This window comes from Panthera tigris, chromosome A2 (assembly GCF_018350195.1).
Source record: "Panthera tigris isolate Pti1 chromosome A2, P.tigris_Pti1_mat1.1, whole genome shotgun sequence".
Classification (NCBI taxonomy): Eukaryota; Metazoa; Chordata; class Mammalia; order Carnivora; family Felidae; genus Panthera; species Panthera tigris.
This window is the reverse complement of record NC_056661.1, coordinates 99,284,730-99,356,818: the sequence shown is the minus strand read 5'-3', so window position 1 is coordinate 99,356,818 and position 72,089 is coordinate 99,284,730. Positions and strand designations below refer to the sequence as shown.

The 72,089-nt window shown below is 37.8% G+C and overlaps 1 long non-coding RNA gene across 1 annotated transcript; it reads right to left on the bottom strand.

The window, feature by feature from the left end:
* Nucleotides 1-26,255: 26,255 nt before the first annotated feature.
* Nucleotides 26,256-71,238, bottom strand: LOC122233623. The gene is made up of 3 exons (XR_006211266.1): nucleotides 71,160-71,238; nucleotides 44,361-44,469; nucleotides 26,256-26,405 (listed from the first exon to the last, which is right to left on the bottom strand). It is a non-coding gene; the product is annotated as an uncharacterized LOC122233623 (long non-coding RNA).
* Nucleotides 71,239-72,089: the final 851 nt, after the last annotated feature.

The following is a 72,089-nucleotide window of genomic DNA, read 5'->3' as shown; positions in this document are numbered from 1 at the left end:
CCACCATTTACACCAATCACTGTGCTATGGGGTATAGCAACGACACACTAAACTTTTGTGTGTGCCCTTCTGCATTGCATTGGCTGTAGGCCAACTGAAGGAACTTGGGGACCATTGTTGAGGGTAAAATTTCTCCAGTTATAGAAAAAAATGATTTATGGGATGAGAATGCTACCCTATTTGTCAAATGTAACTAAATAAGATTTTAGAATTATGGTGGCATTCTTCTTTGCCTTTAATAATTCACTGAGATAAATGTCTGAAAGCAATTGAAGTAAGATTTGTTTAAATGACTTTCCTGATCTTGTAATTTCTCAGAGCTTTTACCATTTAAGCTTATTGCTGCCTTAGCATTTTTACCTCTAGCTGTCTTAACCTGTGTAGGCTTTCTTCCCTCTGGAAGGAGTCCCTTTTAAAAAAATGTTTAATGTCCCTATTTCTCCTATAGAAATATGTAACTATAAGCCTAATATTTTTTAAATCAACTTTAGCTAGAAAATAGAACTGTGTGAAGGACTTTAATGGGGAGTCTCTTGAAGGAATGAGAAATGTGACACAGGGCTTTGAGAAGACATATCAGGCAGTTAATGCATCTCGTTAGAAAAGGAAAAAGTTTAGAAACCTGTATATACCAATTGTCATGAACATTAAGTACAATTTGAGTTTCTGTCTTAGACTGTTGTCTTGGGAAAGCAAAGTGCTTCTCTATAATATAGAAAGGTTTGTTTTAGTATTTTCAAAGACAGTCAATTTGTAACCATGAGGCTAAAGACATCTATCATGAAAAACATTGGTTAAAATATTATTGTAAAAAGTATGTTCACTTAAAATTAACTTTACCCACCAATTTTATCAAGATTACCCTCTAACTAAAACATTAAAGGTCTAGCTCTAATTAACCATACTATAAAGATGTGTAGATTCCCTTAAAATTAGGAATAAAGATAGCTAAGGCATTCTTCTCTCTACAATTTCTAAAAATTCTATACAACCCAGTGTAGAAACTCAATTCTACATTTCAAACTCCTGGCAAAAAGAAATATATTTCTATAAAAATCCAACCAGCATAGTTAGAATGTTTAGAAAAACAAAAATAAATTCATTTTAGACCTGTTATTTCTGGCAACAAAGTAGACTAGGGATTACTTTGCACTTTGGCTACCAAGCATCCAAAAATGCAAGAATATGGATAGAATATTATGGGAAATAAATGGAAGAACTTGGGAGGCTGTTTTTAAAATCTCTTGAAAACAAGAACAAAAAAAGGAAGGACACCAGGTTGACCTCCAGGATCACAGAACCTAGGAAAAGCAGTGGAGATGGGAGTAGTGCTGGGGACTAGACTTTGAACTCACATTGGTAGAGTGGTGGAACAAAGACCAGACTACAAAAAGCTAGGAGTCATGAAAAGCTATAAACTGAGGAAAATTCTCAACAGAGGCAGAAAGCAAGGACAAGAAAACCTATAGTCTGGAGGAAGATACTCATCACACATGCAACTGACATATGATTGGGATTAGGAATAGGAACACAGAAATAACATCCAAAAAGAAGATAACTTGATAATAAAATGGACACACATTAAAAAAATAACATGAAGCCCATAGATGACAAAATACACTGCCACTAAATACAAGGACATATTCTCAACCTTATTTGGAATTAGAAGAGTGTGATTTAAGGAGTAGTTCACTTAAACAAGGAGACTGTTAAGGTATGCATAAATGCTAAGAATCCCATGGTGCTTCCACCACTGAATTCCCAGAGCCCTGAAAGCCAGTTCTTTACCATCCAAGCAGAAGATTGAAAGAAATTTATCTAGAGAAACTGATCAGCCTAGAGCAAAGACCTAAACATACTGACATCAAGTGTTCCTTCTAGATGGAACCAGATCACTCACCAATTGAGCCCACAGTCAACAAGCCCTAGCCATATGTTCAAAGCTTTCAATACACTATGTATTCTCCTATTCTTAGTTATGTGTATGTGGCCAAGGAGAGTCCCAAGCATAGAAGATAAAGATAATACATAACACAAAATAATAAATGAAAATAAACCAACTTGGATGAAACAAACTGTAGAACGAAGAAATATCAGAAAGGTAAGAAAAGACTTTTTCTTATTTCTTATGAAATAAGAACCTGATGCAATTAGCAGGGAAAGAGCAGGAGACAGCGAGGAGAGGAGGAACATTTAGCATATCAACTATGGGAATGTTGAAAGATAGTTCTCTGTAAGTCACTTAAGTTTCAGCACATCTCAGAAAAACACTGTTCTTTGTCCTAGACTATCTATTGGTGGATATTTCAATAGCATAAAGCCTTAGAATACAAAAATAGTGCTTTCTCCTGGAGCAAAGGGCAGACATGCTTACTGTTCATTAAATAAAATTGCAGGTTCCCTAATCTCAGGGTTCTTCTATAACACAACCTATAATATGTGCAGCTTCCATTTGCTCCTCTTTGCAATCCCTTGATGAAATTGAATCTCTGACAACTAACTGAGAAAAATGTTGATAGCTGATAGCTACTGTTAATGGCTGTGAGTAATAAACTGTCTTTTGTTTCTGATTTAAGAATTTCCTGTCTTCTACTAGCATCCATAAAATTGCATCAGGCTAACTCATTAGCTTGCAAGTAGGGTAAAATGTCAGACCCTTTCCCGTTCTCAACAGGGAACTCATTTTTTTTTCTGCTTTGATCTTCCCTTAAGAGCCAAAAGCAGCCCATGCTGAGTTTAGAAGCATTAAATACAGCATAGCTTTTAGACTGTTTACTTTGTAAAACTTGAGTAGTAAGTTCAAACCTAGCTGGAAAAGGAAAGGGAACTGTTGACTCTATTAAATGAGGCTGTCAGGAAAAGAGAAGACATGGTTTATCACAACTGTTAGCTTCAGCTTTTCTGAGTTTGCAGGAACCCTTCATAAAATAGTGGGCAAAGTCATGAGTGAGTCCTGGGAAACATAGGGATTTTCAGCACTGGCATAACTGGTTGCAGAGTAAATCAGGTAATATGGAGGAATTTTCTAAATCTTTCTGTATTTGGTGCATTTCATAATGGAAAAATCAGATAAAGCCTATTGTAGCTCCATCAACCTCAGCTTTCCCTTCAGATAACAGTCTGGCAAACTGAAAGCTAAGTGATGTGTATGACCTGAGAATATTCTTGTTCTAACAAACATCTCAATTCCAGGAAGAAAGAGCAAGGTACTTAAGTATGTGAGAAGCTGTGGTAATCAGGTAAAAAAAAAAATCAGATTTCATAAAAATCATGAAATTGCAATAATGGCTTTTCTGGCTCTACCCCTTAAAAACTTAGTAATATTTAGCAAAATTAAAAGTTCCATGAAATATCCACTATAGGAAACCATGGGAGGGGTGGGCTGCTGAGTAATTTGAAGTTTATTTTCAAGATCTCACTCAAGATATATTACCTAAAATAGACTATCCAAAAGTTATATAGTTTTGGACATAAAAGAAGATGAAAATACAGTTATTGGGCATTATATATAGAAAAAAAGAAAGCAAAAAAGAGCACAATAAGCCTCTCTAAAGTAATAACTATGTGGAAGAGAATGTCCCTGTGTAGAACTCACTATCAGCAGATTTTCTGTACTTTTCCTTAGTGTCCTAAGTTTGAGGAGGTAACTTTCAATTCTTCAAAATACTTACCTTTAGAGTTTGTTACCACAAAAGATGAAAAACACTTTATAAAGCTGATCAAAGTAGGAGATGATTTCAAAGCTTTCCTTCATCTAGGCATTATCAATTATAAAGATATACTTAGAGCATTTTAAAAACTTTCTCTATAGCAATATTCTAAAATGATATTCTTTCCCAGTAGTGATAATGTATTTTAAATAAATATTAAACCCTTTGGATAAATACATTATTCTGCATTTATAGTCTTTTTGCACTAACACAATTCACAAATATTAAGCTATAAAGTGTACTCTGTAATTCCAAGGAAAGAATTTTAATGCTAACTTTGTGATGTCATTCCATTTTAATGGTTGCTTTAGTGCCAACTTCTTAATATGACTCCAGGACATAATTATTATTATTTTTTAATTTTCTTCCAAGTTAGCATATAGTGTAACAATGATTTCAGGAGTAGATTCCTTAGTGCCCCTTACCCATTTAGCCCATCCCCCCTCCCACAACCCATCCAGTAACGCTCTGTTTTTTCTCCATATTTAATAGTCTCTTATGTTTTGTCCCCCTCCCTGTTTTTATATTATTTTTGCCTCCCTTCCCTGGTGTTCCTCTGTTCTGTGTCTTAAAGTCCTCATATGAGTGAAGTCATACGATATTTGTCTTTCTCTAATTTCGCTTAGCATAATACCCTCTCTTTCCATATACGTAGTTGCAAATGGCAAGATTTCATTCTTTTTGATTGTCAAGTAGTACTCCATTGTATATATATACCACATCTTCTTTATCCATTCATCCATCGATGAACATTTGGGCTCTTTCCATGCTTTGGCTATTGTCGATAGCGCTGCTATAAACATTGGGGTGCATGTGCCCCTTCAAAACAGCACACCTGTAGAGGACATAATTATTGAGGATATTTCTACCAATTTAGTAGGAGAGAAAATTGTTGGATTACTCTAACAAAGCATGCTGTGAATTCACTCATTCATTGATTCAACACATTCATTGACCATTTGCAACTGTTAAGCACTGAGATAAGCGCTGTAGAGAAAAAATGATAAATTGTAAAATGAGGCTAGCATCAAACATCTCACCATATAGTGGAATGAAACGTTCACGAATGGCAAAAATGTAATGAGTGCCATTAGAGAAATACAGATAAAGGAAGAAATAAGTTCTGAGAGGAGAGAGAGCCTTTATATCCTACTTTCTGTTGGATCATCAGTACCAGGAAGATACTTTGGCACTTAGTAGGGGTTACCTGAAAAACAAAGCAAATATGTAGCATTTGATCTCGGCTTGAAAGATGTAATGATATGTGCAAGAGATAAAAAAGCACATTTGTAAAAATCAAAATTATATTTGTAGGTCTTATTTCACGAATTCAATTCTTTTCCGGCTTGTGATAAATATCACAGCGTGGTTCCAAACCTTTCTCCTCACATCTTCTTGTTTGAAACTCAGGAAATCATCAGTGGGCCTAAGGATATTGCAGTCAGAAGAGGAAATACACTGAATCATGGTTTATCCATCTAATGAATGACTTTGAAAGTTGCTTTCTTTCAAAGGAGTGGCTTATGCTACCATTGTTCAATATATGCTTGAAATTCTTCTTTGTAAATTACCTTCAGAATCTGCATCCGTTGCTTTTAAACATCCTCTTTCTTTTCAGTATTCCCAAGGGTCAAAAATCAGAATGGTCTCAGATTTCTCAACAAGCAAAAATTGGAAGCTAGGGGCACCTGGATGGCTCAGTTGGTTAAGCGACCAGCTCTGGACTTGGGTTCAGGTCATGATCTCATGGTTTGTGAGTTCAATCCCTACATCGGGCTCCACATTGTCATTGCAGAGCCTACTTGGGATTCTCTCTCTTGCCCTCTCTCTCTTCCCTGCACCGCTTGTGCTCTTTCTCTCTCAAAATAAATAAATAAACTTTAAAAAGTGGAAACAATGACAGTAGAGCAAAGCCTGCAAAGTTCTGAAAGAATTCTATTTTGGTACGTATTTACTAATCTATATCACAGATTTCTAGATCTTTTCAATGTGTTAGTGTTTGGAGAAAACAAAAATTGAAAAAAAATTCCTGTCTTCCTTCACCCCAAATCCATCCTAGTGTGAGGAAAAAACGCCCTTTTTCTGTTGTTGCTGCTTCTTTTTTATTTTTTTAATTTACTTTTGAGATATAATTGACACATAACATAGTATAAGTTTAAGTCTTACAATATGCCCATTTGATACCTTTATATATTGCAACATAATTACCACTGTGGTATCAGCTAACACCTCTATCACATTACATAATTATCATTTCTGTGGTGGGAACAGTTAAGATCTAGTCTCTTAGCAACTTTAAAGTTTATAATCGAGTATTGTTGACCATAATCATCACACTGCATTAGATTCCAGACTTCTTCATCTACTCCTGGCAAGTTTGCACACTTACCAGCATCTCCCAGTTCTCCCACCCACTGGCCCTGGTAACCACCATTCTACTCTCTGTTTTAATGTGTTTGATTTTTTTAGAATTCACATATAAGTGATACCATACAGTATTTGTCTTTTTCTTACTGGTGTCACAGCATAATGCGCTCAGGGTCCATTCATGTTGTCACAAATGGCAGGATTTTCTTCTTTCTCATGGCTGAATAATATTCCATTGTGTGGAATGGAATACACACACACACACACACACACACACACACACACACACACACACACACTACATCTTTATCCATTCATCCATTGACAAACATTTAAGTTGTTTAAATGTTGTTTGTTTCCATATCTTGGCTACTATGAATACTGTTACAAAGAACATGGAGTGCAGATCTTTCTTCAGTGTTCTGTTTTCTTTTCCTGTGGATACATATCCAGATGTAGAATTGATGGATCACGTGGTATTCCTATATTTAATTTTTTCAGAAACTTCCATGCTGTTTCTCACAGTGGCTACAACAATTTACATTCCCATCAACAGTGTACAATGCTTTCTCCTTCTCCACATCCTCACTATCCCCTAATATCTCTTATTTTCTTGATGATAACCATTCTAACAGGTGTGAGGTAATATCTCCTTGTGAATTTGATTTGCATTCCTCTTATGACTAATGATGTTGAGCATCTTTTCATGTATCTGCTGGCCATTTGGATGTATTCTTTAGAAAAAGAATACTTAGTTCCTCTGCCCATTATTTTTGTAATAGGATTGTTGATTTTTGTTACCGAGTTGTATGAGTTAGTTCTTTATATATCTTGGACATTGATGCTTTATCTGATACACAATTTGCAAATATTTTTTCCCATTCCATAGGCTACCTTTTTAATATTTTTATTCTTTCGTTCTGCAGAACCTTTAATATAATCACATTTGTCGATTTATGCTTTGATTTCCTGTGCTTTGGGTGTTACATCTAAAAGTTGATTGCCAAGACCAGTGTCAAGGAACTTCTTCCCTAATTTTCTTCTAGGAGTTTTATGGTATCAGGTCTTATGTTTAATCTGTTTCAAGTTAATTTTTGTGAATGATGTGAGATATTGGACCGATTGCATTTTTCTGCATGTAGTTATCCAGTTTTCCTGGCACCATTTGTGGAAGAGACTATTCTTTACCCATTGAGTGTTCTTGGCTCCCTTGTCAAATATTAGTTGACAAATATTTGTGAATTATCTATTCTGTTACATTGTTCTGTGTATCTTTTTTATGCTAGTACCATACTGTTTGAATTAATGAAGCTTTGCAGCAGTTTGAAGTCAGGAAATGTGATGCCTCTGTTGTTTGTTTTTTTTTTTTTTCCCTCATGATTACCTTGACTATTTGGGGTCTTTTGTCATTCCACACACATTTTAGGATTGTTTTATCTTTTCTGTGAATAATCCCATTGGAACGTTGATGGGGATTGTATTGAATCTATATATGGCTTTAGGAAGTATGGACATTTAATAGTATTCTGCAAACTCATAAACATGGGATAGCTTTCTATGTTTTTGTGTCTTTTTTTCCATCAAGTCTTATAGCTTATATTGTATAGATCTTTCACTTTGTTGGTTAAATATATCCCTATTGCTACCTTTAGTTACCCCACAACTTAGTGGCAAAACAATAAATGTCCGTGATCTCATGGTTTCTGTGGGTGAGAATTTAGAACTTAATTACTTAATTTAGAAGCTGGGACATCCTGGCCCCACATCTGTCATGAGAACTCGGTCATGCTGTCAGCTGAGGCTGTGTCTTCTGAAGGCTGGACCCAGGTGGAGGAGCTGGTTCATGCTGGCACCTTGGGGGCTGCGGGTGCTGCTGGTGGGAGGCCTCAGCTCCTCACCACATGAGCCTCTCTATGGGACCTCTGGAGCTGCTTTGCATCTCTGGACGTGGAAGCCATGTGTCTTTTACGACCTTCCCCCAGAAGTCTTGCACCATCACTTCCTGCATATTCTGTTCCTTAGAAGAACATCCCAGGGGGCCTGGGTGGCTTCGTTGGTTGGGTGTGGGACTCTTGATTTCAGCTCATGTCATGATTCCAGGGTTGTGGGACCAAGCCCAGGGAGGACTCCACGTTGAGAGTGGAGCCTGCTTGGGATTCATATTCTCTCTCTCTCTCTCTCTTTCTGCCCCCCCCCACACCCTTCCCGACTGTTGCATATGCACTCTTTCTCTCTTAAAAAAAAAAAAAAGGCAGCATATCCCCACCTCCAGCCCACCCTCAAGGGGAGGAGATTTAGGCTCTGTTCTGAAAGGAGGAATATGAGAACTTTTAAACATGTCAGACCATCACATGAAGTATACAAAAATGAGCAGGTACACAGGGATCTATGGTGCACAGTCAGTTCCCTCCCTGCTGCCCCTGCCCCGTTTTTGAAAATTCTAGAAACAGTCTGCATATATAAGCATCGTTGTAAAAACAACTGTTCTGTTAGTCTGCCATAACAAAACACCACAGGGTGGCTTAACCAACAGAAATAAATTCTCTCAGTTCTGGAGGCTGGAAGTTGAGATCAAGTTTCTGGCAGTGTTGGTTTCTGGTGAGTTCCTGCTTCCTGCCTTATAGACTGCCAGCTACCTTCTTGCTGTGTCCTCACATGGCCTTTCCTCATTGTACCTGCAGAGGGAGGGAGGGAGAGCAAGTGGGCTTTCTGGAGTCCCTTAGAAAAACACTAATCCTATCAGGGCAGGGTCCCACCTTTCTGACCTCACTTAACCTCCATGACATCCTTAGAGGCCCCGTCTCCAGCAGCCACACTAGCGGTTAGGGCTTCAGCCCAGAATTGCGTAGGGGAGGACACAGACATTCAGAACAGCTTCACAATTTTAACACAAATAAGTGACACTTGTGCACTTCTTTCTGCACGCTGTTTTTTTTTTGTGGGGGGGGTGGTTTATATATTTTTTTTAACTTAAGGCATATTTCCTGGGGGCCATGCCACTCCAGAAAGTGTCCTCAGCTTTGAAATTGCTGCTTAGTACCAACACTTAACTAGTCTGTTAATAATCTTTCCATTAGCTGTTATAATATCTGTGGAATGATGGTTATTTCAGACACATAGATGTATCTGTCAATTACATACCTGTAAGTGATAAGCTGTGAGATAAATGAGTTATTCTTAAGTTGTTTTGTTGTTATTTTTAACAATTTCCAACTCATGGAGGGATGGATGTTCCCACAGCCCCTGGGGTTGTACTGGGCCATAGCACAGCCTGAAGCAGAAGGAAACCTGTGCCCCCATTCCCATGATTCTACGTATTTTTGTAATGATTAATGTGGTTTTTTAAGTTTACTTATTTTAAAAGAGAGAACAAGAGTGAGCAGGGGAGGGGTGGAGAGCGAGAGAGAGAATCCCAACCAGGCTTCCCACTGTCAGCCCAGAGGATGCCATGAAGTCATGACCTGAGCTAAGATCAAGAGTCAGACACTTAACTGACTGAGCCACCCAGATGCCCCAGTAATGTTTAATGTTTTTAATGAAAATAGAGGTGAGTTTGCTTCTATGTAAGCCAGACAAATAAAATTCTAACTCAAGTTCTGGCATAAATACATTTTAAGCTTAAACGATTTTGAGTTAAAAAAGAAAAAGGAAGAAAAGAACCTGAATTGGTAAGATCATAATGAGACAAAATTCCCACAAGCTATTGAGGAGGGTATGAATTGGTGCAACCATGTTTTCAGGGCAAGTGGGCAGTAGCAACTAAAAATTTTAGTGTGTGTATCATTTAAACCAATAGTTTTTGGCGTGCCTGGGTGGCTCAGTCAGTTACGCCTCCAACACTTGATTTGGGGTCAGGTCATGATCTCATGGTTCATGAATTCGAGCCCCCCATGGGGCTCCTGCTGGGAGTGTGGAGCCTGCTTGGGATTTTCTGTCTGTCTCTCTCTCTGCCCCTCCCCTGCTTAGTCAGTCTCTCTCTCTCTCTCTCAAAATAAAGAAGAGAACATTAAAAAAAACAGTTCTCTTTCTAGATATTTAGCCGGAAAACATTTGCACAAATGTGTACACCTCATTCCCAGGGACCTTCCAAGAGAAAGCCAGAAGCCTGTCTCAGGAGAATGTTCCTCCTCAGGCTGGGAAAGACAGTGGGGGACCTGGAGGAGGGAGAGGAGTGGGAAGGAAACTGGAGTAAGAAGGGCCTTCCAAATGTCCATCAGACAACATCTTGAGAAATAATGAATAACTACTTTGTACCTCTTTGCTCTGCATTCTGCATGTGTTAATTGTTGGTAAGAGTGTTGTCTTTATCTTCCTGGTAATGAGATGTACCTGAGTATTTTCAGATGTTGCAGGATACACTAAAAAGATTCTATCAAAAGATTCTGAGATTGTGCACTGAACTGTTAACAACCTAGGGAACAGCACAGGGAAGAGGACAGGATTTTTTTTTCCACCTCATTCACTTCTGTGTTTTTCAACTTTTTAGAATTAAAGTATAAATAAATCATTGGAAGAGATTATTTTATTTATCTATTTATTTATTTTTGAGAGACAGGACAAGTGAATAAGGAACAAGGAGAGTGGGAGAGAGAATCCCACACTGACAGCATGGAGCCCGAAGCAGGGCTTGAGCTCACCCCAAGGGTGGGGGTTAAGTTCACCCAATGTGGGGCTCAAGCTCATGAACCATGAGATCATGACCTGAGTCAAAGTCAGATGTTTAACTGACTGGGCCACCCAGGTGCCCTAGATAAGACTATTGCCAGTCTTTTTTTAATTCTACTTGTCCTTAGGGAAAGCATCTCAGAAAGATAGATTTGGTTTTAACTTTTTGTTTTTATTCATCTTTAGTAAAAGGGTATGTAGTAATCATCATATAAAGTACATGCTATGCAGAGAACAATCTGTTCAGTAGCATAAAGGAAAAAGGTTGGATTTGGGAAGACAGGACTTTGCACATGGAAAGCAAATTATATATTCTCAAATCACCAGGTTGTACAACTGAAACTAATGTAACATTGTGTGTCAGGTGTGCTCAAATAAAATAAAAAAGAAAGTGAATGATGATGAGGCAAAAGGCATATGCCTGCAGATAAATGCTGCATGGATGATCAGACATAGAAGGAGGGGATTACTACGGTCAGAGAAATTAGAAGAACCAAGAGAAAAGATGGTCAGGCCACTCACTAGGCCAACAGTCCATTAGTGACTTTTCAGTGTGTGTGTTGTTAGTCATGTGTTTGAAAACTAACTGTGGAAGGATCAAAGATTCATGAGAAAATATGAATAAAAAAGAAGGCTCTAAATTCAAGGCATGCGAAGAACTTAAAGAAAGCTCTTTGCTTCAGTCATAGAACTTTAATACTGGCAGAAATCTGATCAGTCAGTCCCTTCCCTTAACATGTGTATGTAGATAAGGCCTGGGGAGACTCAAATAACCAGCCAAAGATCATCCACCAGTTTGTTATAGGGTTAAGCCTAGAATCCAGAACTCAGGACTTGCTACCATTCACAAGGATAACATCAAATTATGGTCTTGGTCAGCTTTGTCTCTCAATAAAAATACTGTTTAAATATGTGTCCTTTTTTTGGAACTTATAATAATGTCTGAGGGCATAGCCATAAAATCCAGAAAGTCATACATGATTATTCTAAGCTTTCTTAGAACCAAATTTACTGAGAATGGAACTAACTTTCAGAAACTGCCAGCCCCCAAGAAAGTTACTCAGGCACCTGTCAGGCTATTTATCCCAATAACATTTGGATGTTCTGGAGAGTCTCAGTTACCACCAGTGCCTAATCCTGCTTTTGCTAAGGTTTTCAGCCACAAATATGCAAAGATTCTCAAGGTGAGAGTAAGCATTTGAGATAAGCCATTTTTAGCTGTTCAGGCAATTTTCCAAGCAGATTAAAATTGAATCCTTGTCACTGCTTTTAATGACATAGATGTAGCATCTTTCAGAAACTCTTTTACTTAAGCATTTGAAAATTAGTGACATTATCAAATCATATTTTCATCTCATACTCAAAACCTTTTGAGAGTTTAGAGAAATGCTTCATTTTCATAGACTTAAATGGTTTAACATATAATACATATGGAAAAGATTGCTTTGAATTCTCTTTCTCAGGGTTGAGAAATAATTGTGGAAAATGACCTGCTTGTCAAATATTAAAAGGTGATGTTCTTCATAATTATCATGCTCTGAAGCACACTGTTAAAATTACTATTTAATAGTTATATCACTCAGGGTCTAATCCAGAGATAGAAACCATAGAGTAATTTGAATAGGCAAAGTTTAATATAAAGTCTTAACTATAAAAAATTATAAAGAATTGTTAACTAGAACAGGAGATTGAAGAAACAGAGAATTGGCTAATAAAGAGTAAAGAGAAAGAACAGTTTACTAGAGATACTACTGCCCCTGTGGGTGAGATACAGAATCCAAGAGAAAGACAAATCTGGACGAGGTTCCCACCAGGGATCCAGAGATCATTGGTGAGAACACAGTTAAGGTTCACTGGATGCCAGGGAAGTCCCCTGAGGCTGTATTCTGAGGGCATGTGGGGAAAAGCCATTCCCTGGGAGTTGTCAGGCTATTAGTGCTCTCTGGTAAAGCCTCCCAGAGAGATGTTAGGAGAAGATGCCCACAGGGAAATTCCATGTGCTGCTGGCCATGGGCTGCTGCTGGAGTCTGGAGCTGTAGAAATGTATCTACTACAAAAACCTGCTTAGAAGAGCACCCAGCTGCAGGAAAGAGAAAAATTCCTTTCTTATCCAGTGTCCCTCTGGGACTCTCTTCTGACAAAGCTTGACATCATGTCAACTAGCAAGGGAGAAATATTGTTACAGAACAGAAGATGAAATATAAAATTAGAGCTGAGAGGCAATAAATTGATTATTCGCACAATTGTTCAGTAAGGTTATAAGAAATAATTCTATTTGTTATATCTGTATTTTTCAATTTTATCTGTTAAAAATCATAACCTCCTTAGGGGAAAAAATTATATCTTACTTCAATAACATTATCATACCCTCAGCTGGCCAGGTCACTACCATGTCATGTAGAAAAACTATTTTAGAACATGGAAAGAAGAAAGAATGGATAATGAGTATGTTTAATGGATACTTAATTGTTGTGCATAAACTTGGGAGTAGATCTCTCTCTTTAGTCTCATGTGTCCAAGTGGAGGAATTTTCCTGGCCTCTCCACTCCTTCATCTGTCCTAGATGAGGATAGTGATGTATCTGATTGGTCAACTTGGAAGAAGGAATGGGAACAATTGGCCCAGCAACTAACACCTACTCTTTAGAAGCCAGCCTTCCCTCAGGATACTTGTGTTTTTCATCATCCTATAGTACTTTCAGAAGGATGGGCTCTGCCCCTCCAAGGAAGGTCTACCAATATCCACATGTGCTAGCAACCCAGACGCATACATGTGCCTATCTCAGGGGCAGAGTGTTAGCTGTCATATAACTAAGTTGCGTTCTTCAATTCAGCTTTTATCAGGAATAAACAATTTCAACCTCTTCCTTATTCCTGTGTGTCCACTTCTCAGTTGGTTCCAAATTCAGGTGATAAAAAAAGTGTTTATTAATCCCTCTAAAACTCCAAAATTAATCAAACTACTTCTTAAAGAGAGAAATGGGCCTCTGAATTTCCTGTCTAAGCCTGTGACATCATTCTGAGGAAGGCTCTGCATCACTTGCCCTACTTTCAACCCTCCTTTACAAGATAGTAAAATATCTGTTTTGTGCTATAGGACCCCAAAGCCCCTTGACCATCTCTCCCCTCCTCAGTTTGCCCCATTCCATTCCAGCACATGACACAGAGAAATGTACACACATACATGTACCTTTCTCAAAAACCTGACTTTCAGGAAGATCTGATATCAACCATTGTCACCTCAATAGTAAAGTCTTGTGTTATCTCTACCAGGACTGACAAGATTTTAAATCTGAGTTCTAATATTAGAACATAAAACTATTAGCAAAATATCTGGTATTAGACAGCTGACAGGGTCAGAATTCTTTCTGGTACACCCGAATTTATAGCCATAGACAGCTCCTAATCTGCCTACTGAACTTATCAGAATTTCTTGCCTAGGCGATCACACCCCTGATTCCAGGGGCTCTGAGATTGAATGCCTCTATCAACATATGTTCAGATTTCAAAGCACTCTTCGCTTAAATTTGACATCCTTCCCCAGAAAAAAAAAGTACAAGGCCTCAAAAATGAGCTAGATACAGTTTTTATCCCTGAGAGTTTACAATTTAAAAGTCAAATGCAAAATTCTATTAGGTAGAGGATAGCAAGGGTAATGGCAGAGTTATGTAACAAATAATATGGGGATTCACAAAGGGAAAACGCGTATTTGCTTGGAGTCCTCAGGAGAAGCTTCACAGCAAAGTTAGCACTTGAGAAGCCTTTTTTTTTCCTTTTTTGAGTATAGTTCACACATGGTGTTACATTAGTTTCAGATATACAACTTAGTGGTTTGACAAGTTTATACATTATGATATGTTCATCACATTGTCCCATTACATTGCTCTTACAGTGTCATTGACTACTTTCCTTATGCTGTGCCTTTTATTCCTGTGACTTACTCCTTTAATTACCGGAGGCCCTCACCCCTTCACTCATTTTGCCCAACCACCCCCCACTCTACTCCCCTCTGGCAGCCATCGGTTCTCTATTCATAGGTCTAATTCTCCTTTTTGGCTTTTATTCCATTTATTTTTTTTAGATTCCACTAATGAGTGGAATAATATAGTATTTGTCTTTCTCTGACTTATTTCACTTAGCATAATACCCTCTATCTAGGTCCATCCAACGTTGTCTCAAAAGGCATGATCTCATCCTTTTTCATGTCTGCTTAATATACCATTCTATATATGTACCACTTCTTCCTTATGCATTCATCTATTGATTAATGCTTGGGTTGCTTCCATATCTTGGCTATTGTAAATAATGCTGTAATAAACATAAGGGTGCATCTATCACTTCAAATTAGTGTGTTTGTATTCCTTGGATAAATAGCCAGGAGTGGAATTATTAGATCATATGATGTTTCTATTTTTAGCTTTTTGAGGAACCTCCATTCTGTTTTTCACAGTGGCTGTACCAACTCGCCATCCCTATCAACAGTGCATGAGGATTCCTTCTCCACATCCTCGCCAATACTCCTTATTTGTTGTTATTTTGATTTTAGTCATTCTAACTGGGGTGAGGTGATACCCTCACATGGTTTTGATTTGTGTTTCCCTAATGATGAGTGATGTTGAACATCTTTTCTTGTGTCTGTTGGCCACCTGTATGCCTTTGGGGGGAAAATATCTATTCAGAGCCTCTTCCCATTCTTTAATCGGATTGTTTTTTGGTATTGAGTTGTATACGTTCTTTATAGAACTTAGATATTAACCCCTTATAGGACATATCATTTGAAAATGTCTTCTCCCATTCAGTGGGTTGTCTTTTTGTTTTGTTGGTGGTTTCTTTTGTTGTATAAAAAAAATATGTAGTCCCAATTGTTCGTTTTTGTTGTTTCTTTTGCCTTAGGAGACATATATAGAAAAATGTCGCTATTAGGATGTCAGACATATTACTGCCTACACTCTCATCTAGTATTTTTTTCAAGGTTCACATTTAGGTCTTACATTTATTTTGAGTTTATTTTTGTGTATGGTGTAAAAAGTGGTCCAGATCATTCTTTTACGTTAAGCTGTCCACATTTCTTAGCATTTATTGAAGAGACTCTCCTTTCCCCATTGTATATTCTTGCCCCTTTGCCATGGATAAATTGACCATATAATCATGGGTTTATTTCTGGAGTCTCCATTCTGTTCCACTGATCTCTGTGTCTATTTTTGTGCCAGTTACATACTATTTGGATTATTATAGATTTGTAGGATATCTTGACATCTGGTATTATGATACCTTCAGCTTTGTTATTCTTTTTCAAGATTGTTTTAGCTAGTTGAGGTTTTCTGTGGTTCCATACAAATTTTAGGATTATTTATTCTAGTCATGTGAAAAATACCATTGGTTTTTTGATAGGGATTGCATTGAATCTGTAGATTGTTTTAACAATATTATTCCATTCCATGAGCATGGAATATATTTTCATTTGTTTGTGTCCTCTTTAATTTCATCAGGGTTTTATAGTTTTGGGAGTACAGGTCTTTCACCTCTTTGGTTAAATTTATTCCTAGGGGTTTTTTTTCTTCTTGGTAAATTACAAATGGGATTTTGAAAAAAAAAATTCTCTTTCTGATGCTTCATTATTAATGTATAAAAATGCTACAGATTTCAGATTTTGCATACTGTGACTTTACTGAATTTGTTTAGCAGTTCTAATAGTTTTTTGGTGGAGCCATTAGGATTTTCTAAACATAGTATCATATTGTCGGCAAATAGCACCAATTTAATTTCTTCTTTACCAAAATGGACACCTCTTATTTCTTGTTCTTGTCTGATTGCTGTGGCTAGGACTTCCAGTACTATGTTGAGTAAAAGTGGTGAGAGTGGGTATCCTTGTCTTGTTCCTGATCTTGGCCGGGGGTGGGGGGGGGGGGGGGAGCTCTTCATTTTTCACCATTGACTACGATGTTAACTGTGAGTTTTTCATATATATGGCCTTTATTATGTTGAGGTATGTTCCTTCTAACGCCACTTTGTTGAGAGGTTTTATCATGAAATGGATATTGTACTTTGTCAAATGCTTTTTCTGCATCTATTAAAATAATCATACAATTTTTATTCATTTTGTTAATGTGGTGTATGATTTTGATTGAGTTACAAATACTGAGCTATATTTGCATCTCTGGAATAAATCCCACCTGATTGTGATGAATGATATTTTTAATCTTTTGTTGTATGCAGTTTGCTAATATTCTGTTGCAGATCTTCACATCTATGTTTATCAGGGATACTAGCCTGTAGTTTTCTTTTGTGTATGTGATTTGGTTTTGGTATCAGGGTCATGTTGGCCTCAAAAGATGAATTTGGAAGCTTTCCTCCTCTTCTATTTTTTGTAATAATTTGAGAAGCATAGATGTTAACTTTGCTTTAAATGTCTGGTAGAATTCCCCTGTGAATCCATATGGTCATGGGCTTTTAATTTTTGGTAGTTTTTTGATTACTGTTTAATTTCATTACTTGCATTGGTCTGTTCAGATTTTCTATTCTTCCTGCCTCAATTTTGGAAAATTATATCTTTCTAAGAGTTTGTCCATTTCTAGGTTTTCCAGTTTGTTGGCATAAAATCTCTGGTGGTATTCTCTTATACTCCTTTGCATTTATGTGGTGTCAGTTGTTCATTCTCCTTTCTGATTTTATTTGGGTCCTTTCTCTTGTTTCTGGATGTAGGCCAATATCACTATATACTTCCCTCCTAGAACTGCTTTTGCTGTTGTCCCAAATTTTGGAACTTTGTGTTTACATTTTCATTTGTCTCTGTGTATTTTTTTTACTTCTTCTTTGATTTCTGCATTGATCTATTCATTGTTTAGTATCACGTTGTTTAGTCTCCATGTGTTTGTGTTTTTTCCAGTGTTTTTCTTGTGATTTATTTGTAGTTTCATACCATTATGATCAGGAAAGATGCATGGCATGATTTCAAACTTCTTAAGTTTATTGAGGCTTATTTTATAGCCTAATATGTGATCTGTTCTGGAAAACGTTCCATGTGCATTTAAAAGAAGGAGTAGTCTGTTGATTTATGATGGAATGTTCTCAATATATCTGTTATGTCCATCTGATCCAATGTGTCATTCAAAGACATTGTTTCCTTAATGATTTTCTGCCTGTATGATCTCCATTGATTTAAGTGGTATGTTAAAGTCCCCTACTCATCTTATATACCATCACTTTCTCTCTTTATGTCTATTAATATTTGCTTTATGTATTTAGATGCTCCAGTGTTGGGTGCATAGATATTTACAACTATTATATCCTCTTGTTGAATTGATCTCTTTATCATTATGTAATGCCCTTCTTTGTATCTTGTCACGGTCCTGTTAAAGTCTATTTTATCTAATATAATTATTGCTACACTGGCTTTATTTTCACTTCCATTTGCATAGTGAAAGATTTTTTTATACCTTCATTTTCAGTCTGTATGTCATTAGGTCTGAGTTGAGTTTCTTATAGGCAGCATATAGTTGCCTGTTTTTTATCCATGCAGTCACCCTGTCTTTTGATCAGAGCATTTTGGCCATTTAAAGTAATGATTGGGACGCCTGGGTGGCTCGGTCAGTTGAGCATCTGACTTGGGCTCAGGTCATGATCTCATGGTTTGTGAGTTCAAGCCCCACATCAGGCTCTGTGCTGACAGCTCAGAGCCTGGAGCCTGCTTCAGAGCCTGTGTCTCCCTTTCTCTCTGCCCCTCTCCCACTCATACTCTATCTCTATCTCTCTTTCAAAAATAAATAAAAAGATTTAAAAAAAATTTTTTAAATAATGATTGATATGTACTTATTGCCATTTTGTTAACAGTTTTCTGTGGTTTTTGTAGTTCTTCTTTATTCCTTTCTTCGTTTCTTGCTCTCCTTCTTTGTTATTGATGAGTTTCTATAGTGTTAGGTCTGTCTTTCTCTTTATTCTTTTGCGTATCACCATAGGTTTTGGGTTTGTGATTACCATGGGCTCATATGTGACATCCTAAATAAGTAGCAGTCCATATTAATTTGATGGTTATGTAAGTTCAAACACATTCTTAAAAAGAAAAAAAATGTTTTTCTCCTTCTCTTTCTACTCCATTGTCCACATTTTATGTATATGTTGTCCTATTTTGCATCTTCATAATTTTCTTACATCTAATTATGGTCATTTATTTTCCATTTAAAGAAGTCCCTTTAAGATTTCTTTTAAGGATGCTTTGATGGTGATAAACTCCTTTAATTTTTGTTTGTCTGGAAAACTCTTCATTTCACCTTCAAATCTAAATAATAGCTTTCCTTGGTAGAGTATTTATGGTTATAGGTTTTTTCCTTCCAGCACTTTGAATAGATCATGCCATTCCCTTCTAGCCTGCAAAGTTCCTGAAAAATCAGCAGCTGATAGCCTTGTAGGTTTTCTCTTGTAGGAAACTTTTCATTTCTCTGTTGCTGCTTTTAAGTCTCTCTTTGTCTTTAAACTTTCACATTTTAATTATTATGTGCCATGATATAGACATCCTTGGGTTCATCTGCTTTGGAACTCTTTGCTTCTTGAATTGGATATCTATTTCCCTTAACTAAGTTAGGAAAGTTTTCGGTTATTTCTTCAAATACGTTTTCTATACTGTTCTCTCTCTTCTTCTTCTGAGCCCCCTATAATGCAAGTGTTTGTTTGATGTCATCTGAGAGATCTCTTAATGTATTCTCATTTTTTTATACTTTTCACTTTTTACTCTTCAGATTGTGTGCTTCCCATTACTCTTACAGATCACTGATACATCTGTCTTGCACCCTCTAATCTGTTGATTCCCTCAAGTGTGTTTTGTAATTTCAGTTATTGTATTCTTCAACTCTGATTATTTTTAAAAATATTTTCTATATTTTTATTGAAGGTCTTACTGAGTTCTTCTTCTCTTCACCCCAGTGAGTATCTTTATGATTATTACTTTAAAATCTTTATCAGGCATATTGTTTATCTCTGTTTCATACAGTTCTTTTTCTGAGATTTTTATTTCTTGCTTTTAGAGGATATTCCTCTGTCTCCTTATTTAGCTTGACTTTCTGCATTTGTTTGTATGGATTAGGTGAAACATCTACTTGTCCTAAACTTGAAGGAGTGGTCCTGTGTATTATATTTTCTATGTCAACTGTGTGTGCTTGGTGACTTTTGCTGACTTCCTGGAGCTCTGGCTGTATTTCCTAGTTATTCTTTTAAACTGCAGCTTTTTACAGAAAGAAAATAATAATGAAAGAAAAAAGAAAATAGAAGAAGAAAAAAAGAGAAAAAGAGAAGAAAAAAATATAGGGAAAAGGGAAAAAAGGAAGAGAAAAATGAAAATAAAGCAAGGCAAGACAAAATAGAAAAAAATAAAATAAAAACTTTTTAAGTTAAAAAACAACAAAAAACACATTTAAAAAACATGGCTTATTTTCTGCGTCCCAGTGTGGGCTCATAGACACTGGGCTTGCTGAGGTCACAGGCTCCCTGTGATGAACAGACATGCTAGTTACGGCATTGGGACCTGCCTGTTATGGCATCCAAACCTTGCTGCATGAGTGTTTTAAGATGGAAGGGGTAAGAGCATTCCCAGAACAGCTCAGTCCTTTTAAATCCTGGCTTTTTTCTGTGTCCCAGTGTGACAGGGGCTGGTGTAGTCTTGAGGATGCTGGGCTTGCTGTAGTCATAAGCTCTCTGTGACTAGCGTGACCTGCCAGTTATGGCATTGGAACCCACCAGTTACGGCATCCAGACACACTCATTATGATGTCCAAACCCTGCTTCCTGTCTGGGCTTTTAAGTGGAGGGGAAGAGAGTGTTTCCGTAGCTCCTTGGTCCTTTTGTTTTATTATGTTTTTAATTCTCATACAGTATGCCACATAATAGTCCCTTAAATTTTTTTATTTTAATTCCAGCATAAGTAACATACAGTATTATATTAGTTTCAGATGCCCAATATAGTGATTCAACAATTCGATAAATTACTCAGTGCTTATCACAGTAAAAATAATGTTAATCCCCTTCAACTATTTTACCCTCCCTCCACCCAGCTCTCCTCTGGTAACCAAGTTTGTTCTCTATAGTTAGGAGTATGTTTTTTTTTGTTTGTTTGTCTCTTTATTTATTTGTTTTGCTTCTTACATTCCACTTATGAGTGAGATCATGTAGTATTTGTCTTTGACTGACTTATTTCATTTAAGCATCATACCCTATAGATCCATCCATGTTGTTACAAATGGCAATATTTTATTCTTTTCTTTTTTGGCTGAGTAATATTCTTTATGCATTCAGTTATTGATGGATACTTGAGTTGCTTCCATAATTTAGCTATTATAAATACTGCTGCAATAAACATAGGGGAGCCTATATCTTTCCAAATTAGTGGGTTTTGTATTCCTTGGGTAAACACTCAACAGTAGAGTTACTTGATCATATGGTAATTCTATTTTTAATTTTTTGAGGAACCTCCATACTGTTTTCCACAGTGGCTACACCAGTTTGCATTCCCACCAACAGTACAGAAGGGTTCCTTTTTCTCCACATACTTGAGAACACTGTTGTTTCTTGTGTTTTTGATTTTAGCCATTCTGACAGTTGTGAGGTGATGTTTCATTGTGGTTTTCATTTGCATTTCCTTAATGATGAATGATGTTGAGTGTCTTTTCATTTGTCTGTTGGCCATCTGTATGTCTTCTTTGGAGGAATGTCTATTCATGTCTTCTACCCACTTTTTGGTTTTTTGGTTTTTGAGTTGTAGAAGTTATTTATATATTTTGGATACTAACCCTATGTCACATATACATTTGCAAATATCTTCTCCTAATCAGTAGGTTGTCTTTTTATTTTATTGATTGTTTCCTTCGCTGTGCAGAAGCTTATATTCATGTAACACGCAAGTATATAAACCACCTAATAACAAAAATATAGGAAGTAATCTTTAGTAACACAATAATAATGGGGGACTTTAATACCCCACTTATACCAATGGAGAAATCATCCAAACAGAAAATAAAAAAGGAAACGATGGCTTTGCACTTGATCTTAGCCTAAAGGCCGAGAAGCAATGGGAAATGATGGCTTTGAATAACACATTGGACCAGGTGGATCTAACATATATATTCATTAAACTCCATCCTAAAAAATAGGAAATATACATTCTTTTTGAGTGTACATAGCACATTCTCCAAAATAGGCCCCATGTTAGGCCACAAACAAGTCTCAAAAAATTTAAAAAGATTGAAGTCCTACCATGCATCTTTTCTGACCATAACACTCTGAAACTAGAAATCAACCACAAGGGAAAAATATGCAAAGAACATAAATACATGGAGGTTTGATAACATGCTATTAAACAATGCATGGGTCAACCAAGAAATCAAAGAGGAAATTTTTAAAAAATACATGGAGACCAATGAAAATGAAAAAAATATTATGGTCCAAAATCTTTGAGATGTAGCAAAAACTGGTTGGTCTAAGAGGGACGTTTATAGAAATACAGACCTACCTCAAGAAATAAGAAAAATCTCAAACAATCTAACCTTACACCTAAAGGAGCTAGAAAAAGAACAGTGAAAATCCAAAAACAGTATAAGGAAGAAAATAATAAAGATTAGAGCAGAAATCAATGAAATAAAAACTAAGAAAAAAAACAATGGAATATATCAATGAAATGAGAAGCTGGTTCTTTGAAATAAGTAAAATCAAAAATGAATGAGGGGAAATAACAACTGACGCCACAGAAATACAAAAGATGGTAAGAAAATATTAAGAAAAATTATATGGCAACAAATTGAACAAACTAGAAGTAAAGGACAAATTCCTCCCAAAACTAAATCAAGAAGGAATGGAAAATTTGAACAGACCAATTACCAGCAATGAAATTGAATCAGTAATCAAACTTCCAACAAACAAAAATCCAAGACCACATGACTTCGCAGGTAAATTCTACCAAATATATAAGAAGAGTTAATAGTGAATCTTCTCAAACTATTCCAAAAAGTAGAAGAGGAAGGAAAGACTCCAAATTTATTTTATTAGTCCAGCATTACCCTGATACAAAAACCAGAGATACTACAAGAAGAAGGAGGAGGAGGAGGAGGAAGAGGAGGAGGAGGAGGAGGAGGAGGAGGAGGAGGAGAAGAAGAAGAAGAAGAAGAAGAAGAAGAAGAAGAAGAAGAAGAAGAAGAAGAAGAACAACAACAACAACAACAACAACAACAACAACAACAACAACAACAGCAACTATAGGCCAATATCTCTGATGAACATAGATGCAAAAATCCTCAACTAAACATTAGCAAACTGCATATGACGCATTAAGAAAATCATTCACCATGATCAAGTAGGATTTATTTACAGGATATAAGGGTGCTTTGATACTCACAAATTAATCAGCGTGTTATATCACGTCACCAAAAGAAAGGATAAAAACCATATGGTCATTTCAATAGATGTAAGAAAAGCATTTGACAAAGTACGACATCCATTTAAGGTAAAAACCCTCAACAAAATAGGTTTAGAGGTAACATACCTAAACATAATAAAAGCCGTATCTGAAAACCCCACAGCTAAGATACTCAGCCAGATTGGCATGGACTTGCCTCACTGAGGGTGCAAGCTCAGTTACTGCCAGACCTGCCTTGCAGGCTTTTCAGGTGGAGTGGGAACAGAAACCATGGCATTCTCCAGTCCCTCTACCTGGAGGGTTTCCCACAGCTCCTCCACCACTTGGCAGAACACTAGTGTTGTCTCTTTGATATGCTAGTTACTCTTTTAAACCACTTTTTTTCTGTGCCCAAGAACAGAGGGATAGAGCACTATCCCTCCCCACTACCACTCACAGCGTTGGGAGTTGGGGGTTCCCTTTGCTTTTTTGTTTGCTTGTTTTTTGGTTTTTTAGCAGGGGCCTTTGTTACTGTGTCTCCATCTCTTGCTATTCTCTTGCCATTCTGTCTTGGGTTGTTCAATAGCTATTCAGTCGGTTCGAGGAATTGTTCCATTAATAGGTATAATTTGGTGTGTTGCCTGGAGGAGGTGAATTCAGGATCTTCCTATGTCACCACCTTGGACTGGAACCTAGAAGGCTTTGAAGGATAGGTATGACTGTGATGTGTGGAAATCGTGCAGTGAGGTGAGAATAAGGTGTTTGGGTTGGCAGGAATAATACAAGCCTTTTGACTGCAACCGGGCACTCAGAGCTTCCATTTACCTTAGAATCTTTAAAACTGTCACAGCATTGCCTTCCCCATTGGAATGTTTGGGGAGTCAATGACATCTGAATGTTAAAGCTTCTGGTTCAGTTTCGGGCACATAGTAGGTATTCAATACACAGTGGCTACTGTGGGCAATTTTTCTCCTAAAAAGGCTGGGCAGTGCTCAGAGAGCAGTGAGCATGCTACTTCAGTGAGATGCAGGGAGCTCTAGGGTGATAGAAGGTGGAAAATTGTTTGGAACAGATACCAAGGCATTTCATACCTAACTAAAAAGTATAGACTTCATTCAGTTCACCCTGTGGAGCCAAAGATTTTCAGCAGGAGATTTATGTTATCATATTTGTCATTTAGGGGAGCATCCTTTTCAACTTGGGTCTGCTTCTTGTTTTGTTTGTTATTTTCCCCCCATCATACTCCACTCCCACACCTATTTCCTTCTCCCACATTGATTATGGCTCCAATGTGGTTACATTTTTTGTAGTCTATGTATCTGTGGAAAAATTTATGCATCATTTTAAATAGAGCTATAGATGTATATCCCTGTTTAATATGGATAACTGAATCTTATGTAAATATGAAACACATTTTACTTTTGTGCTGTAGAGATTGTTTTCTTTCTTGATATACATGAATTCTTTGCACCACAGAGGTTATTCTTTTTTTTTATTCAATACTGTTTGTAATTCCCATCTATGTTGCTGCTAATAAACAGCTAGTTTATTACTTCTGACTGATGTAGGGCACTGCCTACTTGCATCTTCCAGAGCACAATGAGTGGTTTCCCTGGTGATGAACCAGTCAGGTGCCTCCAATCCCTTGTTGTCATAAGCAGTGCTGTCATAAGAGTCCCTGTTCATGTCCCATATAATCAGGAGTGGGGTGGAGGGAAGTGATCAAATGATCAATGCATATTCAATTTCACCAATCTTCAGCAAAGCTGTGTCAGTTTAAATGTCCACCAGCAGTGGAATCCTATGTCTCCACATCCTCACCAACACTCAATATTATCCAGTTTTATAACTTTGGTCCACCTGATGATACCAGGCATCATATACATACAACTACAAATACACGCGCGCACACACACACACACACACATGCTTGTGTACATCTCTTTTCTTAAGACAACACGTAGAATTCAAAAATACTTAGGACTGACCAAAATATAGACTTTGGACCTACAAAATTTTAAATAGATGGTGTTCTCTGATAGGCCTTATTTTGACCAGATAAGAAAACTAAAGTTAAAGAGCTTTGAGTTGATTGACCCAATTGAAGCAAGGTGCTGAGTACATTTAAATGTAAATTTTACTATGTTTTTGCTTTATTAAATGCAAAAAAAAAATCATGTTAAAACTTTACCACCATATTTAAATTCCTATAATGTAATCTTTAAATTTTAAGTCTGAAAGAAGTACTGAACATAAAGGGGACATCATTTACTGTTGTTTTCTTTATTGTAGGAGAGTGTAAGTAGCTCATGAAATACATTCCTGTTACCTTTCACATAAATTTAAAATGACATTACCATTGGGGCACCTAGGTGGCTCAGTTGGTTAAATGTCTGACTCTTGGTTTTGGCTCAGGTCATGATCTCACGGTTTCATGAGTTCAAGCCCCTCATCAGACTCTGTGCTGGCAGCATGGAGCCTGCATGGGATTGTCTCTCTGCCCTTCCCTCACTCATGTTGTCTCTGTTTCTCTTAAAATAAATAAACTTAAAAAAATTACATTACCGTTATATTTTTCCATTTCAGTTTCCCCTTCTACAAAAGGCCTATTCATATATTTTGTCCATTTTTAATTGAGTTTTCTTTTGCCCCCCTTGATTGATTGGAGTTCCTTGTATATTCTAGAATAATATTTATTTCTTGTCAGTTTTAGATGCTACAAGTATTTTCTGCCTCTCATTTCTTAATTATGTCTATGGTAACCTCACATAACAGAAATCCTGGTTTCTGCCATATGGTTTGTGCTTTCGTTTGGTTTAAATAATCTTTTCTCATACATATGGCACAAAGATATCCCCCTACATAGCCAAGAAAGGCCGCCTCCTTAAAGGTCTGAATCCCGGCTCCACAACACCCGTCCTCCAACTTCTAACTCCATCTGTTTGTTCCCCCAACAGAGACCACCTCATTGCCCTTCTTGCCTCTTGGTTCTGCACTGCCTGCTTAATAATTCTATATATCTTAAATTCCCTCTGTCAAATAACTGGTTTGGCTTTTTATTTCTGACTAAATCCTGACTGACACACACATAAAGTTCAGAATCAGTCAAGCTCGAAAAGAAAAATGTTGTGATATTTTTATTTCAGTTGCTTTAAATGTACAGATTAATTTGCAGAGAATTATTTTGAAAAAAAATAGCTGGACATCCATGAATAAGATCTCTCTTCACTTATTCAGATCCTTGGTGTACTTCCAACAAATTTTGGAGATTTTCTTCAAAAACAGCTTGTCCTATTCAGGAGGAAGGGGCAGATTTAGGTTTTGTGGAGCACAAAGCATATACTTAGGAAGAAGAATTTTGAATTACAAATACAGTTAGGTACACAAGTGAATTAAAATTGGAAAGACATCAAAAAAGATTCAGAAAGACAACAATGTTTTTATTAAGTAACTGTACAACACACCTCTATAATACTTATTTTCCTATATTTTTAACTATATATTCATTGATCACATATTCATATGAAAACAATTTTGTAGTAATTTTTTATAGAATTACCATAAAACTAATTGAGTCTCTTCTTTTATAGCAGATTGTAATTTGCTTTTATTATCGATAGTTTAGAAACTTTCAGTTGTATATCTCATTCGTGATAAGTCCAATTTTTAAGATTTTTGTCAAATTCAAGACAACTTATATCAAGTCTTTTTGATATAAGATTTCAGGATATTTCAGTAACTGACATCTCTTAAAATATTCTGAATTGGTGACATCCCACCAGTTTGTCATTAACCTCCAGTAGCTTATTATGAATCTTGCGTTATCTATGTGAATGTTAAGTATTTCATATCAGCAAGAAACTTAAATTTTTCTCAACATATTTATCTAATTCACTTTTCTACCATTTTCTGAGAAAAGTATATGAAGTGGCTCACCATAAATGCTGATTTAATTTTCTCCCAATAGCTCCATTCATTGTTGCTATATATATTTAAAACTATATTATTATGTGCATATGTTTATGATTTAAACTGCTCTACTCTATTTTTTCCTTTTTATGAGTATTTAATGTCCTTCTTGGTCTTATTTCTTCTGGTCTTAAATTACTTTTGTTTGATATTGGATATCACAGCATTATTTGGTTCCTTTTTGTGTAGTATATATTTTTTATTTTAAATTACTATGCATTGTTTTTTTCCAAATATGCCTTTTATAAACAAAGCAGTAATAACTTTTTAAATCTAATTTGAGAGTATCTTTTCATTAGTGTTTTAGATACATTTGTATGTAAATTATTTATTAGTATTATATTCAATCTCATTTCTGCTTTCTTATTTCCTGTTTTCAATTTCCATGCTTTCTTTTAATTTTTTTCCCCACCTTCCTCTGTTTGAAACTTAAGGCTCATATTTGGTTTCCTAGTAGATCTTCTCAACATTTTCCTCAAAGAAGACAAGAATCTTAGCATGTATTGCCCTTGCTCTGTTTCTGTTGTAATCATAATGAAGGAAGGGGGGACAGTTTTTGGGAAAAGCCTTCTAGGAAGAAATTCAGTAGATACCCATTACAGGAGCAGTGTTGGAGAACTAGAATCAAGCAAAACTAAGATCAGTGGGTTAAGATAATACTGTAATAATAAAAAACTGTAATAACTTGATCCAGAGAGGTGGCACTGAAAGTATAAAGAATATTGAGATTCATAGCTGAAATGAACTTAACATCAATTTCTGCATTCTGCATACAAGTATGATATATTCACACCTATACTAAATTTCCTTTCCTTCTATGAAAACAGTAAGTTAAACATGAATAAACTAGGAAAAAAATCTGGTAAGAATTGAATTAAAATATGAGAAGAAGGATTTGACCAAGACATCTCCAGCTGGTGGGATACCACCCAAGTTCTAGGCAACCATAAGCCTAGAACCAGAATACCAGGGGCACCTGGGTGGCTCAGTCAGTTGAGCATCTGGCTTCAACTCAGGTCATGATCTCGCTGCTTATGAGTTTGAGCCTCACGTCGGACTCTGTGCTGACAGCTCAGAGCCTGGAGCCTGCTTCGAATTCCGTGTCCTTCTCTCACTCTGCTCCTCCCCCACTCATGCTCTCTCTATCAAGAATAAAAAAAAAAAACATTAAAAAAAAGAGAATTACATTACAGTGATATATAACTCTGAAAAAAGAACTGAACAACACACAGCTTTATGGAAAGTGGAACAATTCAGCTCATAGTTGAAACCTGAGGAAATACTTTTATGATTAATTCTACCTAGTATTAGGTCTAATTTTAATAATTAATTAAAATATTAAATATTAAAATAATAGAGAAAGTTTCAAAGAATATCTCAGAATGAATAAAAGCTAACAATTTTTAACCTAATTATTCCATTATCACTATTAATCGTTAGGCATCATTCCTATATAGAAGTAATATGCATGGTATTTAGATTATGGTTGGAGTTTTAAAAAGGAATTTAAGGGCACCTGGGTGGCTCAGTTGGTTAAGTGCCCAACTCTTGGTTTTGGCTCAGGTCACGATCTCATGGTTCATAAGTTGGTGCCCTACAGCATGGGGTCTGCCTGGGATTGTCTCGCTCTCTTTCTCTGTTTCCCTCCCCTGCTTGTGCTCTCTCTTTCTCTTAAAATAAATAAATAAATAAATAAATAAATAAATAAATAAATAAATAAATAAACAAACAAACAAACCTAAAAAATGAAAAAGGAACTTATAAAATTTTAGGTTTTTCTTTTTTAATGTTTGTTTTTGAGAGGAAGAGACAGAGTGTGAGCAGGAGAGGGACAGAGAGAGAGGGGCAGAGAGAGAGGGAGACACAGAATCAGAAGCAAGCTCCAGGCTCTGAGTTGTCCCCACAGAGCTGGACTCAGGACTCGAACTCACAGACCATGAGATCATGACCTGAAGTTGGACGCTTAACCAACTGAGCCACCCAGGCACCCTGGGAACTTAAAAGATTTTAAGCTTGAGCTCCTACAAGTTCCATAACTTCAGATCTTTAAAATCATATTTAGTGAGATTTATTCAATAAACATTTGTTGAGCTCCCACTATGTACTAAGAATTATGTTAATTGAGGAAATAAAAAAAACAAATAAGACTGAATTTCTGCCTTCAAGGTCTTTCTGAGCTGAGTAGATGAGAATAGAAATGTATATGTAAATTTTGCAAGGAACACATTGGGAACTCAAGGGATGAAGTGGTGAAATTTGCCAAGTATCTAGCCCTGATTCAGATACCATGGACAGATACAGGAACTTAGCTAATGAAGCCCTCTCTATAAAGCAGTTTTGCTCTATAGAAAAGGTCAATTCTTTGCCCAAGTCACAAAGCCACTAGGAAGCAGAACTTGGACTTAAACCGGACCCATGTCTATATCATAATCTGTTGAAGCTTCTGTAACAAAAATACTATCGACTAGGTGGCTTAAGCAGTAAGCATTTATTTCTCAGAGTTCTTAAGGCTGAGAAGTGCAAGATCAAGGCACTAGCCAACTGCATGTCTGATGAGAGTTTGCTTTCTTGTTCACAGACAGGTGCCATCTTGTTGTATCCTCATATAGCAGAAAGAGCAAGAGAGCTTTCTGGGGTCTCTTTTATAAAGACACTAATCCCATTCATGGAGGGCTCCACTTCCATGATTTAGTCACCTCCTAAAGGCCCCGACCTTCTGATACCCACACACTAGGAATTAGAATTGCAACATATGAATTTGGGTCGGACACAATACTGAATTCATAACATCTTATAAGTAAAGAAAAGGCAGTATGGTTTGTCCCCAACCTCAAATCTGAGAACTCAAACCTAGCCCTTTCCTGGAATGCTTAAAACAAACCTACTGAAGCATTGTTTCTAATAACCAAGCTATGGAAGCAACCCAAGTGTCCATTGATAGATAAATGGATAAAGAAGTTATATATTCACAATGGAATATTACTCAGCCTTAAAGAAAGAATGAGATCTTGCCATTTACTGCAACCTGGACTGACCTACAGGGCATTATGCTAAGTGAAATAAATTAAATAAAAATGTTGGAAGGTGGAGAAACTATCCTCCAAAGTGAGAAGGCACTTTGAGACTATAAAATGAAGCAGGCAACTCCATACAGTTTACAGTTTTATTCGGGGCAACTTACTGACAGGGAGGGTTGGGCAGGTGATGATCCAGAGCTGTGCAGTTATTCTCTACTAAGTCCATCTCTTAGTTCCCAGATTTTATAGAGTGAAGGGATATGCAGGAGGGCATTATGATGAGGTCAAAGGGTCTGACTACACTCAACTGATAAGTAACACTAAACAGACCTCATGGTGCCATCTGTGCATGGCAGGTGGGGGAAGGATGTTATCTCTACTAGTTATCTAAACAAAATTAGTGAAGACAAGAACAAGCCTCCCTCCATTCCAGTCGTGGCATACATTAACCTCTAGGGCCACATAGCTAGGATGGACAAAGTGGCAGCCAAACACGGAGTCAGTATCGTCAGCACTCTTACACGGGGAAAACAAATATTGTATGATTTCATTTATATGTGGAATTTAAAAAGCAAAACATGAACAAACAAAAAAGCCGAAACAGACCTGTAAATACTGAGAATAAATTGGTGGTTGCCAGAGGGGAGGGAGGGTGGAGAAGGTAAGCAAAATGGGTGAAGGGAAGTGGGAGATACAGACTTCTGGTTATGGAAGAGTAAGTCACAGGGATGAAAGGTACAGAATATGCAATATAGTCAGTAGTATTATAATAGTGTTGTATGATGACAGAGGGTAGCTACACTTGTGATGAGCAGAGAGAGCACAATGTATGGACTTGTTCAATCCCTATGTTCTACACCTGAAACTAATGTAACATTGCATCAACTACACTTCAATTAAAAAAAGCTGCTGATTGACAACTCCTCCCTACCCGCACACGCATGCACATGCCTCAAGTCAGACCCATCTACCCAGCTTTTCTTCCTTTAATATTAACAAACCCCAAATTACCACTTAGAAAAAGCAGCTGCATTAAATGAGTAATCCAAACTACTTACTCTGTATGTAATAATTATAGAAACAAAAGAGAATTTTAGGGAAAAAAAAGACTCTTAAGTCTATATATATATGTGTGTGTGTGTGTAATCTTATTTTGATTCTTGAAAATTTATGCTAGAAATCACCAGGTATAACACTATCATTTTTAGTAAAATGGCTATATCATAATACCCTATATTCACAGAAGACTCACTTGGAAGCTCTCACTATAATTCTCCATTTGTTGCCTCACCTGTTTTCTGATAAAAGGCATTTTCCCTTTTTAAAGGAATTTTCTGTGGTTTCTGGACTGAAAGTAGACACTGGTTACCCAATTCCTTCCCTGGAATTAATTTTTCATATTACAACTAAAACAGCCAGTACAGTTTTCCTCTGTAACATGCATAACTACAATAGATTCCCTCCTTCTTTTGAATTTTCTAAATTATGTTTGATGGTGGAAGCAAAAAGTATACTACTCTCTGATGTACATAAAGAAAATATTTAAGACGATTACATTAAAATGGGGAGAGGCATAGAATTTAGAAGGAGGTAAGTTTTTATGCATTTCACTCCAATTGGGATAGTTATGTATATATAACACATAAAGCAACCACTAAAAAACCTATACAAAGAGATGCACTCAAAAAGAAAAGCAATTCTGTAGAAGACATAATATTTTTCCATATGTAATGCTGGAGCAACCAGACATCCATGGGGGGGGAGGGGAAGTGCCTTCACCTAAATTTCATACCTTATACAAAAATTAACTCAAAATGGATTATAGACTCAAATGTAAATGTAAAGCTGTAAAACATTTAGGGGAAAAAACATAGAAAATCTTTGGGATATAGGGTAGGCAGAGTTCTTAGATACAAAAAGCACAGTCCATAAAAGGAAAAGTGGGTAAATTAAACTTCATCTAAATTTAAGACATTTGCTTTGTGAAATACCCAGTGAAGACGAAAAAAAAAAAAAAAGTAAGCTACAGAGTGAGAGAAAATATTCACAATGTGCTTATCTGTCAAGGACTATATAAGAACTTTCAAACTCAACAGTAAAATAAAACAATCTAATTAGATAACAAGCAAAAGATTTAAACAGACATTTTCCTCGAGAGAATATATGGATGGCCCGAAAAAGCACAGGAAAAGATATTCACCATTATTAGCTATTAAGGCAATGCAATTTAAAGCCACAGTGTGAGGTATCACCACCTCACTCTCAGAATGGCTAAAATAAAAAATGCTGACCATCCCAAACGGTGGCAGGAAGCAGACAAATGGGAGCACTTATACACTGTTCGGAGCATGTAAAGTGGCATAGCCAGTCTGGAAAATAGCTTAACAATTCTTAAAAATTGAAAATGCTACTATCATAAGATCCAACATTTACACCTTGGGCATTAATTCCAGAGAAATAAAAACATGTTCACACAAAATCTGCTCACAAATGTTTGCAGCATCTTCATTTGTGATAGCCCCAACCTGGAAACTACCAGTTAGCCACTGTCCTTCATTCTGGATATACCTACAGAGAGTTATGCTTAAGTAGCAAAGCTAATCCTAAAAGGTAACATATTCTAGGATTCCATTTATACAGCGTTGTCAATATCACAATGGATACATGGTTTCCAGGGGCAGGGAAGAAGTGACTGGAGAGAAAAGTGGATCTGACCATAAAAAGGCAACATGAGGGATCCTTGTGGTGATGAGATTGTTATGTATCCTGACTGTATCAATGTCAGTTTCCTGGTTGTGACCTCTTCCATGGCTTCGCAAAGTGTCACAACAGGGTGAAGGGTATATGGGATCTCTGTTATTTCTTAAAACTACAAGTGAATCTACTATCTTCCCCAAAAAATGTTTAACTTAAAAAACTTATGCCAAAAAAATTACTGACCAGAAATGAAAAATTCCATAGGAAGCCTTGCCTTCTTGCAGCCAGATCATTTTCTTCATTATTTTGGTGAAATTTTTATAAAAGGATTCAAAAGTATTCCAAACTTCACCAAAGAGTTTGAGTATTTTGAGAACTATTTCAGGAGGTAACACCACTGCCTTTTAAAGTTGTAGCCTTCTAGAAGAAGGCTTTCAGCGGTAGTCCAAGTAAGATAGCACTTCTGGTAAATGGGGTCTTATTATTTTACAGTATAAAATAATGTGTCCCAGGTGAACACAATTATGTCTTAGCAATTAGTAATCCTGGGTTACATCCAGGAGCCGTTAAATAGTTTAATCCCTATACTTGGGAGGCATCTTCCTCAATTATTCTTTTCCATGGGCTTCTCCCCTCTACTAATGTTTCTTTTTAACTCCCATTCACCTTCCCAATGAAAATGAGGTATTCTTATTGGCAAAAGGAGTAGGGGAGCAGGCCCTGGTCATTCATGAGAAAAGTAAGTGCAGCCTAGAAACAGTGACAGATTCTGTTTGTCGTGTCTCTCCATCCCCCAAGACTCTCTGCCAGGACCCTTTCACTTGGAGAGAAGTTCCCATAGTCTCAGCCTCTGAATTTTAGCTCACTATATTTCTTTCAACGCTTTATTCCCTTCTCTCCCCTTGTCCTTTATTTGAATATTCATTATCTCACACTGCCCAGAAGCTACTCAGAAGCTCTGGGCCTCTGTGTGGAAATATAGCTTTAAAGCCCTTTGAAGTCTGGGAAAAGTTGTCCATAAATTCATGCAGGAGGGAAAGCAGTAACAATTCATGCAGTAACATTTCATATGATGAAGCATATTTCAACAGGTACTTCATTGGCAACATGTATGCTAATAGTTCCAGTAGGAAATACCTTTGCCTTGCACTTGAAATAACAGGTGAACTACCAAGTATAACCAACAGAAGCAAGGGGCTTAGTCTTGAAAATGAATGTAGTCTTGAATCCTTTCACAGACTGATTCTCATTAGTGCTTAATTGGTACCTAAACTATACTCCATAGGAAATAAATTTCTGAGTTCTTTGCTGCCTAGCCACTGATCCACACTTCCTCCTCCAATACCAAACACACTGTCTGTTTATATTTTTCCTTTTGAAAGAATTGTGGTTTTGTTCTAATAATAAAAATACTGTCCAGTCCTTGTAATAATTTAGCTGTACAAAGGTATGTAACATAAAATCAAGTCTTCTTTTGACTTCAATTCCTTTTGCTATGTTGACTTCATTCTTTCCTCTCTGTTTATGTAAAAACATGTGTGCATGCACAAATATATGGGTTTTTGTATTTATACTTTTAATGAAATATGAACTCAAACTACACATACTGTTGTACAAATTTCTCTTTCATGTAATACATAGGAGACAATTTTCCAAGTCAATCTTTTGACCATATATCATATATCACATATACCATCTACAGTGTTCCTTTCAAAAGGTGAGAGGAATCCTCACTTTGCCAGAAGAAGGCAGAATAGGTCTGCAGATAGTATGGTTGGAAGTCTACTGTGTGACTGCCAGAAATCCAAACCTTAAGGATTCACATTTTCGGTTATATATAGATCTCTGCCTTTGGTGACGATGATGAAATACAACTTGTGGAGCAGAGCTCTTAGCTCCCTGAGAGATCTGAGGACAATGAGAAGCACTGGGCCCTAAAAACTGGAATAAAATTTATAAATTTTAAAGTATAATCATAAAAATAGTGGCCACGATGCACTGAGCATTTATTATATCATAAGCTCTATGGTCTGAAATTTACATAATATTCTTGTGTCAACCCTGTGAGAGAGCTGCTGTTATTTCCTATCCCATTTATAGATGTGGGGATGGGACTTTAAGAAGTAAGTATTTTGCTCAAGGTTAACTGGCTGGTAACTGGTAACATAGAGGTTCTTTACTGGCAAAAAAAAAATGTAATCATACAGAGAACTCAGAATTCAAGAGAATAAATACCTATCCTATCCATCCCAACTTCAGTTGTATACACCAGAGGTAACTATTTCTGTTTCACCTTTTTTTTTGTAATTGCATTTACTATTTTGTTTTTAAAACACTTTATTGAGGCTTAGTTGACATGTGAAAAGCTGTGTATATTTATTATATACAACTAGATAAATTTGAAGATAAGTATACACCCGTGAAACCATTATCATCAAGGCTATAAACATATCCATCACCTCCCAGTGTTGTCTCTCACCCCTTTATTATTATGATTGTTTGCAGTAACAAATGTAAATGTAAATCTACATGTAAATGTAAGATCTACTTTCATAGGAACTCTTTATTGAGTATAGTTGACACACCAAAGTCAAATTCGTTTTAGGTGTACGACGTAGTGACTCAACAAGTCTGTATGTTCTGCTGTGCTCACCCCATAAGTGTAGCTACCATCTGTCATCATAAAATGTTATTACATTACCATTGACTGTATTCCCTAATCTGTACCTTTATCACTGTGATACATTTATTCCATAACTGGAAGCCTGTATCTCCCACTCCCCTTCATCCATATTGCCCATATTCCCACCCCTCTCCCCCGTGACAACCATCAGTTTGTTCTCTGTATTTATGGGGCTGTTTCTGCTTTTGTCTGTATTTTATTTTCATTTGTTTCATTTTTTAGATTCCATATATAAGTAAAATGATATGGTATTTGTCTTTCTCTGTTTGACTTGTATCATTTAGCATAATACCCTCTAAGTCCGTCTATGTTGTCGAAAACAGCAAGGTCTCTCTTTTGTTTTAATGTCTGAGTAATACTCCATTGGACATATATTAATGGACACTTGGGTTGCTTCCATAATTTGGCTATTGTAACTAATGATGCCAGAAACATAGGGGCACATATATCTTTTCAATTAGTATTTTTGTTTCTTTGGGTAAATCCTCAGTAATGGAATTACTACATCATATAGTAACTCTATTCTTAATTTTTTGAGGAACCTCTGTACTGTTTTCCACAGGAATATAAGGGTTCCCTTTTCTCCACATCTTAACCAACACTTGTTATGTCTTATTTTTGACTCTAGGCATTCTGACTGGTATAAGGTGATATCTCATTGTGGTTTTGAGTTGCTTTTCCCTGATGGTTAGTAATGCTGAGCATCTGTTGGCCACTGTATATCAACTTTGGAAAAATGTCTATTCAGATCCTCTGCTCATTTTTAATCAGATTTGTTTGTTTGTTTTATTGGTGTTAGGATGTAGGAATACCTTATATGTTTTGGATATTTGCTCCTTATCAGATGTATCATTTACAAACACGTTTTCTCCCATTCAGTAGTTTGCCTTGTTGTGTTGTTGATTGTTTCTTTCACTGTACAAAAGCTTTTTTTAATTTTTTTTATTTTTTTTTAAATTTTTTTTTAACGTTTATTTATTTTTGAGACAGGGAGAGACAGTGCATGAATGGGGGAGGGTCAGAGAGAGGGAGACACAGAATCTGAAACAGGCTCCAGGCTCTGAGCGGTCAGCACAGAGCCCGACGCGGGGCTCGAACTCACGGACCGTGAGATCATGACCTGAGCCGAAGTCGGACACTTAACCGACTGAGCCACCCAGGCGCCCCCAAAAGCTTTTTACTTTGGTGTAGTTTTAATAGTTTATTTCCATTTTTGTTTCCCTTGCCTGGGAGGACATATCCGTAAATAAGTTGCTAAGACTGAAAGTGATTGCTGCCTCTGTTTTCTTCTAGGAATTTTATGGTTTCAGGTATTACATGTAAGTCTTCAATCCAGTTTGAGTTTATTTTTGTGTATGGTGTAAAAAAGTAGTCCAGTTTCATTCTGTGGCATGTAGCTGTCCAGTTTTCTCTACACCATTTGTTGAAAAGACTGTATTTTCCCTACTCTATATTCTTTTTCATAGGTTAATGGACTGTATAAGCTTAGGTTTGTTTGGGGCCTCTCTATTCTTTTCCATTGATCTGTGTGTCTATTTTTGTGCCAGTACCCTACTATTATGATTACTACAGATTTATAGCGTATCTTGAAATCTGGTATTCTGATTCTTCCAGCCTTGTTCTTCTTTCTCAAGATTGTTTTAGCTATTCAGGGTCTTTTGTGGCTCCACACAAATTTAAGTAATATTTGTTCTAGTTCTATGGAAAATGCTATTGGTATTTTGTTAGGGATTGCATGAAATCTGTAGATTGCTTTGGGTAGTATAGACATTTTAAGAATATTTGTTTTCATAATCCACAAACATGAAATATCTTTCCATTTGTTTTTGTCCTCTTCAATTTCTTTTGTCAGTGTTTTATAGTTTTCAGAGTAGTGGTTTTTCACCTCCTTGGTTAAGTGTATTCCTAGGTATTTTATTCTTTTTGGTACAATTATAAAAGGGATTGTTTTCTTAATTTCTCTTTTTTATACTTAATTATTAGTGTATAAAACACAACTGATTTTTGAGTATTAATTTTATATCCTATAATTTTACTGAACTCATTTATTACTTCTAATAGTTTTTTTGGTGGAGTCTTTAGGGTTTTCTATGTATAATATGTCATCTGCTAACAGTGACAGTTCAAATTCTCTCTTACCAGTTTGGATGCCTTTTATTTCTTATCTGATTGCTGTGGCTAAGACTTGCCATACTGTATCAAATAAAAGTGGTAAGAGTGGACATCCTTGTCTTGTTCCTGATCTTAGAGGAAAAGCTCTCAGTTTTTCACCATTGAGTATGATGTTAACTATGGGTCTTTCATATATGGCCTTCATCATGTTGAAGTATGTTTCCTCCAAATCCACTTTCTTGAAAGCTTTTATTATGAATGGAGGTTGCATTTTGTCAAATGCTTTTTCTGCATCTATTGAGATGTTCATATAATTTTTATCTTTTGTTGATGTGGTCTATCACATTAATTGAAGTAAGAATATTGAATGAACCATCTTTGTATCCCTGAATAAATCCCACTTGATCATAGATTTTAATGTATTGTTGAAAGTTGTTTTGCTAATATTTTGTTGAGAATTTTTGCATCTATGTTCATGAGGGATATTAGCCTATAGTTTTCTGTTTTTATAGTTTTATAGTGTCTTTTTCTGGATTTGATATCAGGGTGATGCTGGCCTCATCAAGTATATTTGGAAGCTTTCCTTCTTCTGTTTTTTGGAATAGTTTGAGGAGAATAGGTATTAACTCTTTGAATGTTTGGTAGAATTCCCCTGGGAAACCATCTGGTTTCTTTTTTGGTGGAAGTTTATTGATTACTGATAATTTTGTTACTGGCATTCTCTCTCTCAAAATAAATAACATTTAGGGGAAACTCAGTCACTTAGGTGTCCCACTCTTGGTTTTGCCTCAGGTCATGATCTCCTGATTCGGGGTTTTGAACCCTGCATGGGGCTTTGCACTGATGGCATGGAGCCTGCTTGGGATTCTCTCTTTCTCCCTCTGCCCCTCCCTCCCCCTCCCCCCCCTCTCAAAAATAAATAAACATTTTTTAAGTTTAAAAAATAAAATAAAGTAAAATATTTTTTAAAAATCTGAACAGACCAATAATGGGTAAGGAGTTTGAATCAGTAATAAAAAACCTCCCCACAAAGAAAAGTCCAGGACCAGATGGCTTCATGAGTGAATTCTACGAACATTTAAGGAATTAACACCAATCCCTCTCATTCTCTTTAAAAAAAATTGAAGGGGGGTGCCTTGTGGCTCAGTCAGTTAAGCATCCAACTTCAGCTCAGGTCATGATTTCATGACTCATGAGTTTGAGCCCTGCATTGGGCTTTCTACTGACAGCTCAGAGCCTGGAGTCTGCTTTGGATTCTGTGTTCAGATTCTGTTCTCAATCTCTGTCCCTCCCCTGCTCATGCTGTGTTTCTGTCTCTCAAAAATAAATAGAAAGATACATATATATATATTATATATACAAATATATAGATATATATATTATATACAAATATATATATATTACATATAATATATATATTATATGTAATATATATATATGCATATATAATATATATATAATCGAAGAGAAGAAAATGCGTCCAAGCTTATGGTAGGAGGCCAGCATTACTCTCATACCAAAGTCAGATAAGGACACTTCAAAAAAAGAAAGTGACAAACCAATACTGTAATTTGGTCTGGTTTTTTGTGACTATAGATGTAAAAACCCTCAAAAATACTAGCAAACTGAATTCAACAGCACATTAAAAGTATCATGTAAAGAGACCAAGTGGAATTTATTTCTGAAATGAAAAAAATGGTTCAATATATGCAATCAATAAGCATGATAAACCACATTAACAGAATGAAAGAAAAATTATATAATCATCTCAGTAGATGCAGAAAAAAAAGTATTTGACAAACTCATTGCTATTAATAATGAAAAATTTTCCATTTCTACCTCTGATGTTACTGTAGAGAAGAGTTATGGATTTTTGTATATTCACTTTATACTCAGTCACTTATTAAATATCCCTTGATATATAAAGTTCTTTGGTAAAGTCTGTACAACTTCACAGAGAAATAGTTTTGATTAGCAAAAGAAAGCATTTATCTCTTCTTTTTGAAAAGTTATACCAATGATTTCATCTTCTTATTGTAGCTTCTATATCCTCCAGTGATATGATAAATTATAACACTAATAGTGTTTTCTTATTTTCATGAGAATCTTGAGTCTCATTAAATGTGTTTGGCATCTTTTGATATATTTACATAATGTTCTCCTTTTTTTCATGTTGACAGATAGTTTAATTTTAGACCAATTCTACTTGGTAGTGTTATGTAGAATTTTTGCACTTATGAATGAAATTGGTCTATAATATGCTTTTCTGAACTATTTTCATCATCTTGTCTATTAAACTTAAATGCTAACCTCATGAGATTGTTGATATTTCATGGTTAGTCTGGAATGGTTTAAATCACATTGAAATTGGTGCCAGAATCAGATGGTTTCATAGCCTTTTATTTATTTATTTTTAATTTTTTTAATTTTTATTTTTGAGACAGAGAGACTGAGAGCGAGCAGGGGAGAGGCAGAGAGAGAGAGAGAGACAGAGACAGAGACAGAGACAGAGACAGAATCCGAAGCAGGCTCCAGGCTCTGAGCTGTCAGCACATAGCCAGACACGGGGCTTCAACTCATGAATTGTGATATCATGACCTGAGCTGAAGTCGAACACTTAACCAAGTGAGCCCAGGCACCTCCTGGTACCTTTTATAATGAAAAATCTTTATTCTCTTTCCCATTTCTTTTATTATGATTGATCCATTCAATTTTTTAACTTATTTTTGGAATAAGTTATGCTAATTTATACTTTTTACCAAATCATTTTTCTCCAGGTTTTCATATCTGTTGCCACAGAGTTTCAGGTATAACAGTGGTATTTTAATCCCATTCATTCCTGTGCTTATTTCCTTATTTTCATATTTATAATCTTGTATGATTTTGTTTTCTCTGTGCTATTTTTTCCCTCTCAGGTTCTTGAGAATATTATCTATTTCACTTTTTTAAGTTTTTACATTTATTTTCAATTTCTCCTTTTGTTCTATTCTTGTGAATTTCAGCTTTTATTTCTTGTTACCATCTTTTTAATCTTAGAATTACTTTATTGTCATTTTTTATATTTCTAAAATGGATACAAAATTCCTTTATTTTGGTACTATTTTTAATACTAAAGGCTTCTCAAGCAACAAATTATCCTCTAAACTACATTAGCTGAGTCCCACTGATGTGGGTATGAGATGTTCTCCTTTCCACTGCTTTCTAAATATCTTGTTATTTCAGTTTGAATGTACTCTTTCATTCAAGAATTATTTAAAGGATTTTTCTTTAATTTTAAGTAAGTTTTTGTTATTTATCCTTTTTTAATTTCTAATTTCATCATGTAAGGATCAGAGTATATAGCCTGTAAAACTCTCAATTATATTTAAGAAACATGGTTAAGACCTTCTATGTGGTCAAATGTAAATTTTATTATTGTACAAAAAAAATTATGTTGTGTTGAATTAAAAATTCCAGTCCTATCTTTTAAATAAAATATTTTTTTATTTTTCTACATCCCTGCTTATTTTTGTCTAGTAGATCTATTTTATTCTGAAAAAGAAAACATTAAAATCTCTCACTATTACTGTGCTTTCATCATCTTATCCCTGCATATCTAATAGTGGTTACTTCATATATTTAGCTGCTTTGTCATTTAATGTATACAATTCATTGGTGTTAAACCATTTTCATAAACTGCACTCATTATGATGCCACAATGTCTCACCTTTTTTGATATTAATATAAGTACTCATGTGGGGAGCATATTAAATCTGGGAAGTTTGATGAAACTATAGCAAATTAACACACAAACTATTAGACTTTTCACTTACCCAGAAGATTCATTCAATTTTTTTAGAGTAGGCCTCTCATTTTTGACCTGGGCATATATTTCTCTCTCATTTATACTTCAAGAGTTTGGGAATAGGCTTATATGGAAGATATCTTTATTGGTAAATTGTTCACTTGTCAACTTCACTTTTCATTTCTAATCTGTTACACCTTTTAAACCTGAACCAGGATAAATATGACGTTCTGAAGGGCAGAGAGGAAGGGAGAGAAGGAGGAAGAAAATCAGTCTGAGGCCACTGGTTTGCTTAGGAAAGTTCAAGATCTGTTGTGTTTTGATATTCCTAAGGGCACAAGATTCACAGAAGACAAACAGGGGAAGATGGGAAGTTTGGCTGAAGGGCCAGAAAAATACTTTCTCTCCATAGGACCCCCATTAGAAGACTTCCATGAGATCATTAGTTGTCCCAACTCTGTCTTCTGACAACATATCTGTTCCTAGTGCAATATTAAGTCAATCAACAATGAGACATAAAGGCATATTGATTTCTATCAAGTTATAATAGTGGAAAGATGGATTCTTCTTATGGTTCCATTATTGGCTATGAGTTCCTATTCAGAAATAGAACCTAGGGGTTAAAAGCATGAGTTTGGACATAGACTTCCTTGACTCAAATCCCATTCTCATCATTTAGCAATTGTATAAACTTGGGCAAGTTACTTAACCTTTAAAAACTCCATTCCTCAATTTGCAGAGAAGGGCTATAATCATTCTTCTCAAGCTTTTCATGAGTAGTGAGTGATATAATGTGCTGTGTGTAATACAGCACCTGTCCCCCAGAAGCCTCTTAATAAATAGGAGCTGTAATTGCTGCTGTTATCAATATTGCTACCTAACATCATGCTTCTGTTTTTTTCATCTTAAAATACAGTGGGTAGGAGCTAATTTAATTGCTATCTCCTTGGAAATGTGTGCATGCAGATTTACTCTGTCAGCCTTCCTGGCTTAGGTTTATTCAAATCTATTTTAATTGTTAAGATTGTATAGCTCTCATTGTCTGACTTGGTATTAGTTTCATCCTACTACCAGTTCCCTGCAGTGCTCCTTGCTTAGCACTTACTAATTAACCCACCTAACACCCCAAGAACACCACTCCCAAGGCTCTACTTCCTCAGCAGAAATAGTGTGCTACACCTTTGTGAAGAGCTTAGATTGTGCTTCTGACCCTTGAAGGAGAAGAAAGTGCTGGGGGACTCATTTTTTTAGAATTAAAATTGAACTCTGAACTTTTACAAACCCCACACCAAACACATTAAAAAGTTGATGGCCTTCCCTAAGAAGGTGAAAAATTAGATTTAATTTTTTATAAGAGATGAATGTGAAATATTTTGAATACTAACAGCAAGCACTTAACTGAAGCTTGTGAAGAGAGAAAGGAATGAGATTCAAATAAGTTTAAGAAAAGTTACAGCAAAAAAGACAGGGATGTGAACTTTGTATTATACTCATGCTATTTGTATTAACTTGTCAATTACTATTTTCTTTTTTAAAATGCTCATATGCATGTGAGTAATATAAATATGAAGACTGATCAAAAAATATGCATGTCTAATCAGAGTTTATTGTAGTGGGCAATAGTCATCATTCTTGTCTATACTTTGCAGAGCCCAGGGCAAACGCTTCCCTCACGTGGTAAACCCAGCACCTCGTGGGAGTCCGTGTAACCAAATAAAAAGAAAACTGACTTTGGCATCATGGCTGGTTCGGAAATACGATTCTGTGTCTTATTACCTTGGTGACTTTGGGCACGTTTATACTTCTTCTCTATAAAACATCCCTAGTTACGTCATCTATAAAATATCCTAATGCCTTAAAATATCACTGCAGTGATTGGAAATAATGATTAGAAATGGCCTGGAATATGTAAGATACTTAAATGGTAGCTACTACACCCAAAGAGTAGCAACATGTCAATACTGATGTGAAGTATATTTACATTATTATTTACATGTATGTATTTTCAAGAATTTAACCTAGCTCAAAGAGAGTCTGGAAAACATCCTAACAGAAGTGTCTTTGTTTACCTGGGGGCTTTGGTACACAAAGAATTCCAACAATGTGACTTAGAATAGGGACTTTTGTTCACACAGTATCAGCTCAGCCTTCCAATGAATTGGAGAGTAAGATTAGCCATGTGGACAGCCAGCCAGGTCTAAGTGATCAGTAAAGCCTCAGGACACCACAGTCTGGGTGAGCTTCCCTGGTTAGGGGCAAACATTGTTTGCCAGTAAAGTTGAAGCGATCTGAGAGTTCAGATGAGAGCAAGCGGAAGCCCATATTTTGAACGTTCCTGGACTCTGGTCTATGCCTTTCTTCCCTTGGCTGATTTTAATGTTTCCTTTTGCCATAAAAAATTGTAGCTGAGAGGGGCGCCTGGGTGGCTCAGTCAGTTAAGCATCCGACTTCGGCTCAGGTCATGATCTCACGGTCTGTGAGTTCGAGCCCCGCGTCGGGCTCTGTGCTGACAGCTCAGAGCCTGGAGCCCGTTTCAGATTCTGTGTCTCCCTCTCTCTCTGCCCCTCCCCTGTTCATGCTCTGTCTCTCTCTGTCTCAAAAATAAATAAACATTAAAAAAAAATTGTAGCTGAGAATGTAACAGATTTCAACGAGTTTTATGAGTCCTTCTAGTGAATTATCGAAACAGAGAGTGGTCTTGGGCACCTCTGAACTTGGAACTGGTGTAAGGTGAGGTGATTTTGTGTAATGTTTCCTAACTTTGCAAATTGGTTTGCAAATTCTCTATAAATATAAAATTATTCCAAATAAAAGTTTATTTAAAAACAAAACAAACAAACAAAAACCTGTAGCATCACAGAACCAGCTCTGGCTAGATAAAGCAGAAAGGAGAATACCTAAATCGCCTTAATATAGGATGTTACTTGAAGGATTCTTAAAGCTAAGGAGCAAAGCCTCAAACCACCTCATGAAATTTTACTAACTTGATTTTACTGCATCCACGGGTAGTTCTATCACCGGGGTAGCTTCTGCCTCAGAAACTCAACCTTGGGCAAAGTTGCAGGAAATCACCACCCCTGCTGTTCCTATCACCTGTGCCAGAAAATAGTTAAGTTAATTAATTAATTAATTAGTAAATAAATTTAAAGAAATAGAAGTCCCATTTACAGCAACCCAACAGATGTAAGTGAGTTGCAAAAGAAGCTTGGGAATTGAGTTCTGATATCTCCCTTCAGGGACGGATGACTGCCTTTGTGAGAAAAGAAAAGATGTACGACCAAGTCAATGACAGACTGAAAATACGAAAGAGAAAAAAGAGACTGTGTCTCTAACTTATTCCTTCATGGTTAGAAAGATATTAGTTCCATGGAGATGTCAAATCAGCAAATATAAAAGTAATAAACACTATTATTAGTTTAGCATCTATTATGTACCAGACACTGTATATGCATCAACTCCAAACTTTGTAAGAGCCCTGCATGGCAAGTATTGTTATTCCTCGTGTTATAAAAGACAAAACTGGAGTCAGAGAAGTCAAATATGACCAACATCACACAGTAGCAGCTCTGACTGACTCCTTACCCTCTCCGTGCTATTGCTTTCAGGATGCCCCCAGACCACCTGAAGTGAAGGAAACATTTCTATGTGAATAATATAGTAAAGTATATTTGAATTTTGAATTTTAACTGTGTTCAGTTTTCCTTGAAGAATGGTTTTCATCCTAAAATCCCAGTCAGTGCCGTGTTCCAGGCATTGTTGTAATAGAAATGTCTAATGCCGGGTAAATGCTAGTGAACAAGGGGTCAAGAAAAGTATCCATCAGAGATGGTCACAGAGTGGGAAATGTGACAGGTGACTTCAGACATGGAAGACCAAGAGGTTCTGTGTGGCTTCAGAAACACTGTAGATGTTCACCTTCCTGAGGACGGGATGGTTGGATCAGGCCAACAGTCTGTTATTAACATCTCATCTGGCGGAAACTGCCAGAGGGCCTGATGATGATGATACACACACACACACACACACACACACACACACACAAAACGCTGCTCATTTTTTAAACTTCCAATAAATTTATCATTAGGACATTGTATACTTTTTACCTTGGGAATTGTGACTAGGTTTTCTGCCAGAGACTTAAAAGACCTACTTCTATGTTCTAGCTGAAATATTATTTTGGGAAGGTTATGAATTCCCAATAGAAAATTCACGTATGGGAGAATAGGAAGGTGGCAGGGTAATTTTTTTGTCTGACTTGCCACATTTAAATTTCTCTTTCTAATCATCCTTGAAGATGTCAATGATGTGGACTTGTTTTTGCATAATGTGTGTGGCATAAATGGTTCAGTACCCATGAACAATGCTTCTTTAGTATCCAAATGAAAGCATACCAGAGTGATATATTTAAAATGCAAAGTGGGTCATATGACTCCTCTGTTTAAATCCTTTCAATGGCTTTTCTTTTAGAATAAAATTCAAACTCTTTACCACAATGGAAAAGAAAAAATTGCACTTGCCTTTATTATTTCTTTTGACCTTGGTCTTAGAAGTCTGAATGAATTTATCTACACAACTGCTGTAGAGACAGCAGTATAGCTCATTACAGAGATGCAGTAAATACATGCAGTTAAATAATAATCATTAAGTATCCTATGTTAGGTTTGTGGTAGATGATGGGGATACAAATTTATATAAAACATGGACAATGATGCAGTCTGGTGGGGTCACACATATGTAATTTGGCTCTCTTTCCTTCCCTATCTCACTTCTCCACCCCTCACTGTGCTTCCTCTGATCACCCCCCAAATAATCCTTATCTCAGGGTATAGAATATTAATCTATGTATTTTAGAAAAGTTAGGAGGAAAGAATTATAATCCTCATTTCATGTTCCAGAAACCAATTTTTTCCGTTTTCACACATTGTAAAATTATAGAAAATTATGAGTTAAAAATCCCAATATGTAGAGATTTGGACAGAAAACTATAGTAGAACAACCAGAACATAACTCTGGTCATCCAATAGCACTATGTGGTCTTTGGGTAAAATTGTGTCTTTTTCTCACTCTGGAGATTTCTTCCCCACTTCTGAGACAAGGGGACTGCAGCTCCAGGAAATACATGACCGTTCTTTTGTCCTTGGCTTATTGTTAGTGTCAGAGCACGCTCTTCCCCAATCTTTGTGGGATTACATGACCCTCTAGGCTCCCATTCTCCCTGATTATCCTGTCATCTCAATTGGAACAAAACAGATTTTATACATTGATCAAAGCTATACACTGTGATACATGAAGGATTCGTGGTCACTGTGATACATGAAGGATTCGTGATCACATACTAGCTATAAGTAACAGGAGTGGAGTCCTTGAATGGTTTTAAGCAAGGGAATTGCACTTGAATTTTATTTTACGAAGATCACTCTGAAGCCAGACTGGAACATGGAATGAAGCGGGGTAAGAATCGGGATAATAAGCAAGGAAGCCACATGTAATAAACCAGGTTAGAAATTAGTAAGGCCTGAATTCAGGGAATGAAGCTAGAGACCAAGAGATAGACTACAGCAAAACCATAGTACAGGATTCTTGGAGCAGTGGCAGCAGATACAGATGCTTCTAGGTACCACAGACATTTGGTTAAGTTTTTGTTTCTCATTAGAGACTGAGTTTTACAAATGAGAAAAATATTACAGCCTACAGGACTCTATAACTACTTCAGATGGTCTCTGGGCTGGGCTATGAATGAGTTTTATAGAATCCAGGAACTACTGAAAATATTGATGTCATTGTGTGTGTGCACTTGTGTGGAGAGACCATAGTCAAATGGTTTCCAGAGCCAAAGGAGAAAGCTTTAGCCTAAGAAGGGCAAAGAGAAAACTTCATGCCGTTCCCTCTCAGAGAAGCTTGTGAGTGAACTGGGAGTGAATGTTACAAAGCTCTCTGTAACCTTGTTGGGAATGAAGAAAGACTGAGCCCTGAACAGGCAAGAAAAGTATGGATATGAAGGCAAGAAAAGTATTCAGTAACTGATGGGGAGATGCAGCATAAAGTTTTCTCAAATTCGTGTTGATGGCTTCTGTCAGAGCTGACTGGGAAAATTCACCCAGGCCCCAGACTTTACAGAATGAGTTACTTCCAAATGGGGAGGTAAACAGAAGAAAAAACATTAGTGGCTCAGGTATCAAAAATGACCAGAGAAAATGTTATTTTGGGGGGCTACACCAGTTCACACGGTGCTTTATGAAGTTTACAAAGCCTCCCTGCTTCATCCTAGGGGATGCCATCTTGAGGCAGGGCTCACAGCTCAGTGGATTCTAAACCTCACACATGCCCTCAGCCGGCTTCCCTTGTAAGGGCCCCACCTGAACAACTGTACACACAGTCCCGCCTCTCACGTATACGGACATTCAGGACAGCATGTCAGCAGCCCTCCTGCCACATCCTTGCAACCTTCCCAAGCCATCCCATCACCACACACCAGCTGCCCCCTGGCCCTTCCCCCTCCCCCACCATTCCTTCTTCTCAAAGCCACCTAGATATTCCCCACACCCTTCCCATTTTCTAGAAAAAAAGCTTATTCACCCATCTTTCCCTCTCTCTGACATGCTTCTTAGAAAGGCTTACAACATCTTCCCAGCCTCACCCTTTCTCATCACCGTCCCTGTTACACTGTTCTCTGTCGTCCAGATCATCCCTGATGAATCGTTAAGGCTCCCTGATCTCCCTCAGGCTTTTCTTTCCTTTTCTCAGTCTGTCATCTTCCTCCCTCACATCACCTCTCTCTCTCTCTCTCTCTCTCTCTCTCTCTCTCTCTCTCTAACAAGGTGCACTTTCTTGCTCCCTCAGGACTTCTGGTTGATATTTATTGCTTTCTCTGTAGAATCAGGAGCTTAAAGTCAGACAAGTCTGGCGGTAAAGTAACGTCACTACAAATGTCACCCCTCCACAGTTGTCTGGGTCTGCCTTCTGGTGTTCTGCCAAAACTACAGAATTGCTGCTTTGTCTAATTCCTCCCGAATTATTCTGGGACCTGAAGAGAGTATCTGAGGTGTGTCATGTCAAGGCCCCTTTGCTACCTGTTGAAAGCTGCCGTTGTCTTCCTCAGCTGTCCCAGCTTAGCAGGCTCTTGTTTTCTACCATTGCTGGGACCCCCATAGCAAGGTTTGCATTATGTACCCATCACTGCTCCTACTAGCATAAGGCAGACAATGACTGAAAGTCACAGGTACTGATGTCTGTCCAGAGAATGCTGTCATCAGTGCCAACTCTCATGCTTGTAACACCTTAGACTCAACCTCTCACCCTTTCATTATATTCCCATACTGTTCTCAAGAATTAACTTGGTCTTCTCTTGTTATTTACCGAAGTTGTTAGAATGCAAGCTGCCGACGTTTTGGTAAATTGTCAAATTAATTTTACTTAATATGAAATAACAGTGCATATTTATTATTCTAATATCTGGATCAGACCTGTGTAAAGAGTAAATGGTATTTCATTCCACTGACAATTATAAAGATGTCTGTCAATTAATTTTCATTAATTTAATAAATGTTAGAGAGTTCTAGGTGAGAGGTACTTTTATATCACTGAATAATGAATTTCCATCTGTAGTTTGTTTTTTTTTTACTTTGTTTCTCTAACATTCAATTTCCAGCTGCTATTTATTAGAGTTATCTGTGATCTTAATTCTAAATCAGAATTTATCTATAAAAAGATGGCATGGAAAGACAGACCTCATCCTCTGTGGAATTTCCTTTAAGATCTCTACTATCTGTTAGGGGTTGAATTTGTGTCACCCACAAAACATATGTTGAATTCCTAACCTTAGTACTTCAGAATGTGTCCTTATTTAGAAATGGTTTGTTATAGGTGTAATTGGTTAAGATGAGGTCATACTGAAGTAGGATGGGTGCTTAATCCAGTATGACTGGTGTCCTGTTTTTTTCTTTTAAAGTTTATTTATTTATTTTGAGGGACAGAGACAGCAGAAGTAGGGGAGGAGCAGAGAGAATCCCAAGCAGTCTCTGTGCTGTCAGCACAAAACCTAACACGGGGCTCAAACTCACAAAACCGTGTGATCATGACCTGAGCAGAAACCAGGAGTTGGACGCTTAACTGACTGAGCCACCCAGGTGCCCCACTGGTGTCCTTTCAACAAGAGAGAAATTTGGACATAGACACACAAGGAAGAGGGCCATGTGAACACTGAAGCAGAAATGGAGCTTTGCTGTCACAAGGCAAGGAATGCCTGGAGCTACCAGAAGCTGAAAGAGGCAAGAATGAATTTTTCTTAGAGCAAGCAGGTCCTACTGACAGCTTTATTTCAGACTTCTAGCCTCCAGAACTGAGAGAGAATAAATTTCTCTCATTTTAAGCCACCAGTTTGGGGCACTTCATTACAGCAGCCCTAGCAACCTAATGTACCATCCACGAAATACTTCTGCTAATATATTTAGTCAAGAACCATTTGTTAGGTATCCACTACTGTCTCCCCATGCTGAGTGCTAGGAACATGGAGATGAATGGCATGATCCCCACTTTCCAGGAACTCACAGTTCCAGGGGAGCAAGGTCCGGGGAGGCAGACCCACCAACCACCAGCACTAACCAAGGGGAACCAATGGAATAAGATAGGGATAAGTACCAAACAGGAGAGTAGACATGTGAACTATGGCTACGGTGATTGAAGAAGGCTTCACAGAAAAGGGGCTTTGAGGCTAGATCTGAGGAACAAGTAGGTATTCTATAGAAATAGGAGGAACAAACTTTTGAAACAGAAGGAATAGCATTAGGAAAGGATCCCATCATATATTTTATTGTCACGGCCAGTTGAATTATTGTCTACATTCAAATCCACAGAAATAACCTTCTATCCATCATATACCCTTTGACTTTTGATATTACAGGCAGTTGCCCTAAGGTGTCCATTTGTTTGCTCAAAACCAATTACTCTGTTGTCAAATAGAGTCACCTGTTTAAAGGTGTAAAACACCTTTAAAAATACTATTTTAAAAATGTAGGGGTGCCTGGGTGCCTCAGTAGGTTAAGTGTCCAACTCTTGATTTTGACTCAGGTCACGATCTCACTGGGTTGGTGAGACTGAGCCCCACGTTGAGCTCCGTGCTGACATTGCAGAGCTTGCTTAGGATTCTGTTTCCTTCTCTTTCTGCCCCTCCTCCACTTGCACGCATTTGTGCATTCTCTCTCTCTCTCTCTCTCTCTCTCTCTCTCTCTCTCTCTCTCTCCCCCTCCCTCCCTCCCTTCCTCCCTCTCTCAAAGTAAAGAAATAAACTTTAAAATAAAGTAATAAAACATAGGTGTTATTCGGGTATCGTGAGGCCAACAGATCAGGAGGCAATTAGTGAATACGTGCCTAGTTTCTTACACTTCCCAAGAGGAGAGGACACACCATTTGCTGCAGGGGCCACATGGGGAATCATCAGCGTTGGTCAAGAGGCTGAGAGAGCAGGAGAAAAACATAGGCAAGGACCTTAGTTGTGGTTTCCATGGGAAACCAAGGAAGGCCAGGTAAGCAGGTTTAGGATCGACTAGTTTGGATAATTTCAGTGGGCTCTGTGGTGTATGGGCTGTCCCTAGTACCTGGCTGTGGGGTGATTAGAGCAGGTAGATAATGGTCCAGAGGGAGAGCCAGAGAGAGGAGGTGAGGTGTGGGGAGGCTCTGGATTAGTTTGCACATGAAAGGCACACTCCTGGGTTTACTGAGTTTACTGTCTGTAGGAATTGGCCAGCCCTGAAAGGGATAGACTCCCCAGGGTCAACAAGTCCTCAAGATGTCAAAGCATCAGAAATACAGAAAATAAAAAGGCACGATTAATCCAAATACCTTTCTTATAACTGAGTTCAGTGTAGATAAGGTCCAAGTCTACTTCCTAAACTTGCCACCTGAAAGGAATTATTGTAGCATTAAATATCTTCTAGAAATAATAGGATCCCAAAGATTGATGGGTGCCAGCTAACAGTTTCCATTGCTGAGACACACTGGGACTTCGAGTGCTAATAGGACTAGAAGAGGACTCTTGTGTTTCTTTCCATGTAAAAGGCAAGTCAAAATGAGTAGCTAAGGAGTCACTTGGACTAAATGAGTAGCTAACGAGTCACTTGGACTAAATGAGTTCATTTATGTCGTGTCAATCCAGCAGATTGATTCATTTGCTTTTCATGCAGAGCTCCAAGAGAACAATGCCAATTATTTCCACAAATAGAAAGGAAGAATCCAGCTATCTGAGGAGTGACTTTAGCATGCTTATTCCTTTAAGGAATAAGACATTTCTTCTTTCTTTCCTTTATTCTACTCCCTTCTTCCTTACTTCCTTACGAAAAAGAAGTGTCTTGGAAGTTAAAAAGGCAAAGCTCTAACATAAGTTCAAATTCTTCCTAGGTGTTTTCTACCATTGACATTGTTAGGGATAGTGATCCTTAATCTTTATCAACTACTTCTGATTTGCCAAGCACCATAGTAAGAGCTTCGTAAACAGGATCTCACTTTTTCCCCTTAATATTTCTTTGGGATAGGTTATTCTCACTCACTTTTCTATGTTGGAAATTTAAAAAAAAAACCTAGGTTTAAAGATGTTAGGTAACTTGCCCACAGGGGCCCAGTTAGAAGAAAGGGTATGATAGAATGCAAAACCAGGACCATCTGACGTCATAACCCGGGTTTCTGACAGCTGTGCTAGTTTCTTAAACTTGCCGTTCATAGATACCAAAGATCTTGAAATACACATTCTGATTCAGCGTGCTTCATCAGGGACCCGTGATTCTGCATTTCCAACAAGCTCCAGCTGATTTCTAGCACGAAATTCATTTTTTTAAACGAATACACTTTACGTTTTAGAACAGTTTTTCAGTTAACAGAATAATTTCACAAAAAAAGTATAGAATCCCATATATACCCTTTCCCACAACACATAGTTTTTCCCCTTATGGTTAATATCTTGTATTTGTATGGTACATTTGTTACAGTCAAGGAGCCAATATTGATTATCATTAAGTAAAAGTCAACAGTTTGCATTAGGGTTACTTTTTGTGTTGTACATCCTATGTATGGGTTATGATACCAGCACCTTCAGACAGGACTCCTATGCTGGAGATCTCCACAGTCCTCACCAGATCTTTCTGTCTCCCCAGCATCTACCATTTATCATCATGTGAGCTCTTTTGTTTTTCTTATGAAAAAAAATTTGGGGGGATACTCCTACCTCTATCAAAAGGGAGAAAATGAAGTACAGACCAGAAAAAGCTTCATGTTTCCAGAAAAGTGGATGACATGTTTGTTGACTGCCCAGTCCCATTTTTTTTTTTTTTTTTTAGTTTGAGATGCTTCATAGAACTCCTTTCTCCTGAAGTTTGTCCTTTATGTGTCCAGCCAGGTAGGACGGCTGCCATAAAGGAGGACAGGACACTTCAGGATTGCAGGAAACCTAGCATTTTCCAAAGCACCCAATTCTAGCTCCTCCTCTTACCCCTTTTCAACTGCTGCTCCCCTCCTTGCTAAAAATAGTACCATAGTGTCCAGTCCCTCCCGCACAGTCTGGTTTTGCTTCCATGCTCTCCTGGGGCTGGCTTGGCTTTCTCTGGTATAAAACACAGCATACCCTGTTAAATTTGAATTGTGTATATTCATTGGATTCATTTAGTATGTCCTTTGGGGCTGACTAAAAATACCACACACACACAATTATTTTTATGTGAAATTCAAATTTGACTGTCCTGTGTGTGTTTGTTGTTGTGCTGTATGTTTTGGGTTGTTGTTGTCGTTGTTGTTTTTACTAAATCTGGCAACCCTACCTCTAAGATCTCTTCCCACCTGCTCAAATATCACCCCAGAGACCAAGTGTTTCATCTTTTGCAAGGACCTGCTCAGTGTTCTTTCCCAAACGGACCCACTCTCTTGAGTGACTGTCCCTATTCGCACTCTAATTCCATAGTTGACAAATGAAGTGTCTGTCCATTTTTTTTCTGGGATAACAGAAATCACAGACCTCTACTAATTTTTACTGTCTCTCCTGTCACCAAGGTACACATCAGGACAATCCTTAAACAGAAATAACTTAGTGAAGGAATGTTCTTCCTAGTTAGTTGTAGAACAATGTGATGATAGAAGCACCATCATCTTCCAGGACACAGCCTTACCTTTTAACAGCTATACTTAGAAGTCTTCTCCAGCTTTTTTTATTTTGCTATTTTTATTTGCTTCAAAATAAATAAATAATAAAACCTCACTCTTTTTATATTTTAGAGAGAGCACGAGCCAGGAAGAGGGGCAGAGGGGGAGAGAGAGAATCTTAAACAGGCTCCATGCTCAGTGCAGAGCCTGACACGGGGCTCGATCCCATGACCCTGGGATCATGACCTGAGCTGGAATCAAGAGTTGGTCACTCAACCAACTGAATCACCCAGATGCACCCCCACTCTTTTGATTTGAATCAAAATCTTGAAGCATCCTTTTTTGGTCCTTCCTTTAATTCACTACAAACCAGACACTATGTGATGACAAACTTGCCATCTTTTCTGTGTTAGAATTTTTGTTACAACATTTTTCAAGCCAAAATCATAAAATATGAAATATTTGTTCAGCCTCGGGCTTGATGAAGTCATCACAGTCCAACCTCTGGTCACTTTCTAAGGGTAACATGAATAGGCCTGTGGACCTCTAGAAGGTTTGGGGATTTTTTTTTATGTCATGGAGGTTGACACATGAAGAGATGATTTTTGTAATTGTTTTCCCCAGAGGTTGCTAAGGTTTCATGTAGCTTTTCTGGCTTCCCCCCATCTTTTCCATCCCCTGCCAATAATGGCTCTCAGACCTTTTCAGGTAAAAGCATGTACTGGTCTCTTCTATCATCACATTGTTCTAAAACTAAGAGGAAAAAGCCAAAAGAGCTGGTGGTCATACTGAGAACTAAATAATTCAAGACCTATAACCTATATTAGTTTTGCAACTGCGAAGGTTGGGGATTAGGGGGCGCATGAAGAACTGTGAAAGCGAAAGTTGGACCACAAAATTCTCAACGTACAAGCTTTATCAGCTGTGTGTCCAGCTCCTCAACAGAACTAGGTTTCATCTGAACAGGAAATCAATCTACTTATCATGAATGTTTTGTATAATAGCTGTGTACTGTCAGATTAATCATCCACGGTGTTTGCTACACCCATTTTCCAAACTCAATCCCACCCTCAAAGGCAGAAGGTAAGCTGCCCCTGAGAAATATCCTAAAGAACTCGCCAAAGTAAGTTTATGTTTTTAATCTCAGTTAGCCCTGTAATCTGGACTAAATGACATGACACAACACAATCCCAATTCATTAAGGTTGTAAAAATGTGCTTAACCAACTTTGGGGCTCTTTGTTAGCCACTGCACTCAGGTGAATATCACCTGTCAGAAGGTTTTTCATTTCTAAATTAATTTTATCATAGAACCTCTCTCAGTTCTGCTTCTGTAATCATTATGCTCTTTCAATGTCTTTCTAAAGTTTATGTCATTCTAAAGAAGTAATGAAATGAATAGAGCTTTACTATTCTTCTGGCAAGGATTTAAACAAATTTGTGAAGAAAGCCAAGCCAGACAGAGAGATTCCAAGGTAGTTCCTTTAGGGGTTTTGACTTAGCAGGTAATAAAATGATGCCTCTCTTTACTATGACCTTAGGTCACATTGAGGCAGTTTCATTTTTACCTTAAAAGCTGATGAATGCCACCTGACACACAATATTTTGTGTATATAAAATATATACACAATAGTATGTAGTGCTATTTTCTTTACAAAAAAGTATTCTTTTTCTGGAAATCAAATGTGTCCAGAACAATTAAAAATGGTTAGAGATTTTAACGTTATGAAATTGAATATTATGAACATGAATTAAACCCAACTGACTTTTATATAAGCCCCATTAGCATAAGAGCAGGAAAAATACTTTAAAAATCTGAAAATAGCACAACGATGCATAAGAGCTAAGGTTCTGACGTGGGATGGAGTTTTCATTTAAAGGCCTTAATTACGCATGGCCTATTTATGTGTCCTCTGTGGCGCTAAAGCTCAGTGAATTTGGAATAGATCTGCCCCAAATTATGGAATCGTATAATGTTACAGCAAGACTAATTGCAAAAGCAATACAGTCTCCAAAAGTCTCTTGCAGCAGATAAGGAAGCTGAAAACCCAAGTGAGTATGTGACTTGTCCAGAGTCCCCACTTAGGACAGATGATTTAGAGGCCCATTGCCAGACCCCCAGGCCTTTAGCACTTAGGCAGTATGTGCACTACCGTGCTCTGGTCCACACAAAGTCTGCCCCAACTTTCTTCTTGTCTGGATTCCTGGGCCATAGATGATAGGAAAGCTGTTCCCAAACTCCCTTTCAACCAGGATTCTACATGTGATCTGGTGAAAGGAAAGAATTAATAGCTGAACTGTAAATCTTCCTCCAGCCTCAGAGATACTTGACCATGGTTAGATCTTTAGTTAAACTTCTTGGAAATATCCACTGTGGTCAGTTGAGGGAGCCAAAAATGCTCCTGAGTATGTTGTACTTAGTTGGGAAGATTGTTTGCTCTAGAACTTACACTTCATGGACACGGACTGTAGCTGCAATAGAGAGTGGGAGCTCGGCACATGACCTTTGGGGTGCTAGGTGATTAGCAAAGTGTTTAGGTTCAGGGATTCTGAACTCTGTGGATTCCCGAATATTGAGTCTGGTAATTCAATGAAGAACAAGACACAGCTTTTGCCTTGGTGGGGTTCGTGCTTATAGACCAGGCATTCTCAGGAGGGAGGAGGGAGGGAAGGAAGAGGTAATATCACCTACAAGTGGGTGAAAATTGGTTCTTGGCAGAGTGAAAAAATCTGTTTTTAAACCTGTAAAGCACAGACATACATTCAATAAATAAACAGATACGCACTATATATGTGGTGTTAAAATTTTATGGGAGGGATAGTGCTTATGAACAAAATGCCTAGAAAGGTTTTTGGGGAGAAGTGGTATTAAAAATGGGTCAAGAAACACAAGAAAATTTAACAAGAAGTTTCAACACAGTGTGACAAATGCTGTCATAAACCAAGTGGACTGTGAGAGCACAAAATAGAGACGCCTAACCTGGGCTCAAGGAGACGGGAAGACTACTCTGCAGACAACATCTCCACTGAGGCCAAAATGACAAGTCAGGGCTAGAAGAGGGATAGCAGGCATTCCAGAAATGTGGAGCATTATGTGTAAAGTCCTAGGGTTGAGAAATAAAGCATGCCACATTAATGAAACTGCATGACGTTCACAAACTTCACAAGAAAATTCAAGTTGGAAAAGGGAAAGGCTAAGATGAGGTTTCTACTTTTACCCATACCATGTAACCCATATTACTGCCACTTTTGAGTAGGGTCCAAAGCAATAGAAGGCTCTATGGCAAGTCAACACTGTAATGCAAGCTGCTTTTGGGCCTTGTAACTCAGCAGATCCAATGAGACACAAGATACCTGTGATAAATAGGGATGGTGTACGAGTCTATGATAAGCAACAAAAGGAGAATCACAGCATAGAGCTAGGGGGTTTTGAAGCAAACTCACATCCTCTTCTGCAGAAAACTACCCTTTCGAGAAACAGTTTTTGGCCTGCTACAGGTACCAATAGATTAAATGCCTCACCATGACATATCAAGTGACCATGTGAACTGAGCAGCCAATACAAACCTGGGTGCTGACTCACTGAGCCATAAATTGAGTGTATACAACAGCCATCTATCAGCACGTTCCATGAGTAGATGGTTCAGACTTCTTTGATACCTACTTTGGTTGCATTACCTATTTTCCCCTAGTCCATACTTACAGCACCATAGGAATTCCTATGACAGTAGGTTGAAGAGAGAAAAACTCAGTCGTGGTTTACAGGTGTTTCTGCACAATATTCTAGCACCAACCAGAGGTAAATGGCTGCAGCATCACAATTCTTCTCAGCGCTGGCAATGAAGGGTAGCTTAAGGGAAGATTTTCCCAGTGGGAAGTTTATTTGATTGTTCACTGTGCACCAGATGATGGGCCAATGTATGTATCTACATTGATTTGTGGGCAGTTGTTAACAGTTGATCTGGATGATCAAGGACTTGGAAAGAACAATATTGGAAGACACCTGACAGTGAGGTCTGGGGAAGAAATACGAGGATTAACCATTCAGAATGGGTAGAGAATGTGAACATATTTGTATGCCATGCTATTGGTCATCAGAAAACATCTATTGCAGGGGAAGTTCTCAGTAATCAAGTGAAATGACATGGAATGTAGATGTCAGTCAATCCCTCCCCAGTCATCCCGGGTCTTGCTCAATGGGCCCATGTACAAAGTGGCCATGGTGGCAGGAACAGAGGCTATAAATGAGCTCAGTAACAGTGACTTCCCCTCACCAAAGCTGACTTCGCTACCACTGTTGTTAGTGTCTAATCTGCAAACACCAGAGATTAAGCCCCCTGGTCTGCTAGTATTCCCTACAGGGACAAGATAGATATCTAGTGGCAGATTGATTACATTGGTTACACGGAAGAGACAGGAATTTATCTTTATTCAAATAGACATATTCTGGATATGGATTGACATCCCTATTTATAATGTCCTGCCAGCACCACAATTTGTGAACCTCTGAAATGCTTCATTTGTCATCACGGTATTATGCAAATATCATTTCTAATCAGGGAGTTCATTCCAGAGCAAAAGGGGTGCACAATGGGCTCATGCCAATGGAGCTCATGAGTCTTCCAGTACCTATCACCTAGAAAGAATTAACCCAGTAGAATGGGGAAATACCCTACTGAAGACTCAGCTCTGGTTCCGTCTGGGAAATGATATCCTGAAAGGACAGGATTCTATTTTACAGGATGCAGTTCATAATTGGAATCAGTGACCAATAAGTAAAACAGTCTCTCCCACAGTTAGACTACATGGGTCTAGAAATCAACATATGGAATTGCATGTGGTTCCCCCCACTATTAATAATCCACATGCAGAATTTCTGCTTTCTGTCCCTACAACTTTGAGGTTTTCCAGTTTAGAAGGGAGAAATATTTCTATTAGGAGACACAATGACAGTTCTGTTGAATTAGAAATTGAGACTACAACTTGACCATTTAGAGCTCCTCGGACTACTGAGTCAATAGGTGAAGGTGGGTTTAATCCACCTGGCTGAGATGATTATCCCTGATTACTAGAAGGAAACTGGTCTGCTGCTATACATTAAAACAGGGAGGACTATATGTGAAATCCAGGGATTGGTCTGCCCAAAAAAGGCAGGTTCTTTGGAGAAGCAGACCCATCAGGAATGAAGATTTAGCCACCAATTAAAATACTTTGACCTTCTGAAGTTATAGCTGTAAGCACAGGAAACATGGGATGTATAAAGGAAGAAGGAAGTTAGAATATAAACAATGGTCCTTTGGCTCATTATAGAAACAATGACTAATGGTCATACATTTTTTTCTTCTTTGCTGATTATAGGAATGGATGTATGTTTGTGTATTTGTAAATACAAATTTATTTTTCTCTCACATTTCTTTTATTTATACAAGTTTTGTTGGCAGTTAAGTTTACAATTTAGTCTTTAGGCAATTAAATATTCGAGTGGAATTGTGACTGAAATTGAGGAATAAGTATTATAGTTCAGAGATAAAAGGTGTGATTACTAATGAAGTTGGATGCATTTGTTGTTGAGATTTTGATTCTCATTTTGAGAAAAGGATGAGAACATCTTCATTTGTAAAAAAGGATGGTTACCTTGTTGGTTGAAATAAGAGAGCTATTTTTGTTGTTTGAGATACAAATAGGCATAGAAAGGGTGTGCGTGTGTGCTAACTAGCCAAAGGGATGGGTTTTGCCAGTTATTAAGTTACTGTTGGTTATCTTCAAACCCACCCCTCTAGAGGGAGCCAGACCATAAGAGACTCTTAAAAACTGAGAATAAACTGAGGGTTGATGGGGGATGGGAGAGAGGGGAAAGTGGGTAATGGGCATTGAGGAGGCACCTGTTGGGATGAGCACTGGGTGTTGTATGGAAACCAATTTGACAATAAATTTCATATTAAAAAATAAATAAAAAATAAAAAAACCCACCCCTCTTTACCCTGTTTGTGACATTGAGGCTGGGGCTCTACAAATCACATTTCTGCTCTGCCAAAAGGCTTTGTTAGATCCTGCCAATAGGAATGCCAAGAAAACTACATAGGCGGGAGAAGAGGCTGGTCCTTCCTGTTACTTACTGTTTGCTTCTTACTTGCTCTGTTTCTGTCAGTGATACCCCAGCCTCACCTCTTCCCTCAAGAAGTGGCAGCCCAATGTCCAACAATTGCAGACTAGCATCCTCCTACTCCATCTCAGAGACACCAGCACCAGTGTCTGCAGAGGTCTAAGCTTCAGCCACTCAGGATACCACCTCTAAACTTCTAAGCTTTAATCAATTCAACTTCTTCCCTTATTCCTCCACCCCTAGGATTAATAACCACTTCTTTATTCTTTGCTCTACGCTATCTTAGCGTTCTCTTTTTGCTTTGACAGCTCTTCAATAACTAGTTAACAATTCTTTATATTCAGTTCTCTTAGTAACAAAGACTGGTGCAGTTTCAGTCCCCTGAATGGCCACTGACTAATACATACATACATACATACATACATACATACATACATACATAAATACACACACACACACACACACACACACACACACACACAGGCTGGATTACAAAGCATCTTACGATACCCATTAAGAAGTTTGGACTTATTCTCAGTAAAATGGCATTGAAGAATTTTTAAACCAAGAAAGTAGCAATCAGATTTGGACTTGAGAAAAAGTGCCCTGGCTGCACTCTGGAGAATACATTGGAGGGGTCAATCCTAGAGGCATTTAGGAAGGGATCACAGAAATCCAGATGAGATGGTGGCTTGAAGTGAAGAAGTGAAATTGATTTTAAAAATGAAGTAGGGGATCTCATTCTTCTCCTTCGGAGACTCCTGTCACAGGGAGGTGCACTGGCTCTGAGCTGCCTCTACTCTGATTGCAAAATCAACATTAAAGAGAGTTTCAGAATCAGTTTGTGGTAAAGTGAAGCATCTTTGTGATCTTTCTTAGTTATTTTTAAAAGTGAAACATCTTTGTAATCTTTCTTAGTTATTTGTTTTTAAAAAAATCACATACTCCTCTGGCGGCCAACATGGCAGAGAAATAGGAGTATTCCATACGTCCTGCGTCTCTCACACAAAGAAGTGTAGAAGCCCAATGACTTTGAACACCAGAGTCTGGGAGGAAAAGAGACCGAATCTACTAGGAAGAAAATGGGAACGCTGGGAAAAAGATAGGTGGGTAACTGCGAACTGGGAGAGATAAAAAAGACCACATGGGCACGGAGGGGAGGGACCCCCTTCTGCAGAGAGACAAAGGGAAGAGAAAGAGCGGCTAGGGAAGTGCAGGACCTTATCTGGATGGGAAAAAGTCCGCAGACTGAGACTGAGAGGGATCCGATCTCTAACTGCAGGGCTTTCTTTGGACTGGGGCCAGCTACCTGTTCGCACACCTGGGGAGGAAGGGAGCCAGGCCTGGGTGCAGTGTTAGGTCAGAGGCTCAGTCTGCAGCTGGAGAAAGTGGTTCCCTCCCTGGAGGGCTGCACGATTGTACAGAACCTGCCTGCGTCCGCCACCGCAGGGCCCAGTGATTGGGCCAAGGGCTCAGTCGGCGGGAGGATAAGGCCACCATTTCCCTGGAATGCTGTGGGAAAAGACAAAGGTTGCCTGCATCCACCACCCAGGGGAGGCTTGCGTGGAGGGTCGAGGCCCAGTCCTCTGTAGGAAAAGGCTGTCCTCCCTGAAGTGCTGCAGCACAGACAAAGCCAGCCAGCCAGGACCACATATCGTGGCACTGAGAGGTGCTTCCTCAGGGCCAGAGCGCATGGACCGGGACTTTGAATCCTAGCCAAGCGCAGGGTCAGGGGAGTTGGAGAGAGAAGGACCGCCCCGTCTGCACCCGGGGCACAGGATGACTCAAACTGAGTCCACTGGTCAGGCTCCGTGGAGAAGAGACTGGAGGATCACCATTCCCCCGCACCACCGCCACCAAGGCAGGGCTTCAGGGATCACTCCCAGGGCCCATAGTGGAGGTGGGTTCAGATTTCACCAAACCACGCCCCTTTGCACTGGGTAAAGGCGTTTCCACCAGAGCAGCACAGACCCTGCAGATAGCTACTACCGACAAGCAATGCAGCATTGCCTAGATTAACTCTAGGTCAATTCTTGATATATACATATATTATCCGCCCCCCCCCACCCGCCCCATTTCTCCTCCTTACTCTAAAGGGTAAAGAGGTAAAACCTCTTCCCTCCCCTAGGCTGCTTACTCTGGCTATTGGTATGTCTAAACAGACATATTTAATCTACTGTCTTGATACATGTTCTACACCTCCTTCTTTACACTCCTTTCTCTCTCTCTGGAATAATCAAGCCATATAGTTTCTCTGTCTGGGCACTGTTATCTTCATTTCGTTTTCCCTGCCTCCTTCTTTATTTTCCTTTCTCTCTCTCTGGATTAAGCCTTTTGGTCTCTCTGCCTAATCAATGCTTATCCTCCCCCCCCCCCCCACACACACACACTCCTGTCATTTCTCTCTTTGTATGTGCTCTTCCATCAGCACCACCTCTACCCTCTTCTTTACTTGTAGTTGTTGTTTGGTTTTTTTTTTTGTTTTTAGTCTTTAGGTTTTTGTTTTTGTTTACTTGTTTGTGTTATTTGTGTGTTTGCGTGTTTTTGTCTCCTGTTTGTCTATCTGTTTTCCTTTACAGGGCTACCCCAAGGAAGTACACACACAAGGAAATCAAAGCACATCTGATGGAGGGTCTAAAATATTACTACAAGTAAGGTAACAAAATAACCAAAGTCACAACAACAGAGAGAAAGTAACAATCCCCCCAAAAACACCTCCTGAAGGGCCAGGCCCTGGACAGTGTATGACCCTCCTTTAATATAGCAGTGCTCGCAGGTGCAGAGCAAACAAGCTTTTAAAATGCATAAGGGACAGAAAAATAGCCAAAATGATGAGACAGAAGAATTACTCCTCAAAAGAAATTCCAGGAAGTAGCGACAGCTATCGAGTTGATCAAAACTGATTTAAGCAATACAATGGAACAAGAATTTAGAATAATAGTCATAAAATTAATCGCTGGGCTTGAAAAAAGCATAGAGGACAGCAGAAAATCGATTGCTACAGAGATCAAGGGACTAAAAAATAGTCATGAGGAATTAAAAATGTTATAAATGAGGTGCAAAATAAAATGGAGACAACAACAGCTCAGATTGAAGAGGCAGAGGAAAGAATAGGTGAATTAGAAGATAAAATTATGGAAAAAGAGGAAGCTAAGAAAAGAGAGATAAAAAAATCCAGGAGTATGAAGGGAGAATTAGAGAACTAAGTGAGGCAATCAAAGGGAACAATATTCGTATCATAGGAATTCCAGAAGAAAAAGAGAGAGGAAAGGGACTGAAGGTGTACTTGAACAAATCATAGCTGAGAACTTCCTGATCTGGGGAAGGAAACAGGCATTGAAATCCAAGAGGCACAGAGAACTCCCTTCAGATGTAACATGAATCGATCTTCTACACAACATATCATAGTGAAACTGGCAAAATACAAAGATAAAGAGAGAATTCTGAAAGCAGCTAGGGATAAACAGGCCCTAACATACGAAGGTAGACACATAAGGGTAGTAGCAGACCTATCTACTGAAATTTGACAGTCCAGAAAGGAATGGCAGGAAATCTTCAATGTGATAAACAGAAAAAATATGCAGCCGAGAATCCTTTACCCAGCAAGTCTGTCATTCAGAGTAGAAGGAGAGATAAAAGTTTTCCCAAACAAACAAAAACTGAAGGAATTTGTCACCACTAAACCAGCCCTACAAGAGATCCTAAGGGGGATTCTGTGAGTGAAATGTTGCAAGGACCACAGAGTAACAGAGACACCACTACAAGCACGAAACCTACAAATACCACAATGACTCTAAACATATATCTTTCAATAACAACATTGAATGTAAATGGACTAAATGCTCCAACCAAAAGACATAGGGTATCAGAATGGATTAAAAAAAAAAAAAACAAGACCCATCTATTTTGTGCCTACAAGAGATTCATTTTAGACCTGAGAACAACTTCAGATTGAAAGTGAGGGGATGGAGAACTATCTATCATGCTACTGGGAGTCAACAGAAAGCTGGAGTAGCCATACTTATATCAGACAAACTAGACTTTAAATTAAAGGCTGTAACAAGAAATGAAGAAGGGCATTATATAATAATTACAGGGTCTGTCCATCAGGAAGAGCTAACAATTATAAATGCCTATGCGCCGAATTTGGAGGCCCCAAATATATAAAACAATCACAAACATAAGCAACCTTATTGATAAGAATGTGGTAATTGCAGGAGACTTTAATACTCCACTTACAACAGTGGATAGAACGTCTAGACAGAGAATAAATAGAGAAACAAGGGCCCTGAATGATATATTGGATCAGATGGACTTGGCAGATATATTTAGAACTCTGCATCCTAAAGCAACAGAATATATTTTCTTCTTGAGTGCACATGGAACGTTCTCCAAGATAGATCACATTCTGGGTCACAAAACAGCCCTTCATAAGTATACAAGAATTGAGATCATACCATGCATACTTTCAGACCACAATGCTATGAAGCTTGAAATCAACCATAGGAAAAAGTCTGGAAAGCCTCCAAAAGCATGGAGGTGAAAGAACACCCTACTAAAGAATGAATGGGTCAACCAGGCAATTAGAGAAAAAATTAAAAAATATATGGAAACAAATGAAAATGAAAATACAACAATCCAAACACTTTGGGATGCAGCAAAGGCAGTCCTGCGAGGAAAATACATTTCAATCTAGGCCTATCTCAAGAAAGAAGAAAAATCCCAAATACAAAATCTAACAGCACACCTAAAGGAACTAGAAGCAGAACAGCAAAGACACCCCACACCCAGCAGAAGAAGAGAAATAATAAAGATTAGAGCAGACATAAACAATATAGAATCTAAACTGTAGAGCAGATCAACGAAACCAAGAGTTGGTTTTTTGAAAAAATAAAATTGATAAACCTCTAGCCAGGCTTCTCAAAAAGAAAAGGGAGATGACCCAAATAGATAAAATCATGAATGAAAATGGAATTATTACAACCAATCCCTCAGAGATACAAGCACTTATCAGGGAATACTATGAAAAATTATGAGTCAACAAACTGGACAACCTGGAAGAAATGGACAAATTCGTTAGCTCCCACACACTTCCAAAACTCAAACAGGAAGAAATGGAAAACTTGAACAGACCCATAAACAGCAAATAAATTGAATCAGTTATCAAAAATCTCCCAACAAATAAGAGTCCAGGACCAGATGGCTTCCCAGGGGAATTCTACCAGACATTTAAAGCAGAGATAATACCTATCCTTCTCAAGCTGTTCCAAAAAATAGAAAGGGATGGAAAACTTCCAGACTCATTCTATGAAGCCAGCATTACTTTGATTCCCAAAGCAGACAGAGACCCAGTAAAAAAAGAGAACTACAGGCCAATATCTCCGATGACTATGGATGCAAAAATTCTCAACAAGATACTAGCAAATCAAATTCAACAACATATAAAAAGAATGGATGATCAAGTGGGATTCATTCCTGGGTTGCAGGGCTGGTTCAACATTCACAAATCAATCAATGTGATACATCAAATTAATAAAAGAAAAGATAAGAACCATATGATCCTGTCAATTGATGCAGAAAAAGCATTTGACAAAATTCAGCATCCTTTCTTAATAAAAACCCTCAAGAAAGTCGGGATAGAAGGAACATACTTAAACATCATAAAAGCCATTTATGAAAAGCCCACAGCTAATATCATCCTCAATGGGGAAAAACTGAGAGCTTTCACCCTGAGATAAGGAACATGACAGGGATGTCCACTCTTACCATTGTTAACATAGTGTTGGAAGTGCTAGCATCAGCAATCACAACACAAGGAAATTAAAGGTATCAAAATTGGCAAAGATGAAGTCAAGCTTTCAGTTTTTGCAGATGACATGATACTATACAGGGAAAACCTGATAGACTCCACCAAAAGTCTGCCAGAACTGATACATGAATTCAGCAAAGTTGCAGGATACAAAATCAATGTACAGAAATCAGTTGCATTCTTATACACCAATAATGAAGCAACAGAAAGACAAATAAAGAAACTAATCCCATTCACAATTGCACCAAGACGCATAAAATAGCTAGGAATAAATCTACCAAAGATGTACAAGATCTGTATGCTGAAAACTATAGAAAGCTTATGAAGGAAATTGAAGAAGATATAAAGAAATGGAAAAACATTCCATGCTCATGGGTTGGAAAAATAATTATTGTCAAAATGTCAATACTACTCAAAGCTATCTACACATTCAATGCAATCCCAATCAAAATTGCACCAGCATTCTTCTTGAAACTAGAACAAGCAATCCTAAAATTCATACGGAACCACAAAAGGCCCCGAATAGCCAAAGTAATTTTGAAGAGGAAGACCAAAGCAGGAGGCGTCACAATCCCAGACTTTAGCCTCTACTACAAAGCTGTAATCATCAAGACAGCATGGTATTGGCACAAAAACACATAGACTAATGGAATAGAATAGAGACTCCAGAATTGGACCCACAAACGTATGGCCAACTAATCTTTGACAAAGCAGGAAAGAATATCCAGTGGAAAAAAGACAGTCTCTTTAACAAATGGTGCTGGGAGAACTGGACAGCAACATGCAGAAGGATGAAACTAGACCACTCTCTTACACCATTCACAAAGGTAAACTCAAAATGGATGAAGGACCTGAGTGTGAGACAGAAAACCATCAAAACTCTTGAATAGAAAGCAGGAAAAAAACCTCTCTGACCTCAGCCACAGCAATTTCTTACTTGACACATCTCCAAAGGCAAGGGAATTAAAAGCAAAAATGAATGATTGGGACCTCATGACGATAAAAAGCTTCTGCACTGCAAAGGAAACAATCACCAAAGTAAAAGGCAACCCAAGGAATGGGAAAAGATATTTGCAAATAGCATATCAGACACAGGGCTACTATCCAAAATCTGTAAAGAACTCACCAAACTCCACACCCAAAAAACAAATAATACAATGACGAAATGGGCAGAAAACATGAATGGACACTTCTCTAAAGAAGACATCCAGATGGCCAACAGGCACATGTAACGATGTTCAACGTCACTCCTCATCAGGGAGATACAAATCAAAACCACACTGAGATATCACCTCACACTGGTCAGAGTGGCTAAAATGAACAAATCAGGAGACTATAGGTGCTGGTGAGGATATGGAGAAGCAGGAACCCTCTTGCACTGTTGGTGGGCATGCAAACTGGTGTGGCCGCTCTGAATAACAGTGTGGAGGTTCCTCAAAAAATTAAAAATAAATCTACCCTATGACCCAGCAATAGCACTGCTAGGAACTTACCCAAGGGATACAAGAGTGCTGATGCATAGGGGCACTTGCATCCCAATGTTTATAGCAGCACTTTCAACAATAGCCAAATTATGGAAAGAGCCTAAATGTCCATCAACTGATGAATGGATAAGAAGTTGTGGTTTATATATACAATGGAATACTACGTGGCAATGAGAAAGAATGAAATCTGGCCTTTTGTAGCAATGTGGATGGAACTGTAGAATGTTATGCTAAGTGAAATAAGTCAAGCAGAGAAAGACAGATACCATATGTTTTCACTCATATGTGGATCCTGAGAAACTCAACAGAAGACCAGGAGGGAGGAGAAGGCGGGGGGGGGGGGGGGGGGGGGAATGTTAAGAGAGGGAAGGAGGCAAACCATAAGAGACTCTTAAATACTGAGAATAAACTGAGAGTTGATAGGGGTTGGGGGAGGGGAAAGTGGGTGACGGGCATTGAGAAGGGCACCTTTAGGGATGAGCACTGGGTGTCATACAGAAACCAATTTGAAAATAATTTTCATATTAAAAAATAATAAATAATAAAATAAATTAAAATTCTTTAAAAAAATGAAGTAGTAGCTATTAAACAGTTAGGACCAACAGAACTTGGTGTTGGATTGGATAAAGGTAGGGAAGGAGGGCAAGAAGTTTATTTCATTTAGAAGTGACAAAGGTCAAAATAAAAAGCTTCTGCACAGAGAAGGTAACAACCAGCAAAACTAAAAGGCAATGACAGAATGGGAGAAGATATTTGCAAACGACATGTCAGATAAAGGGTTAGTATCCAAAATCTACCAAGAACTTATCAAACTCAACACCAGAAAAACAAATAGTCCAGTGAAGAAATGGGCAAAAGACATAAATAGACACTTCTCCAAAGAAGACATCCCGATGGCCAACTGACACATGAAAAAATGCTCCACATCACTCATCATCAGGGAAATACAAATCAAAACCACAATGAGATACCACCTCACACCTGTCACAATGGCTAACATGAACAACTCAGGCAACAAGAGATGTTGTCGAGGATGCAGAGAAAGAGGATCTCTTTTGCACTGCTGGTGGGAATGCAAACTAGTGCAGCCACTCTGGAAAAAAGGATGGAGGTTTCTCAAAAAATTAAAAAAAGAACTACCCTATAACCCAGTAAATGCACTACTAGGTATTTAACCAAAGGATATAGGTGTGCTGTTTTGAAAGGGCACATGCACCCCAATGTTTATAGCAGCACTATCAACAATAGCCAGAGTATGGAGAGAGCCCAAATGTCCATCGATGGATGAATGGATAAAGAGGATGAGATATATATATATATATATATATATATATATATATATATATATCATACACATATATACATACATACATACATACAATGGAGTATTACTCGGCAATCACAATTATGTGGATGGAACTAGAGGTTATTATGCTAAGCAAAATTAGAGAAAGACAAATATATGACTTCACTCATATGAGGACTTTAAGAGACAAAAGAGATGAATATAAGGTAAGGGAAGCAACAATAATATAAAAACAGGGAGAGGGATGAAACATAAGAGACTCTTAAATATGGAGAACAAACAGAGGGTTACTGGAAGGACTGTGGGAGGGGGGATGGGCTAAATGGGTAAGGGGCATTAAGGAATCTACTCCTGAAATCATTGTTGCATTATATGCTAACTTGAATGCAAATTTAAAAAACAATAACAATAAAAAGAAAAGAAGTGACAATGAGGAAGTCAGCAAGGTTGATAGTCTCTGGTAATGACAGCTGGGTAATTTTATTCATAGAAAAGAAGCTCAAACACTGAGGGTTAATCAGGTTTAATGCAATCAAATGAATTTAGTTTTGAATTGTGGTCTTTGGGCCTTCCGACATCTAGTAGTTAGATTCACAGATCTGGAGATCAAGAGAAACAGAGAGATTTGGGAATTAGCAAAATACACAGTACAGAGAGCCAAAGGAGTTGATGGAGTACCCAGAGAGAAAATGGAGTGAAAATACATCTAAGGCTAAAATCTTAATGAATATGAAGATGTTTCATGTGGTTCTCAGAGTAAACAGGTGTATTTCTCTCCATTCCTGAATTTGAAAGATACTAACAACTCTGTTCAGATTTAGAGCCCATTTGTGTGACCCCTGGACCTCAGAAATTTGCCACACAGTCTCCTCCTTTTGAGATAGCTGCTATCATCTAGTGTTTACTGCCACGCCATCAGTGTCTCCTGGCATTGGGGACTCTAGTGAGGACGGCCCTATTTGCTGGCATGACTACTAGTTGGCCAGTGTGGGGCGCTCATCCCAGAGGAATTGATGCAGAGGTGCCTCAAAGCATGCTGAGAACTTTGTGAGCAAAATAAGACCCTCTGAGAGAGTAAGACCACTGAAAAGCAAGTGAGTGCAGTGTCACTGGATGAGGACATGACCAATAAGTGCTGACCCAACAGGGGACCCGTCTATCACCTTTACCAGCTCAATTACATTTCCCTTTGGGAGGAAGTGTAACAGTATGGTGGTTAAAGTCACAGGTGCTAGCAAACTAAAGTATATGATCCCAGTCCTTGCGCTTAGCAGCTATCTGACCTCAAGAGAGTTATTTCATTTCTTGAATTTCAGATGATTCATCTATAAAATATAGAAAATAATAGCAACCCAAATTACAGAAGAGTTGGCATTTAAATGAGAGAATCCACGTAAAGCTCAGTGCTCGGCATAAAATAAACATTTTGTGTTAGCTGTATGTGCTAGAAATCAGTTTATTGCCTCTCCTTTCCAAAGTCATCCTCAATACCAGCTCTGTGCTAATGGAGATTTAAATAATTCTTCTTTGCAGTGAGCATAGTATTAAGCTTTGTCGATGGAGGGTTACTGCAAGAGGTAACCAGACTTCTCTCCCTGATTGCAGTGTGCCATTTTTGCTTCTTGCTCCTGCTGTATAGATGTCAGCGAGACAGAGTTTGAGATATCCAGAGATACTTTGCCCCAGCTGCACACCCAGGATATATAGCCTCTTATCAAGCTTGCAGCCTGGCCTGAGCTGGTGCACACTTCACATGGCCCTCCTGACATAGACCCTGGGCATCCCAGGCCTCATGGCACCTTGCCCACAAATAGGCTTTTGATGCCCTGACTCACTCTGTGTGCCTGCTGCCAGCCTCAGCCCTCCTGCACTCCCTATGTTGTTTCCCCAGCAACTCCAGATATGAAAAGTGCATACCCCAGGCTGCACACTGCCCTGCCAATGAACAGTATGCAGATACCCCACTTTCTCTGCATGCCTACCTCCCAGCCCCAGCACACCCACCAGAGGGTAGCTTCCTGCTTGCCCAGCAAATATAGACTACTTCTAGCCTGGGAAAAACAACAAATATCTCTGCTGTCCCATCAGCTACAACCATACTTTCTCCAGTGAGTTCTGAATCCTAGCCTTGGGGAGGGCCCCCCATTCCAACTGTGTCCTTCCTTGGATATTCTCCATCAGCCCTAGTGTTTCCTTTAGAGTTTTCCTTAGATCTTTTTAGTTGCTTCTTGATTATATTTAATACTTTTTTACATTAAACCTTCTACATTCAAAGTAATGGTGATTTTGGTTTCCAGAATAGATCTTGACTGATGCACTATTTTTAGATGTCATTATTTTATTCAACACATATGTATTGAATTCTTGCTGTGTGCTTGGCGCTGTTCTAAATACTGATGAAACATGGAGCGCCTGGTTGGCTCAGTAGGTTGAGCATCCAACTTCAGCTCAGGTCATGATCTCATGGTTGGTGGATTCAAGACTCAGGTTGGGTTCTGTGCTGCCAGCTCGGAGCGTGGAGCCTGCTTCGGATTCTGTGTCTCCCTCTCTGCCCCCCTCCCTGCTTCCATTCTGTCTTTCTCTCTCTCTCAAAATTAAATAAACATTAAAAAAATTAATAATAGATAATAAGTCCTGATGAAACAGCAATACATAAGATGAAATTCCTGCACTTAAGGAATTTGCATTCTCTATAGGAAGACAGATTGGAGCAACAGTTAAATGATGTGAGACGTCTCCTTGTCTCTAGAAGGCAGAAGATAACCCTCACGTGTTTCATGAAGCTTGGAGATCAAATTCACATCTCCTCCCTACTTTAGAAAAGTTGGTGTAAAATACCAACTAGTACAAATCCAGTTCATTCAAGTGTTTTTACCATAATCTTTTTTTAACCATTTAAAAATCACATTATTTTGAGTGAGCTTGTCTTACAAGTTCATTGTAACATACATTTTAAACTTACAATTTAACCATTTTTTTTCCTGGTGCTCGCTTCTCTTTTTAGTCCTCTAGTGTGAGGGGCAGCATTCAGTAGATATGCTGTTACTCTGCGCATAGTTATTATTTTAAAGTTGCCTAGCAACAATTATTTCACATTCAACTCCTATCAGCTTTTGCACTGAGATGTTTTGAAACCCTGAAAAGGGTGTACTATTTCAGGTATTTAGCATTCAACTCCATTACTTCTTTGCTAAAATAGCACAGTCTTAAAGTTTGTATAGAAATTATACATTTATTAGAGCTAATAATAATTGCTAATTGAACCAGCATTTCTACATGTTTCTATGAGAATTAGAGATATCCAAAGCACAAAACTAGTTGGAATAAGTAAATTTGTGTTTCAAATTCGCTAATCTTGAGAGTTAGAATGCATTTCTTGATCAAAGAAATTCTAAAAATGAAAGGGTAAAACTAGACTAGTCTAACTAGGGTTAGACTAGCTAAACTTATCAACGTCTTCAAATTCAATAGTTTTGTATGAATCTAATTGACATTACAAAGGTCCTATAGCCTTTTCTCTATTATGTCTCTTGCTAAAGAGTAAATTAAAGACCAAAGAGAAAATGCAAACAGTCCTCAAGTGTTCACTGCAAAACAAAGTTTATTTGAAACACATCAACATAAAATAGTGCCAAGGTCTAGAATGTAAAGAGCTTTATAAAAAATAAAAGCAACAAGTGCAAATACAAACGTAGCCCTTCTCTTTATTTTCCATCTCAAACCAGTGTGTTCCTCTGTTACATATTGAACACATTCATAGAAATGTTATGAATAAATCAAAACTGTAGAGAGTTGGATTACACTGAAAGAGGGGAGCTACTTATATTAAATGAAAGAAAACCTGTGGTTGATCCTTAATAAAATAAAATTATTATTTTCTTACTTTATTGAA